Source organism: Hypomesus nipponensis, chromosome 11, assembly GCF_054491055.1.
Source record: "Hypomesus nipponensis isolate SF chromosome 11, ASM5449105v1, whole genome shotgun sequence".
Lineage (NCBI taxonomy): Eukaryota > Metazoa > Chordata > Actinopteri > Osmeriformes > Osmeridae > Hypomesus > Hypomesus nipponensis.
Genome location: NC_140371.1, coordinates 15,980,460 through 16,041,407, shown reverse-complemented (window position 1 = coordinate 16,041,407; position 60,948 = coordinate 15,980,460). Strand labels below are relative to the sequence as shown.

At 43.4% G+C, this 60,948-nt stretch overlaps 2 protein-coding genes across 7 annotated transcripts in view; one reads left to right on the top strand and one right to left on the bottom strand.

The window, feature by feature from the left end:
• Nucleotides 1-9,041: 9,041 nt before the first annotated feature.
• On the bottom strand, nucleotides 9,042-30,110 carry LOC146268353 (gamma-aminobutyric acid receptor subunit pi). The gene is made up of 10 exons (XM_084709519.1): nucleotides 29,975-30,110; nucleotides 24,840-24,929; nucleotides 15,906-16,018; nucleotides 14,758-14,825; nucleotides 14,368-14,585; nucleotides 13,153-13,235; nucleotides 10,543-10,680; nucleotides 10,150-10,302; nucleotides 9,722-9,912; nucleotides 9,042-9,404 (listed from the first exon to the last, which is right to left on the bottom strand). The coding sequence occupies exons 2-10, from the start codon at nucleotides 24,890-24,892 to the stop codon at nucleotides 9,042-9,044; spliced, it is 1,380 nt and encodes a 459-aa protein (XP_084565645.1). The 5' UTR covers nucleotides 24,893-24,929; nucleotides 29,975-30,110.
• Nucleotides 30,111-43,697: 13,587 nt separating this feature from the next.
• Nucleotides 43,698-60,948, top strand: part of cfap46 (cilia and flagella associated protein 46) — a 35,762-nt gene continuing 18,511 nt past the window's right edge. Inside the window, exons 1-31 of one of the 6 annotated variants that reach the window (XR_014768878.1) lie at nucleotides 43,698-44,323; nucleotides 44,436-44,560; nucleotides 45,575-45,706; nucleotides 45,966-46,030; nucleotides 46,946-47,110; nucleotides 47,244-47,367; nucleotides 47,469-47,563; nucleotides 48,160-48,318; nucleotides 48,493-48,592; nucleotides 49,094-49,192; nucleotides 49,452-49,642; nucleotides 49,751-49,979; nucleotides 50,670-50,790; nucleotides 52,038-52,158; nucleotides 52,765-52,889; nucleotides 53,234-53,367; nucleotides 54,287-54,399; nucleotides 54,616-54,828; nucleotides 55,100-55,343; nucleotides 56,633-56,782; nucleotides 57,251-57,361; nucleotides 57,583-57,764; nucleotides 58,119-58,250; nucleotides 58,451-58,616; nucleotides 58,741-58,786; nucleotides 59,100-59,247; nucleotides 59,541-59,724; nucleotides 60,011-60,164; nucleotides 60,264-60,329; nucleotides 60,436-60,656; nucleotides 60,797-60,934. Coding sequence is in view for 5 of the 6 variants with exons in the window: in XM_084709861.1 (XP_084565987.1) it covers nucleotides 44,275-44,323; nucleotides 44,436-44,560; nucleotides 45,575-45,706; nucleotides 45,966-46,030; nucleotides 46,946-47,110; nucleotides 47,244-47,367; nucleotides 47,469-47,563; nucleotides 48,160-48,318; nucleotides 48,493-48,592; nucleotides 49,094-49,192; nucleotides 49,452-49,642; nucleotides 49,751-49,979; nucleotides 50,670-50,790; nucleotides 52,038-52,158; nucleotides 52,765-52,889; nucleotides 53,234-53,367; nucleotides 54,287-54,399; nucleotides 54,616-54,828; nucleotides 55,100-55,343; nucleotides 56,633-56,782; nucleotides 57,251-57,361; nucleotides 57,583-57,764; nucleotides 58,119-58,250; nucleotides 58,451-58,616; nucleotides 58,741-58,786; nucleotides 59,100-59,247; nucleotides 59,541-59,724; nucleotides 60,011-60,164; nucleotides 60,264-60,329; nucleotides 60,436-60,656; nucleotides 60,797-60,934 (4,302 nt within the window). In the remaining variant the exon portion in view is untranslated. Of the gene's footprint in view, nucleotides 44,324-44,435; nucleotides 44,561-45,574; nucleotides 45,707-45,965; nucleotides 46,031-46,205; nucleotides 46,297-46,945; nucleotides 47,111-47,243; nucleotides 47,368-47,468; nucleotides 47,564-48,159; nucleotides 48,319-48,492; nucleotides 48,593-49,093; nucleotides 49,193-49,451; nucleotides 49,643-49,750; nucleotides 49,980-50,669; nucleotides 50,791-52,037; nucleotides 52,159-52,764; nucleotides 52,890-53,233; nucleotides 53,368-54,286; nucleotides 54,400-54,615; nucleotides 54,829-55,099; nucleotides 55,344-56,632; nucleotides 56,783-57,250; nucleotides 57,362-57,582; nucleotides 57,765-58,118; nucleotides 58,251-58,450; nucleotides 58,617-58,740; nucleotides 58,787-59,099; nucleotides 59,248-59,540; nucleotides 59,725-60,010; nucleotides 60,165-60,263; nucleotides 60,330-60,435; nucleotides 60,657-60,796; nucleotides 60,935-60,948 lie in introns of those variants that run through there. The other 5 variants (XM_084709862.1, XM_084709861.1, XM_084709864.1 and 2 more) reach the window with 5 other exon arrangements.

The following is a 60,948-nucleotide window of genomic DNA, read 5'->3' as shown; positions in this document are numbered from 1 at the left end:
AGTAATGAGAGAGAGTCTTGAGGAGTATGGATCCAAGTCCACGTCAGGACAATGACAAATACAGAATCTACAAGGCACTACAACTGTAACTAATTGAGCCACCATTTTGTAACCCTGTCTAACGCCATGAAAAAGGAAATCCCATTTTACCTTGTGCTGTGTTGGAGGTTTTATGGTTGTTAGGCTGCAAGTGAGTTATTGTTAAGAATGGGAATGCTTTTGGAGAGGTTGTTTTCCAGGATTTATATTGATCAATAAATCCACTTTTGGGAAGGAAGTGTCCCTAGGGAGAGGCCTGTCTCATCTGAATGTGTTCCCAATCGTGTTGACAGACTGGAAACCTGAAGCTCAGTCTGTCACATGTTCCTCTCTCTCTCTCTGCTCACACAATCATGTGTGTGTCGATGTAGATGTGCGTGAGAAGGAGAGAGAGCACCATAGAGAAAGAGATGAAGGACAAATCTGACAGCATAGATGTGTGAAGGTGTTTGAAATGTGACTGTTTGCGTGTCGCTGCCTTTTTTTCAAATTGCGACTGTGTCAGCTGTGTGACATTACGTGTGGCTGTCTGTGTGTGTGTGTTCATATCAGGTAGCTCTCAATTAGAACGAAGGGCTGCTTTTCCAGTGGGCGGCTCTGGACAGCATGCACGTCATACATCATGATTGAGTGAGGGGAGCCCAGTCCAGTGAGTCTCACAGAGTAGTCACAGCACACAAGGCCCACTGCAACCAGGGAATGAAGGGAAGTCACTTAACAGAACGGTTCCATACTGAGCTGTTCTGTCCTGGGGACAGTAGTGACGAGCTCTCTGCCGTAATGCAGTCAATCTCATTTCACCTCCCGTCCTTTTCGAATAATGTGATTCCTGGAGCTAAGAGCACAGTCAGAATCACGCGCTCCACCATTATCTTCCATGCTTAGTACACATTATCACTTAAATGATGCATTACTTAATGGGTTGCATGACGTGATATACAGTATGCATATCATACACATACGTCATGGGAGGCTCTACATTAGATAACGGACATGGAATCAAGAGGCCAGAGTTGTGAACATGCATAGTTCACAGCTGTACCGCCATTAGATGAGGCTTCAGGTCAAACAAAGCCCAATCGTAATCTGATCATCCATGCCAGTAAATCCAGCAAGCATTGTGTCAGATAAACAAAAAGCTCTGGCAGGAAAACCACATGGAGGAAAGGAAAGGGCTGATCATCAGTGCCACCTAACGATGTGTTGTTTTGGATAAGTATGGAGGATGAAAGTCGGTGATTTGGGCCGAGCAGACCCCGAGGGCTGCCCTTCACCAGCTGTCTGGTGCCCACTGGCACGTGACGCCTTATTAGCATCTCTCCATGGTGCCCTCCACTCCCCCTCACTGAGTCAGGTAGGCGCTGACCCCAATCCCAAACTACTGCTGTCCACTCTGTTTTGTGAGGGACTTGTGGCTCTACCTAGGAGTCGGGCAGAAAAAAACAAAAACAACGGTCTGTGCCTCCAACACAGACCGTGAATGCAATCCGATATGAAAAGCAGGTGGCCTTGTCCCTGGAAACACACTTGAAAAAAAGCTGATATGACATTTATGCATTCAATCTCATGACTGTTGGAAAAGAAGGAAAAAGGAAAATGGGAGTGGGGAGAATTCTCTGGCTGATCAAACTGAACTTAACATTTCTCGTTTTTGCCAACCAGAAAGTCTTCCAAGAATAAAACAATTACATTTGCCAATACTAAGCTGCGAGCAGAAATGTCATATATGGTAGATGACAAACATATAACTGTGATTATATAGGGCTGTCCAAAAATACCAGCACATGCTGATCAAAGAATGTGCAGTGTGTGTGCGTGTGCATGTGTGTGTTTTCTAATGAGGAGGTTAGTCTTGTTTTTGGGATCTTATTTAAACGTAATCAAACTAGGGGCCACATGATGCTAGAGGATCAGACAGAAACATTCTGTAGAGTAAACATGTCACTTTACCACAGAGCATCTTTGCATGTGAACCTTTTCACCCTGTCTCTTTAGATTCATGGAAACACATCAATCTTTCTCCTCAAGAGGGCAGAAATAGAATTCAGTGCGTCTATGGTCCATGGGAGCCTCTTAGTGTGTGTTTATGTGTGTGTCTGTGGGTGTGTGGGTGTGTGTGTGTCTGTGTCTGTGGGTGTGTGTGTCTGTGGGTGTGTGTGTCTATGGGTGTGGGCATGTCTGTGGGTGTGTGTGTCTGTGGGTGTGTGTGTGTGTGTGTCAGTCAGTCTGAGTTGCATGGACAGACACTCACAGGGGCCTCAGTAAAATACCTTTTTTGCGAGTGCATGTATTTCAGAACAAAAAGATAATCATTTGATATTTGACCTCTGTACTGTGTGCTTCTGTCGGAAGGTATTTCCTTCCCCTCTCCATATTTAACTCAAAGAGACAGAATGGGACTGAACCCTGACTTGACCCAATACCTTGATCCTCCACCACAATCCCTTTCCTATTCACTCTCTGCACAGAGCAATCTAAGTTAAATTGGCAACTCACCTCTCCTCTCTCTCCTTCTCATTCAGGTCAGATAGTTGCTATCACATCCACCAACCAGACTCATTGATCATAGGAGAGGTGGAAACAACGTCTGGGATGAAAAAGAACCTTTCAGACTCGGAACTCCCTGGCAGAACGTTTGTCAGGGTCAATGTCACCGTGCGTCGTCCAAAGAGGAGGGGGATAGAAAAGGTGTTCAAGAGGGAATTTGCTGAGGGAAGGGCTGAAATACATATCACAGCCAGCTGCGCTTTTGAGATCCGAGGCAAGGGTTTCCAGAGGTGGAGAGCTGGGAGAATGGAAAATACCTCTTTAGTCGTCGAGATGAAACCAAATACAACGAGATGAATAGAGCACAACAGTTCTCAATTTAATTACATTTTGAGAAGGGTGATGTGTTCTCCACTAGAAGACAAAGACAAAAGGATATAGGTGCTGTATAGAACAGAATGTTGACAATTATTAGAGTTAATCAGTGTGCACTTCCTTCATGGGCTGAACGTGTATGAACAGTTGAGAGAGTCTAGACCCCACCACTGGGCCTCCTTGTCGGTGCTAAACTGTGCTGCTCTGCTGGCATCACCAGAGCTCAAGAGGAAGGATCCCAGAGGAGAAGGTAGAGAGTGAGATCAAGAGATCTAGGTGAGAGAAATAGAATCTGTGAGCTTTTGTCAATAGTGTACAGTCTGTGACAACATGTGACAATGATATGTAATGGTTACTTATATATTATTTGTACTAATGTGTACCCAACATGCAGCAATTGTTAATAGTTAAATACATTGTAAACACAGACAGCATTTCCCACTGCCAGGCAGTCTTGAGCATGCCTCCTCCACCCGCTCCCCTCACACACGCATAATACACATACTCACTTCTAGCTGCCTCCTGAGGAATCCCTTCTTTCACACCTTTGCTAATCACCTAGCAGTGTGTGTGTGTGTGTGTGTGTGTGTGTGTGTGTGTGTGTGTGTGTGTGTGTGTGTGTGTGTGTGTGTGTGTGTGTGGGGGGGGGGGACGATATACTCTCGCTGCCGGGGTGAGGTAGCTGTTCTGTATTCCCTGCCCCCCACTGTGATGCAGAGGCTTCAGTCTGAGCTATGACTCATCATGGGCATTCAGTAAGCTCTCTGAGGTCAGACTGAGAAGAATCCAGCCAGACAGAGACCTGGGCAAAACAAAGCCAGACACAAGCTTGCACACGGTGAACCATCACCAAGTGCACAGCCGCCACACGTTTAGCTTCATTCATGTTCATTCAATTTTACCCGTTCCATTCAATACATTGTCAGGTATACTGTATCACAAAGCATTCAGTCCGTTCGGACGGTACACAAGAGGCCTCCTTTTCGAAGTGAGTCAGCAGAAAGACGGCAGCATAGTAGCTTCATCACGGCGTCACCAACAATCAGTTACGTAAACAAACTTGGCTCCTGCTTCCCATTTGAGTCCAATTACATGGCTGTTAGAGGGCAGGGAGTGACACAGATTGGAGTGGGAGATTAGGGATCCCTCCAGCGACCCCACCACTAGGCCTCTCAGCCGGCGCTAAACTCTGCTGTTCCATTGGCATTACAGGAGCACAAAGATGAAGAATCAACAAGGTCATGGTACAGAGAGACAGATTTAGGTGACAGACAAATATACACCATGAGGTTTTGTCAGTACTGTAACCCTACTAAAAGTCATAATAATCAGTTATGGGGTATTGACAATGTTGAATTGCTGGCTCCAATTTTGCTTCACGTCTGTGTTGTTCAAGATAGTAAATAGCTATTCAATGAATATATTTATTGCGATGACAATGCACAGATAAGAAGAGGACCTACTTAATTTTTTACCTACTTAACCTTATTTAATTTCAGTTTTCAGCAGGTTGTCCTACATGTCTTCCGTTGGCAGTGCCTGTGCAGTGACCCCTCCCAACATCCTCACAGAGAGGGCATGGGATTAAGGCTCAACAAGAATTACGCATACACAAGTTTTAGACACATAAGCTGCTTAAAACATTAAAAGGGATTGTCAATCAATTCTGATACTGGGTTATATTTTTTTCAATGAATAAATGTGTCAACTAAACTCATTATTCTTTACTGCAAAGAAACGCAAGACTGCAGTAGGCAAGTCTGTTAAAATCTGATATCACAGCGCCACCCTGTGGCCCAGTCATGCATATCTTTATTGCTAGTGGATGCTTGACTGGGTCTGGAGGACATGTTATCGTATTACAAGGTTAATTGGTTTACTGATGTGATTTCTCAGTGTGACTGCTTACAGAATTAGCTTTCTATGGATATGTCACACCTCTTAATCTCCAATACTCAAAGCAACAGTGTGACTGTCATGTACACCTGTTTCACATGCAATAGCGTTGTAGTTACAATTGCTGTATTTCATTCAATGTTGTATAGTTGCACATTCAATATACTTTTTTACCATATGGGAGTCACTTTGTGTAGTCATCTTAATGAACATAAATGTAAGCATACATCTGTACCGCAAGATCAATTCATGATTGCTTTTGAATGGTTTGGTTCCACTAGTGTGTCAATACCCACAGCGGCTTCAGTGACATTTAGTGGCTCGGTTAGATTATAATTACTCCTGGCCTATCCTGGGCTGCACACAGTTCCTCATGGGTGTTTGAGTCCATTTGATAAGACCAGTATTGATACTCCATGGACTGTGAGAAAGATAATTGCACATATGATCTCAGATCCCTGGCTGTGGGCTAATGTGAAAGCGCTGCATGCTCTCCAGTGAGCCTGTGCCCTTGAATCGGACTCTCTCAGCCATTATCTAGACAGAGGGGAAAACAAGCCCTTCCAAACAAGCTGCAACTCATGTTCTATGTTTAGCTGTATGCTGATATTATGAACAATATCATGTCTGACGGCCTGGATATATTTTTTGTAAACTTCATGGAAAAGACAAATACTCTAGAGACATGTAACTTGATGTTACAATACAATACATGTGCCTTGTTCAGCATAGTAGAACATATAGAGCAGCAGTGAATCTTTGTATATCTCAGTTGAATACACATAATATCAGACTATGGGGGGGGGGGGGTAGGTTGGAATAAAGATACTAGAATCTTGAGGTAGATGTAGGCTCATAATTAAGGATGAACAGAGAAATGCTATCTGGGGTGATCAAACACCCTACAGATGATATTGAAATTTGAGCCTCTCTGATGGGATTGCAAGACATTGATTCAGATTAGGATTAGGATTGATCAGGATTAGGTGTGATCCACATGCAGCAGTAACAAGATTCAATAACATTCCTGTAACATTGTGTCGTTTATTTTTTTTCAACAATTTCTGGCAATTTATTTTCTGCAGATAATATTTATGATATCCATAAAATCCACACTCTAACAGAGTATAGACTAATGTTAACCTGTATATGTTGTTTTTATTACCATGGTCAATATTGAAACATCACATAAACATGCATAGTGTCAACTATCTATTTACAACAATGTCGGAAAACAATATGCCAATTAAAATGTTACAGTATAAACACATTATACAGGAAGATTGCTCTGAGAATACTCCACACCACCTTGAACATCCCAGAAGTGTAAAGAAGATACCTTGGTCACATGACAGCTATTCTCTGAGTCTGCTCAGGGCTGTAGTTTGATACAGGAAGGGTGGGAAAGGCCTTTCCACACCCACTGGCCAGGTGGTTTCTGATTGGCAACCCTGTATATGTCGTGTTCTTGCGAAGCTTTAACAAAGCTGTTTAATCTCCAAAATTGTGTCCACCCAATGAAGGTGAACGGATTATGTGTTGGACTTTAGTCCAGTGAGGGGGTGTGGGGTTGGTGGTGGTTGGAGGGGGGGGATAGGAGGGGGCCGGGAGGGGGGGGGCAGGAGGGGGCCAGGAGGGGGGGGGGCAGGAGGGGGCCAGGAGGGGGGGCAGGAGGGGGCCAGGAGGGGGGGGGCAGGAGGGGGCCAGGAGGGGGGGGGCAGGAGGGGGCCAGGAGGGGGACAGGAGGGGGCCAGGAGGGGGGGGGCAGGAGGGGGCCAGGAGGGGGGGGGCAGGAGGGGGCCAGGAGGGGGGGGCAGGAGGGGGCCAGGAGGGGGCCAGGAGGGGGGGGGGCAGGAGGGGGCCAGGAGGGGGGCAGGAGGGGGACAGGAGGGGGCCAGGAGGGGGGGCAGGAGGGGGACAGGAGGGGGACAGGAGGGGGCTACGTTATCACTACGTGACAAAAAGGTTTCAGGGGGCTGAATGGATGAGGCATTTGGGGAGGATGAAGGGTATCATTTCACCTTGACAAGTTTATTTCCACAGCCGTTTGCTTTTCTTTGGCTCCATTTTGGCACTGACAAACTTCTGGTTTAGGGGATGTGAAAAATACCAAACAACACACACACACTCTGCAACAGTGTGCTTTTTAAATTTTTGCCATCATTTTTCCGAAGTAAGATCTGTTTTTCAAAGAGGCTTTTTAAAAATGTTTATAGAACCATCCAAGGGATGCAGCCACCTAGGTTCCACTTTGTCCTTGTGGATTCTCACTAATGCATGGACATGATTCAACGTGATGGAAAACCATCTGAAAGACTCTGCTGAGTTTGATGCAAGTTTGTCACAAAAGTCAATATAGAATCCAAAATAAGTATTAATATATATTTTGTGAGCCTCAGTTTGGATTGCATGACTATTACTCAACCTAAGCACTTCAACTGATTCATTCAGTTGAATGTAAACCAAAATCAATCAAGTAAAAACAAAACTATCCTTGATAATCATGCATTAAAAACCAAAGCTATGAAGTATTTTTATCTTCGGTTTTTCAGAGTAGCTTGCTCTCAAACATATTTAGCAAGCTGAGAAATAAGTGTTATTATAATGCACTTCAAGAACACTTTTGGGCAGTGTTTGATAGCTCTCTTTAAAAAACTATATGGCCGGAATGAACACAGATGGCAATGGACCAATAACAGTTTTTGCAAACATGGATTCCCATTATATACATTGTTAATAAATGCATTACTAGGGACAGCATATCATATCTGACATTGTTCTGTAGCTAATGGAAGCTCTGTTTATATTTTGCAGTCATTGATGAAATATGTAACTTCATAATCAGGATATTCAAGAAAAGAATAAGAAACATGCATTTCACTGTAAGAGACCCTCTTTTCAAATTACATGGTACATTTGTAATGTGGATTGTTAAATAAATCCTTTTTGCATGCTAAAACCATGCTGCTATGATTTCACAGATGATAATGGCCATTTACGGTCTAGCAGTTTGTGTAAATGTATTTATAGTTAAACTTAACTAAACTTTTAGAAGAAACTATGAACACAAAACCAAGAAGGATAACAAATCAATTTGAAATCTTTGGTCCTTTGGTTATTACTACGTACTGTTGAAACATATCTGTACAATGTCACATTCCCTCCAAGCTCCAAGCATGTCATGTTAGCTCAAGCCCTATAAGCACTGAGGATGACATCCTGTTGAAATCTTGTCAGATTCTCATCCATATTCAAAACATCAGTCTCCTAAAACATCAATACTACGTTAAGGTACAAGTATTTACTATCAACACAGCATGTTGTACAAAAGCACAGTGGAAAATACTACCAGCGCCCTTGAGGAATACTGCATATATCACCATATAGGCTGCCTGTCTGTCTGTTTAGCGCTGTATATTCACACCAATTGCATTATGTCTGTCCGGTTAAGGTGCTGCTGGCACTGGAAGTCTTCTCCCTTGTAAAACATAGTGGCGCGTACTGTGAGTTGACAAATGATATTAAAGTGTTTATGGTGGCCTTCATTGGGAGTCGATTTCCATAATGTGTTGGAGGGAGCCAAGGCCACTGGATTTATACTGGCAATAAAAACCATAGAGAATGTTACGGGACAGAGAGGGATAAAGAGGAAGAGAGAGGATAAGAGCATGAGAGAGAGAGAAAGAGGGGAAGAGAGAGGATAAGATCATGAAAGAGAGAGAGAGAGAGAACGAGAGAGAGGAGAGGCCACAGATAGAGGGAAGTGAGAGAGATGGTGATTTGGAGCGAGAGTGGAGACAAACGATAGCCCTAGGGTAACCTGGCGTCACTGATACCCTGGGTTCTCTCTCCCTCACCACACATACTGTTGCCCAGGAAGACAACATTACACAGCACATCTAGACCCACTGCTGCTTATCACCAGGCTTGGCCAATCAATCTTCTGTTCAACAAGTTCACGCCCCGAGCTATGGAAAGAAACTACTGTATATGATCTTCCTCTGAAACTGTAGTGACCCACTACAACGGTCTATGCTACATAGAGTGTGCATCTCTCACAAACAGGAATGTACAAAATGCTCACACTCAATTGATAAAATTGACACGTGTATGAACCAACCATACACACATAGTACATACATACTGTACACACCTCACCTCTCTCAGACACATTCACACGAGCACACAAAACACCCATACACACACACACACACGACCACAAACACACGGCCACGTGTTCCATGTTAGAAGTACAGGTAGTACGTCCAGTAGAGCAGGTTGACCATGACAAAGGAGAGGGGGAAGGTGACTCGGGAGTAGTTGTCTATGTAGTGGGGGTTCTCCACGTGGCAGCAGTTTATGGAGCGCAGGACCTTGCGGATGAGGGCCAGGGCACTCAGACAGCGGTTGGGGGGCTCCTCGGTGGGGGGCTCGGGCTTGGGCTCGCTGCCGGTGGGGCTGGAGGGAGCCCCCGCCGCCTCGGAGGGCACGGCCATGGTGGGCGCCACGGGGGTCTCCTTGCGCCTCTTGGCCCGGTTGGCGTTGTTGGCGATGGTGGTGACGATGCCGTTCATCTCCTCGTCAAAGTCACGCATCGGATGGCCGTACTAGAGGACAAGGAGAAGGAGGCCGGTTGACATAGTGTATGCTCTATAAGCAACAGAGAGCTTGCACTTGGCTTTGGAGAAAGCGTACAGTGCATGAACCTACCGTGCATCACGGTTGCCTGTTGATGCTGATGAACATGATGATGATGAAAACGACCATGACGACAACGGCTATGATGAAGACGGAGACGAACATGTAACCAAAAACTCACTGTGACAAACGGCAAAACACACCGACGAGGATGCCTGAGAAGGAAGAGAGGGCAGGAAGACGGGGCAAACGTCAACCCCCGTAAGCCGGTTTTAGTGGCACTCACCATGATGAGGTGGGAGTCTGGGTGGTGCATGGTACAGAAATGTGCCACGGCGTACTCGATCAATGCCCCGAAGATGAAGCTGAAGCAAATGCCCAGGTAGACGTCGATGGCTTTGATGAAGCAGTTGGCGTTGGGCAAGGACGTTCTGGCGCCCATCATCAGCGTGGTCATAGTCAGGACTGTGGTCACCCCTGGGACAGAACAGAACAACAACCGTTCAAAAGAGCCTGAGGACGTGCCCAGTCATGTTGATGTGCCACTCAATGGTCAGAAGACAAGAAAACGTCTAATTTTGGTCATAAACGTCATGTGGGTAGGGTTGCCGGTTGGAGACAGGGTGGGGGTACGCTTGCTGGAACAGCTTCTGACCCACGAGGCTGGAGGGTGTGGGTAGAGATGGATGGCGAGCCGTGTTGGTGGCTTCCTACCTATACAGATCCGGGCAGGAACAGACGACTGGCTGATCCAGAAGGAGACCCAGGAGAGGACCACCAGCAGGCTGGAAGGGACGTAGGTCTCCAGGATAAAGTACAGGATGCTCCTCTTCAGCTCAAAGTGGAAGATCAGTTTGGGGTAGTTTCCTGGAGAGAGAAAGGTCACATTCAGACGGGTCTTACTGGAGAACCTTGGAGAACCTTGGGAGTAAAAGCTCCCAAAAATGAAATTCCAAACCTGTTATACATCTTTTACGGCGAGGGGTTAAATTCATGCTACAATCAAAAAAAATGCAACATGGAAAGAATAAAGAAGCTGCTGTACTATGGGTGCTTGAAGGCAACTGTGTATGAGTGTATCTGCAGTACTGTGTATGGTTTATCTACCAGTTTCATAGACAGCCTCTGAAGCAGAGGTGTAGTGGTCTTCGACGGTGTACTGGGCCAGGCGCAGAGTGTCCAGACCACTCACAGACTCGTTCCCTCTGGTCCAGTGGAACATCACATCATTGACGTTATAGCCCCCTACAGACGGAGAGAAGGAGGGAGGAGAGCCAGGGAGCGGTACAAGATGGCAGGGAGAGCGGGCGAGGAAGAGAGGAGATGAGAAGGATGGAGTTAAAAAGAGCAAGGGACAGAGAAAGGGCGGGAAGAAAGGAGAGAGGGAGAAACATACAGACAGGACAGAATAATAAAAAGTCTTTCCATGTACAAATACCCAAATATGTGTGGCTGTTCAATTTGTTCTAGTATCCAGTCCAATCTGCCACTCAGAAGATAAGACACGTGTCACACAGCGATCAGAGGACAGAGGACACACTGGCTGCTGAAGCTGTAAGTGTGACAAGCACAAGCAGCTTTTTTTGAGTTAGCAGATGTTTTATTCAGGATATAAGGCTCGCTCGCAGTAGCAATCCCGTCTAATGTTCATTCGGAAGCACTATGACAATGTGGAGGGAATGAATATGAATTTCTGATGTCAACGCAACCTTAATGTTCATTCAATACTTCAACACAGGGTGAAAGGGACAGAGAGACAGTAAAGACGTCACAGCTTCATTATCTCTGGGCTCACAGTTTCATATCTCCGGGCTTACACAATAACAGGATTATCATGCATCTTTCAGTCAGCTTGACAAACCTTACATGAACCCTGTGAAACTGACAGAATGAAGTATGTGATGGTAGAACTGTAGATGCAACATAATAGTATAAGGTGCTGCTATATATTACGCTGACGTACAAATAGAAAAGAAAAAGGTATGTAACATTTAGGTTTTATTGCATGGCCTTTAATTATATCCATTTCTATAGTTGACCTGCAGGGGGTGCTGGAGAATAAGAAGCAGAGAGAGGAGGCAGAGTGAAAACTCCCATTAAAAACACCAAACCTTCCCCACATCCTGTCTCTGCAACGTGACTCTAATTAACTCATGCTTCTGCTCTCCTCTTAACCGACTCATCTGGGACTAAACACACAGTATGATATGTAAGGACTCATACATTATTATGGACCAATGTGTCCCAGAGGAGGACGCTGAACTACGCAGGCAACTTTGATGTCGTCTGAAGACCCTTGTTGCATTTCAGTCTTTTAGGTTTTTTTTGCTCATTATTTTCTTGACCGACAGAGTCAGGAGGAGATTTGCTCATGTTTGAACCCTGGGGTTAAAAATGAGTGGTGCCATCAAGTGCGCTGGCTTGGAAGACGCATTAACATCAGGGAGCATTAGGGGCTGTCTAGAGGTGCTTTCAACCCTGCAAAGTGTACAGCTAATCTCTTCAAATACCATGCTGCCTTGAAGAAGAGACACTATTTAAAATGGCTCCCTTTTAAACACCTAACCACTCCCTTCCACATCGCTCCACTGTGCTCCCGTCTTGAAAGCAACAATCAAACACCCCAGCGAACGCCTTTTGACTCTCGGCCCCTTTGTCCTGTCAGTTTCCACTAAATATTTTACCATTATCGCTCTATTAATGCCTGGCAAGGCTTGCTTCCTCTTGCTCCAAACTTTTCGCTCCCGTCAGAAATGTAGAGTGTGCGGGGAGCGACAATCCATTTTTGGCACAGCATGAAACAGAATCATATCCTTCTTTTTTATAAGCCTGCGTCTCATCCTGAGAGCGCAGGGTAAAGAGGACGGGAGAGGAATGCAGTGTCAGACACTAAGCCCTGGCAAGAAAGCAAAGGGAACCCATCCTCCATGCGTTTACCTGGCATTAACCTCTCCGTGTTGCAGTGGGCTCAGAGGGGCCGGAGACCTCTTTAGCTCTGTTGGTTTGGCAGGGAGCTGTTTTGGCGGGGTTCAGATCAGCTGCTAGCTTAGCCTGCCTCGCTGCCGTTAAAGAGGGTGATGCAGAGCGATGGAGTGAGGGAGAGAGAGACACTTCTGCTATTTGTTGTTCCTCCTCACTCCCCTCGCTGTTCCTCGGACTCCCTGCAGCTTTAGCCTTGCGTAACTGGGGGGAAGGGTGTGTGTGTGGGGGGGGTGGGGTTGGGGGTAGGCAGGGGCAGATCAGGGACAAGGCAAGCCTGATCCTAAAATGTAAGGGTTTGTAATAAAGAGAGTTCTGGGGCCAACCAAGGATTAAGGGGCAGACAGGGTTGCCTTGGAATTTCACATCTGACGCAGTCTTATCCTGGGTTTACGATTAAATAAGTCGAGATAAGCACACCTACACATGTATTCCCTCCCTCTCAACACAACCCCCCCCCTCTCTCCTCCCCCACCCCCCCGAACCCTGACGCGCTTCCTCATGCATAAACATTCATACTCTCATCCGCATCAAAGCCACTGATGTATTTGACACATTTCCCAAGCTTTGGCAGATCTGAAACAGTAATCTAAATGTGTGTGTTTATGTGTATGTGTGTGCCCTTGTGTGCATGTTTGTGTGCACAGAAGCCACAGCCATCGAATGGACATGGACTCTTCGCAGTAGAGCTAGCAATAACAAAGGTGTCAAAAAGGTGTCACAAAGGTGTGTCCTTACAGCTTTCCAACTGCAGTGTGCAAGTCTGCTTGTCCATGGGGTATTTGGTCAGGTCCATATTGCAGGCCACTGTGGTGGTAATCCTGGAAAGAGACAAGAAAAGCAGATCGGAAGTTGTTGTTCACCTCTCGGGCAGAATCACTACTGTGTTTCTCCCCCCAGGCCCACCACTGGAAGCACCACAGCAGCTGCTAGCCCTCCTCCCATGGTGCCTCTTCCACACACAGTCTTCCCCTCCAGGCCTGCCTCGGCTGCCCTTTACCCCATCCCACCCCGCCACCCCCGTGCCCCCCCAGCCTCTTCCTGCCCTCCTCCTGGCACACGTCCTCCTCCGCTGACAGACTGACAAGCCCTCGGTGGAATGGGTGTGTCTCCATGTGTGGAGGAGAGCCTCCATGCGGTTGCAGAAACACACACACACACACACATACACACACACTGGCATAGGCCTGTGAAGAAACACTCGGACGCACCACATGAACACATGCTGGAGACGCTATAGATAGATCCCGTCGTGAGCGTCTGCAGAGGATGGGTGCGTTCACGCTTTGTTGCTGTCATGCCCATGCAGTCTGAAATGTGCACGCTGGACACGAGGCCCCACAAACATACACCAACGACATCGTGCTCACAATAAGAACTGATTAACCACATGCATGGACACAGTTATGATGCACAGCAATGCAGTGTGAAATCTTGGCTTTGTTATGATGGTAAATAACAGTAGCAATGGTGGTAAAACAAACAGCAACGCAGCTGTCCATTCAAAACCTCATGAGTATTCAGAACCATGGACAGCAATCATGGACACCAGTCCTTCAGCTACCAAAGACAATTACAAGTCTAGTAGTGTATAAAACTGTAGATCACAGGGGAATTCCCTCTCTTCTTCTTCCCTCTGAAGACCTGGTACAGAGCTGTCTATAATCCATTTGCTTGGTCCAATCACTGGCCAACATGCCCCTTTATCATGTTCCTGCTACACTTGAGCTCATCTAGATTATCTATATGATGTAGCATTCCTGAAGACGGGTCTACTGATTTAATTTAATTTGTCTGCAAGGTCAATGGCTTCGATGGATCGCTCCTTCGGCACACAGTCAAGCGCACCGAGTACGAAGGTCTGCCCATGAAATACTGTCGGCCTAAACCAGAAGAGATATTGAACCAATTACAACTGGACACCGTTTAACTGTACACTGTGTCGTCCCTCACCTCAAGGCGTACAGGACAGTTCCGTTGGGGAAGATGCGGATCAGTCTGTTCTCTACCGTGATGTCGTGGAGGAAGGACTTCTTGGAGTCCACGATGAAGGTGTCGGGCACCCACAACAGCTCCACCAGACGGCCGTCCAGACTCAGGCTCTTGTTGCCCTCGAACACCAGGCGCTCATCCGTCCAGCGCTGGCGCAGGAAGATGGTGGCTGTGTAGTCCTAGACAGACAGTCAAAAGTCACCGAACACAACAAACAGTCTTGTTTAAAGTTGAATCCTGGCTGGACTCGAAAAAAACACATGCTATTAGGATGATTCTTGGATCACATTGCTATGAACCAGTCAGGGAAAAGTTGAACTGTGAAGTAAAACTAAAATCTGCAAGTCTCACCATGTTGATCTCGGATATGGTGTCAATGCTGGCAATGTCCAAACTCATCCCCACTGTTACAGGGCCATCTACAAAGCAGAGAAAGTACAGTTAGATAGTTAGAAAATGGAGAGAGAGAGAACACATCATGTGGATTTTAACAGCAGTACTGTAGAATGAAAAAAAGAGTTATGCAAAATGCCTTAGGCCAGCAAGTTTGGGAAACTTGAATGCTGAAACTGGAAACTCAACATAAGAAGATACAACAGCCACAGTATGTTGCGTGTGGCTCAGACAGATGGGAATTACCCAGTGCTTTTCAGCAAGCCATAGCTTGCAGCTCTCTTGTTTTCTATCTCTCCGCCACACTGTGCCTAAACCACAAGAACTAACCATAAGAATTGAGCTCCAAAGTGCCCATTACTGAGTGAGTACGCATGTGTGTGTGTGCATGTGTGTGTGTAAGATTGGCTCTATCCATAGTGCCTTCCAGGAACCTCTCCTCCAGTGAGTGGGGTTCATGTCCTGAGAAGCCCCCGAAAATCTTTCTGATGTTTTCAAATTCGCTTTGGTCTCTGCGATCACTGATCAAAGTGGGCAAACAAAGCCTTATCACACTGTCATCATCTCAGAGCCAGATATCAGATATAATAAATGAATAGTCGAAGCTACAACAATGAGCTGGTGATCAAAGGCTACACATAGAAACACTGTATATTGTAATGTTTACCCTAGGCAAGGCAGTTGTTTCAGGCGGATACAAGCAGCTTAATTCTTAAGTAATGAAACCTGTGTTTTTAGGAGGCACACATGAACTATATGAACCATATATATATATACACCATACAGTATATGAAGTACTCAATTGAATACCATCTTGTGTAGTTATGTATTCATCTGTAGTATTCTTCTTTTAGACATAGTTCTACAGGTTGTGTGTAATTCTCATGGAACAAGGCTACTTAAAATTTTTCTACTATTATGGTTCTTGATTTATTTGTTGCCTTGCAAAATAATATCCTCAAACACATGCAGTAATAGGAAAAATAAATGCTGCAGCAACCTCTTCCTGTACACACACACACATGCACACAAACACACACACACGCACACACACAGGTGCTTTGAGCAGCATCTCATTTTCCATGGCCATGTATAGTTTTCCTTACTGTCAAAGAAGGGCCTGAGGTACTTATTGTATCCTTTCATCAGCTTCTGAATGGTAGGAGGCAGAATCTCTCCCTCTTTAACCTCAGCGCTGAGCAGAGAGTTTTCTAACATCCTGGGGAAAAAAAGTCACAGAAACAGGGAGAAGAAATGAAATTATTTAGCTCCACACTCCATATGTATTCCTCCCCAGTGGACACCTTGTAGATTCCCTATTAGTTTGAATCTAGAGACGGAGATCCACAACAACGCCTGAAGATGTGAAAAGACTCGGAAATGAAAGCCTCTAAACAACTTGGGGTGACGGGAAAGAAAGAAAAAAAACGTCTCTCTTCATAATTGGATTACTTTGAAGCTGTGAGGGTCCAAACACTAAAAAGGTGTCAATCAGCATTATTTAACTTTGTGCTCTTACAGCTCGTCTTTCTTTCCTCCTCTCACTAAGCACTCCCATTGATTGTCCTCTTCAAAGCCATGCAGCAGAGCAGGAGGATCAGATTTGACCGGGGATCAGGAAGAGATTTCAATCATAGCACCATATCCTGTCTCTTTGCTTTCTTATTGTACAGCACTGTATTGTATGTACTCTGGATACTACAAAGCACTGCAGTGCTCCACAGATGTTGCAGAAAAACTCCCTATGCCAGATGTCCCCAAAGTGGAAAGCCAAACTCATCTTCAGCTCTCACTGAGAAACGAGAAACTGGAATTTGCTGACATGAGGTCAGTGTTGTCCTTGTGCCTTCGTATTGCAGTGTTATATCCCTTTCCTAAATCTACAGGTATACACTGCTCTGGAAACTGCTCTGCTCTGGAACCCGGAATTGTTTTATGCTCAAACTAAATAAACAAACTCAGTTGTTTTCCACATATGCAGTGGAATGGCTTTCATTGCAACAAGCGCGGAACCTGACGCTAACTGCAAGACAGTGTTAGCGTCATCTCTAATGAGTCAATTTGCAGAAGCCTTCAACTGGATTTTGAGTCACCAACATACTGTCAGGCAAACACTTCGCCCCCACACAACCGCTCCTCCCCAGACATGTGCAGATCCAGATGCATTCAGCTGCATTAGGAGCAACCACAGAAATAGACTGATTTAGGAGGTCGGCAAAGCACACATAACACCAAGATATTCAAAATATCCTTGACTTTCACCTGACTGTGTCCAGAACACTTAGAGACCCCGAGGTGGCATTCTGCCGGCGTACTGTTGCTATGCTCCATGTATTCTCAGTCATTGGAGTGGCAAATCCAGCCTGTTGTTAGCCCATGTAACATTTTACAGACACAGCGACATCTCCTGAGATGGAAAAGATGTGTTTGTGACAGTGTGCTGCCACTGGAACACAGAATGTTAAAAATGGGTCACCTCGAATGACCTGCGTATCTCCATGCATGTCTTCAGCCGTAACAGTGCATACGTGTGTATATGTATGTGACTGGCGCCAAAGCCCAGCTACACCTTTGGGAGACATGGAAGATATGCCACAAATATCTGAACTGAACTGTGGGTCTTAATTACTAGACAAAAGGCAAGTCAAATTCATGGCAAAATAGAGGACACATTTGTAAAACCACAGCCCAAAAGTGATCGATAGCTGAAAAAAACTACCTGTGAGATCTATTCTGTTCATCAGTGCCAATAAATTCTTAAACATTAAAAACATATTTCAATTTCCACCCCAGTGTTTTCCTCCAGTACAGCACTGTGATAGAGGCTGTGGACGAACTGCACCCCAGACCATCCAGCCTTGTTTGTAAACTACTCCAGACCTCCTCACTTGGGGCGCAGCCAGAGCCTGTGCATCCCCACCACCTGCCAAACATCTTGGGCCCATTCACTGAGCCCTGACACAATATGAAGACAGAAACATCATTTGAAGGTCCCTGGAGACAGCCACGAAACAAAGGCTAATAGCAATCATTAACCAGCATTTATCAACCATTCACATGCTAGCAGCCATTTGTCCAACACTCCTATATTGTACAGAGGAGAGGGACTTTTGAAACACGGTATTAGCATATGTCAATCACAGCAGGATGTTTCAAGGCTCTATTCCCTCGATGAAAGCATGCTCAGTAGAGTGCTGAATCCCAGAGTGCTAGCCGACAGGAGCTGCCACACCTGCCACGTGGGCCGACCATCAGGAATAACAAGCTGACACTTGGCTCAGACAACAGAAGAACTGAACAGGACCTCGTGTGCACAGTTGGCACACCCCAGACTACCACAAAAGCCCTGAAAACAAATCCAAAATAAGAAGGAGGAACCTCCAATTTGACATATCAACACTGACTGATGACACAATGGATGATGAAGTCTGCCTTATGACATAACTAGAAGATCATCAACTTCCCTGATGACTTTGCTGTGAAGTGACTGCCTTTAAACACTATTTAAAAGACTTGATCTATGGTGGCACATTTTGTGTTGACTATATTATTAGCATGGACATGTGACACTGTGGATCTAAGTGTGCTAATTGGCCTCCTCATTGGCCTTGCGTGAGTAGTCACAACACATCTTCTTCACCTCAGTGTTTAAAAGGGCAGCTGTTGGATAAACCTCTCCCATTCCTTATCTTCCTTTCAGTGTTATTGAGAGAATTAACTGTGAATTATAGTCTACCTCTACATGCTATTGCTAATATGCTTCAATAACCTGATCACCTTTGATCAGGAAGTAGATGAGTGAACACACAGAAGCATGCTTGTTCACAGTTAAACTCCAAAACTCCAATAGGCCGGTGTACAGTAGGCTGTGTGTGTGATTTGACTAATGGAAGTTTGATGTTGGACTGTGGGGGTGGACGAAGAGAAAGGAGCAGAGATGGTACCACGGTGTGGTGGGGGAGATAGGGGGATGTGTGGGGGCGGGGTGGGTCAACCCTGTGGGAGCATCCGCCGTTTCAGATCCTGTCTCAGTGAAACAGGCCCCCTGGAGGCTCCTCCCCCTCCTACCCGGGCGCAGACACAGCTGAGTCTAGCATCGGTCCGGACCATGCTCTTGAATTTCACAACACATTAACTCAGCCCAACATGGCCCCTGCAGAGAAATGAGGAAGCTTAACGTTCTCCACACTCCTACTCTGTATTTCACACACACACACGCAGACACACACACACAAACAAACACACATCAGACAGCACATTTCTCCCCGAGCTTTCACCCATCCGACTTCCAACCCCATACCCCTGGAGAGATCCCTACGGCAACGAGCAGTCCCCTGCGCGCGTGCAGTTAGAGTGATATGATAGATACCATAAGTATTGAAAGAAAATGATTTGATTGAATGGGTATCCCCATTCAAGAACATGTTCAGGGCACAACAGGATTTGATGACACGAGGGCTTGGTTTCACCATAGGGGTGATGTTTTCCTTTATCACATGTCCAAAGACCGGATGTGCAAGGCATCAAACGCATTTGTTCAACGTGCCGACAAGATACATTTTTCTATTTCTTTGGAACTTTTAATTCCCCGTATCCATCTCCACATCCATCAGTCTAATAAATAAAACATCATGTCTTTCAATACAGTGTTCTCTTTAAACTTGTTATTTTTTAGTCCATCATGGTCAATCTATGTGAATCTAGATTCATGCAAGTTCGGTTTTCAATCCTGCAGCAAGTTCAAAATGTATGTGGGCAAGATTCCTTAAAACCCAAACAATGGTTTGAATTTATGCATATGGAATTCTACTCTAACCATCATTCTCTGTATAGCCCTCCATGTACAGCAAGGTCAAATAATCAGTCACGCTCATTCATATAAAAACACCAGTTAATGACAATTCTACCGATCAGTGCTAAATCATATGAAAGCCCTTGACAATGGTTAATGTTCTGTCTGCATATAGGTCAAAATTAGATTAACTGTTTCACTCCGCATGGACCTTGAGCAGTAGACCTCGCTACAGAGCAGCCTTCTGACCTGCTCCCTGAGCCCGGGGCTCAGTCATGAAAAGGCACCGATCAGAGACAGGCGGGAGGGAGGGGGGGGAGGGGGGTGAGACAGGTGAGAACATATGGCACAAGCCTCGTCCTCAACTTGCATCAGAAATGTTCGCCACACACCGGAATCTTCGCCTGTCAGGCCGAATTAAACCATCTTCCTTTCTCCTTTGCTTAGAATAATAATTTTGCAGCTGTGAAATGGGATTTAAGGGAAGTCAGGGCTGCTCGCTTAGGTGGAGATTATTCTCCGCAGCACAGCTGGGACTAAGACATCCTCAGACCCTCACCTCATTCTCTCAGTCGACAGCAGGGTAGGCAAGTCACAAAAAAGTGGCACAGGACTATGTAACGTTGTGTGGATTAAGACAGATGTTTCTTTCTCTTCATGCTAGGCAGCTCCCTAAGCTCCTCCACAATCATGGGGGAATGACAAGAGCCCTCTTTTCTTCCAAAGGCATCACATTTTCCCTCAGTCACACCTGCTATGGGAAAAACTGGCACCCTTCTGTGAAGCACATTCCAAACAAATCCTCCATTGGATTTCCTTCAATCTCAACCCAGATCAACCAGAAACTACACATTTATTTCATGTTAATCAATCTATTAATTACACCAATACTCACATTTAGGAATTGGCTGAATGGATTTGTTGAATGTACCTGTAACTGTGCACCTCCACTGTTTTGCTACGTACATTTTTCATGAGTTTACCGGGTAATATGTGCACTGAGTGTGAAACATGTTTTTTTACTGTTGAGATTGACTTGCTTGTGGCTGATGCAACAGGGTGAGCAGACTACATTCAGCTAGGTATTCAATACAAACCAACCAAAAACTAAAAAATCGACCTTATAGAGACAGAATGTGTATCGTCATTTGCTGCATAGGGTGCATACCATTTTTACATTACTGAGTAATGATAAACAGATTAAGAGTATTGCTTTCAATTGCATTTCAACAGTCTTTGTGTTCATAACACATTAACTGAAACTGTGCACTGTTCACATTACAGTAAGTAAAATGATGAAATGCATACTTTGGAAAAGGGCTTGTAGACAGAGGGAAGACATAGGAAACATGCCAGAAGACATGTGGGCAACATAAAAAATATATTGTTCTCTGTCTGATTTGGTCTGTTTGGCCACCTACAGTGAGACATACCTAGCCTCTGGGGAGCACTGAGTAGCTGCTTGGTGTCTATTGTGTATGGATCCATCATCAAGTCTCTGAGTGCCCATGCGGCCCATGCTTGTTAGAATCAGGCATGAGTAATTGATTGGATGTGTGCTCAGCCTCCTTAATGGGCTCCAAAGGAATGTCTGCTGTGGTTGAGCAGATCCTCACGCTCCTCTCCTCCACATTGGGCAAAATAACGGCCTGTGCAATAATGTAATTCCCAGAGTGCGGTGATGCAAATGTGAAAGTCTGGTCCTGTGAGGACAAGCTCCAGATATTCCCATCTCCCAACAGCCATAAAAAAGAGCAAACCAAATAAAAATGGCCCTACGCAGATACTTTTTTCTTCTGTGTTTTCTCTGCATGGATTCACAATTTATTGTTAAAATATGACTCTAATTTACTGTGAATTTTATGGACTTAAAAATAGATTATTATAGAAGGCCAAGCTCAGCTAAATAAACCCAAAGCCAGGCTAAGACATGATGCAAGTCTAGAAAAAGCCTGTTTACTGTGGCATTTGGTTTAGACAAGTGACTGCCAAGTGTTCTGTTATAAATTTAGATGCATGCAGCTCAGTCCGGCAAATTTAAAATGCCTGCTTGTACAGCTCATAAATGCAAGTTTTGTGTTAACCCCTGTCTACACAAAAACGAAGCAGGGGATGTATTTAAGGCAAACATAAGGTAACTGACCATGGAAGTGTTTTGTTCTGGAGAAGAGGGTATAGGTCAAAAAAAGTCTAGCTGTACAGTCTCTCCTTACATTTAGTCATTTAGCATACGCACTTTATCCAGAGCAACTTACAGTAAGTACAGGGACATTCCCCCTGAGGCAAGTAGGGTGAAGTGCCTTGCCCAAGGACACAAAGTCATTTTTGACGGCCGGTAATTGAACCAGCAACCTTCTGATTAATAGCCCAATTCCCTAACCACTCAGCCATCTGACCTCCCCTCTCCTTGATTTCCAGATTACCTTGGAATGAGAAAGAGGCTCCTCCTATATCAAGATCATCAAACTAAAGAAACAAACTTGAAATCCCCTCAAATGCTAAACTGAGTAATCTTACAAAGATGTTTTTGTGGAACACTGTAAGAGAATAATTATCTGAAGAGACGTTCCTTCTCATTATTGTGTTAACTTAAATTGTTACTTAATGACGTGAAGCGGTTAACCATCCATAACAATCCACTAAACAGAATAATTACTATGGTTTCTTCCACAACACTGGACAAAACACAACAAGAAGAAAGCTAAAGCTAGTCTGGACCAAAATATACTACAGCTCAGCAACAAATGAAAAACCACTGTAGTTCAAATGTAGCTTGAAATATTGAAGTCAGTCAAGCTTGTAAATAAATCCCAAACATTTCAGATTTTTTTTAAGGACATCTCAACACTTGACCAGTGTGCAATTTTCTTTTTTGGATTTGTCCTTCAACAGGAATATTTGAAACTTAAATCACATAATTGTAATAGGTGGTTTGGGCATATTTTTCACACTGTACGATCCTTTGCAAATATTTTTTGAGTTGTATATTCATGGATTATACTGAAATGTAGTGACCACTCCCAAAGGAGGCAGGGAGCTCCAAAGGAGTTCTAATAACTTCCATGTAGTGGAAACTGAAGTTGTAGAGATTCATTAAGTAAATGGTTCTTGAGAGTTTTAATAGGAGAAAGTGTCTTGAAAGGAATTCATACTTTTATAATAGAAATTCATTTTACAATACAACTGTATTGTGTATATGCAGGGAAGATCTGAGGGCTTCATGTAGATGCTGGCTAGATCAGATAAGACAGGAATAGTTCAAACTTATCATCCCCTTAACAAGTGACTTGGACAAGCCTGGGACATAAATTCACAAAGAGCACGACACAAAAATGTGCTGTGTGATCTGGGATTATGTATGATCTATGTTAGGGGAAGAAGATATCTGCAGAAACCGCTTGCTGAAGGCTGAAGAACATGTGCTATTTCAGTGGATCCTCTGAAACAGTAGTCTCTGAGATACTGCTGACTTTGAGAGCACTAAAGGAGGGTACAATCCCTAAACACAATGAAAAGCTCTGCTATTTCTTAATATGACAAACCCATCCATTAGCATATTAATAAGAGCTTAATCCATGACTCTAGCGCTTCTGCATGGGGATTTGGAGGGCACTTGGAAGAACTCTGGTACTTCACTTCATAGAGGGACTTTATCGCACATTGATTTATTTGAGGAGTTCACCAACCAACAGTGGTTCGTCGTAAAACAGATTTTCACCAAAAACGCCAGCCAAAAGCAGTGGAACTGGAGCTTGCTGTGACTGACAGTTGGACTATGTGATTTAACGGCAGCATAAGAGATCAGGGTGTTGTCTGTGAGCTCTCCGTTGCTACAGTGGAGAGCTCACAGACACAGTGAGACTGTAGCACCCTGTCTCTGTCTTCTGGTTCCAGTCTTTTATCTCAGTCATGTGTGTTTGAACCATGTGTTCAGTCTTAAATTTGACCCAGGATTAGCAAGTGTTTTGTAAACATTTTTATTTCCCTGTTGAAACCGTAGCTAGTCGTGTCTTGTGGGAACACATTTTAAAGCTTCTCAAAGCAATGTCTTTAAAAGCCACCCAGCTGGGATCTCCAGCCTCTCCCTTGATTCTATCTCTCTCTGTTCTTTTGACTGGGAGGAGAGAAACAAGGCTGTGATGTTGCAAGGGTTTTCAGCAAGAGAGCCAGGGACATGTGAGCAAAGTCCCCGAAGTTTTCTAAGGCCAGACTCACACTTATCATCCGATAATGGCGACACATTTTCAAAGCCAAAATGCACTGCATGCCTGACTTAAGACGTGTGCTCTCAAAACCTTAATCTCTCCTTGTGACATAGTGGCTTTGAGGAGTGAATGCTTTTTCAATAATCAATAATAAGTTATTGTAAATGGTATGTATAGTTGAACTTTAACCTGCATAGTTACATTTTGCCATTGTCTTTCTTACATGACCTCAAGGTATTGTGTTGATTTATTCTCAGTTCAATATTGATCAAGACATAGGTCATGTATAGATGGGAGCAGCTCAATGGTTGTTAGGACGTCATCTATACCAAGTACAGATGGCACACACTACTGAGACACCATGAGTGCCAGGCAATGTGTTTCGTTAATCTCACCAGGGATGGTTCCCTTGGCTGCTCTGTCATGGGCCAACATATCATGTCATAATGCCAGGAAGTGGTGTTTCCCACTGGGGTTCTGGTTATCTAAGTTTAGCGAAGAGTGTGCGTATTTTTTTGCTCTGGAAAAATAGGGCAGCTTAAAGAGGAGAAAGTTCTTGTCACGGTACAGGCAAAGCATGCACCAAGACATCCCATCATCTTCTCTGCATGGTCTCTGTAGCCATTAGTGCAGCTGATTGGATGCAGTGCATGGTTTATGTAGTGCAGGGGACCACCTCACTGGTGCTACACAGTGGTTCTGTTGTACTAGCATGGAATTTCAATACCTCTGGTCTGACACATAGTGAGTCTTTATACTACTGATGTCAAACAAGCTATCCAATGAAGTGTTTCACAATATAATCCACTGTCTGTTTCTCCCTGTGTCCGTACCTCTGGCTTACATTTTCTATCACTCTTCCCCTCTCTCTTTCAGTCTCTCTCTTTTCATCCCTCTCTCAAGTTCACAGACGACTGCAAATGGTTTTATAAAAGCCGCAAACTAAACTCAGTAACGCTCGTTCATTCCCTTCCCCTTCATTAAGGACTGTGTGTGCCCACGGGAGCCAGATCTAGTGACTCTCCCCCTGAAACCCATCTTACCTGCTAATGAGGAGTAGAACAAACACTGTTCCTCCGGAGGGAAACAGAGCCATTGTTGAGGGGGTTGTGGAGGCGTCAGATGGAGTCTATCTGAAATATAAAGGCACAAGGCAGACAGAAGGAATTGCCATTATTTCGGCTGCTTGACTTGGGCTTTGTGGATACACCATCAATATGTTAATCAAGGACTTCCGTTGTATCAATGAAATGACAGTTGTATCAAATGCATCTCAGAAGCAGTGACGAAAACTCCCAAACTCTGGTATTTTCAGGTGTTGTTACCAAACCAAAATCAGCTGAGGGGCATCACAGATGGCCTGCTCAATTTATATCTCTAAAGAAACTGTACAACATATATGTCATCACATGGACAGATAGAATATCATCAAATGTATCTAACTGATATTGTTTACTTAATTAATTATTGTCCAGATATTAGTATTTTTTTGTCAGCACAATTTTGTACGTGTTGATGTCAAACCCCCAATTCAATGAGTCATTGTCTTGACCTGAGGGTAACTGCTCAACTGCATATTCATTTAACAAAATTTACTTCTCTGAAACTTCACCTCCAGAACTAAGCTTCAGACTTTGGTAAAAGCAATAAAATATATTGCATTTCAGTCATCCTTACCAAAAAAAAAAATCTCCCCACACTGCAAATCTCTCTTTATAGTAGAAGTCTCCCTAAGATGAAAGCAAACATAAATTCTCCCCAAATAGCTTTAGAGTAAAACCCAGGTGCTGTGGACTGTTGGCTGAACTGAGACAATGTTCTACATACAATAATATAAGTACTGGTATATAGTAACAACTGCCATCTGTGCTGAAAATTAGATTATTATGGTTTAAGATTACATCTGGAGACTGAAAAATAAGCTTCATGGCAATAGCGTACCTCCCATATCCAACTCTCTTCCAACAAAGTTCTGTTCCGGGAGTACAACGGTACTTGGGAATCATTGGCTGAAACTGATTTTTCCTCAAGGATCACAATGACTCTTATTGAGAGACTTGTTGCTCTTGTTGGTTAATTGTAACTGCCTTAAAACTATTATACTCGCTGTGAAATCTATTGTGTTGCTTGCTTTTTTTCTCCCACAGGCACACCCTTGCACTTTAAGGTTCATGTTGTTTAATTGTAACTTGTTTAACTACATGCTCTTGTGGTTCTTCCCTTTGGAACTTATTTAGTTTTCACAATGTATGTTTCATGTTTTGGCTACCCGCAATGTTTGGGGCTATCTCGTTGTTATGATCAGTGACCTATGCACTTTTGTAAAGCTCTCTTTTCAAAGTCGCTTTGGATAAAAGCGTCTCCTAAATGCATAAATGTAAATGTAAATATAGTGTGTTGTGTTTGTATTAGATCTTGTTAAACCATTGTTATGTTGCTCCTCACTTTTGTATAAAAACAGAATGGACAAATGGATTCAACAAGATCATTAGTACTGAATTATTTCCAGAAGTCAAAAACGACAATAAATCGAATTGGTTGAGCCGAACACTGATTGCACAGAACACCCAGCAGAGCAAATGATGGAAAAACAACAGGAAACTAACACATTGTTCTGAAATGAGAAGCTTGTGATCTTCATTCCTCGTCTCGTCTCGTTTTACTTTATTGGATTTTTCCTTAATTTGATGTTCTAAGAAGGCAAGGATTGCAGATCATATCTTGGTTAAACCGTCGAATATATCAATCAAATTATGACATGATCTCGTGGTGATAACAGTGCTCTGACAGCTGTCAATCATCCTGTCCTCTCATGCCCTCAGCACACATAACTGGTGAATACACCTGCAAACACTGAGGAAGAAATTGTTGTCTGTCTCCACTCAAACAGTGTGATTATCAGTTCAGGTTTTGTGTTTATAAGTGTTAGGTAACCAGCCGATTAGAGGGAAAGTTGACGCACACCTTGACAAGAATGATGACAAGATCACACATAGTGGTACTATGGAAGTGTCCCTTACATGAAGTCAGAAGATGGAATTTAAAAAATAGAGAAAACAAAAACAACATAGAGCCAACAGGTGTTCCTTATTCAATCAGGCAGTCACTTCATCATAGACACATGACTTACCAGTCCACAATTTTGATAACAGTAGGAACAACATATATGAACAGATGATTCACACACACACTCACATCACAGACACAAAAAAAATGTTGAGCACAGTTTAAAAAAAGAAGTATAAAATGTAGTAGAATGAAATGTAATCTTAAGCTTGCTGGTTTAATCATTCCTAAACCACAAAACACTGCTCACTTGCTATTTTAAGATACATGGACATATTTCCTTGGCTGTCTCAATCTCTTCCCAACAGCCTTGCCTTTGTCCTAAAGTCGTTTGTCTAATCTCCCCTGTCCAGCTGTTCTATCATCAGTCTACTAAAACCACCAATGTGTATGTTCTGGAAAGTTTTCCCCTGGAAAGCTCTCCTTTGCTATGAGGCATTTTTTTTCCATCTCATCTGTAGGATCCCCATCTACTCTCAATTATTTGATTTTAATCTGACATGAAAAGGGCATGTCAGATTAAAACATATGACACGTTTCAGGTCCTGAGTCGCTTGAGAAAAATTCTCATCTTTTTATACCTGATCTCTGGGGGATCTGCCTGTCAGGATAGATGAGTCAGTTCTGTGTCACACCCCCATTCCCTGTTCTTCAAAACCTGCTTTCTTTGAGACACGCACCCCTGACTTGCCCACACCTTGATCCTGACTTTGCCAGTAAAGTGTCTGCAATGTATATTTTGCTGCTTGACTTGTTAACAAGAGCACCCCTAATCCTACTATAGAGAATGAATCTCCCTTACACCGTGGTCCATCTTACGTAGCAGTTTAGAAGCTTTGATTTAGTCACTGATTGACTTTCTGAAGTCACCTTCCATCAGCATTAGGAGGCTAAATGGCGAGTCGTGCTGCAACCCAACAAGGTATCTGCAGAGGCTCACTGAGATTTTAATGGTTTAGGAAAGAACAAAGCATGGAGATGGTGGAGATGAGGATGATGATGATAATGATGGAAGATGACCATGATGATGACAAACATATATGGAAAAAAGTTGATAATGAAATCCATTGAATGAAATATGACGCTTGGGGTGTGGGAGAGCATCTGGAACACTCTCCAACCTTGAGAGCATGATGACTCATCATTCACATGTAATCCTTGAGATCCAAAGCCTGAGAGGAACCAGTCAATCTCAACAAGTATATCTGGACACTGTGACAGCCCGAGGGAATAAGCAACATGAGGAGTACTTTTGATCTTAGATCTTATCACCATTGACAGATGACAGTGCCACTATGACAAGGATGCCTGTCAGAGTCCTCGCAGAAAAATCCCAGGGGCAAAACATTCTAGTAGAACTGCCAAGCCAACCGGAACAGACCCTTGCTCCCTGGCATACCTGGGTTTGGGAGTCAATGAGGGTGATGGAGCTGATGGGATTCATCAGTCTATATCAGGGAGATGAGATGAGTCACTTAGTTCTCCTGTGCCACCTTCTAGACTGCAGCTGCGACCTTGGCACCCAGCCTCATTACAACATAGCACTGACCTGCACCCGACCACACTTTGCCTCTTCCCAGCCTTCTGACAGCAGATAATGGGCACAGGAGGTCAATAATGGCACACACATTGAGGGAGGTAATATAGGAAAAGAAAATAGAGAGATAGGGGATAGTGTGTACAGTTCTAACCAGAAGCCCATCCAATCAGTTCCAACCAGAAGCCAATACATTCCAAGTTTAGCAATTATAGCTATGCTTTTCTGAAACAGTCTGGATGCAGCATATTGTTGGTAGCCTTCCAGACAGTTTGTTGATTTTGGTTGACTTTCTCCAAATGCTTTTAAATCTGCTGTGTTGTCATGGTGAGTGGCAAGGGGAATTTATATTCCAAGTTCTGGAGTTTTGATGATAACACAAGCATTTTTTATTGTCTGCACACAAGCCTGTTTATGTTAATCTAATTCACTTCAGTGCCCGTTCCTTCTTTGAATGTTAAGCTTTTCTGAGAACTAAATCTGCTGATGAGGAAGTAACTTTTTTGACACACCAATAAAATATGTTTTAAAGTAAAGCTGCAGTGCATAGTATAAGCATACGGTGAATCCTTTGAAAAAACAGTAGAGCTACACTTTACTAAGCTCACACCTATCAAGTGTTTGTAGGCCAGGCAACGGTGAAAATACCAGACATGTATTTTTTCCATGTTCTTAACATCTTAATGGAAGTCCAAATAGATTGACATATTTAACATTGCAATGCCAAGGATATTCATAATCAGTAGCAACGTGCTGGACCTTTTTATCTGAAAGACAAACTTAGTTATATCTGCCCTACATACCTGCTAAATAATGTTATAACTATACTAAACTAAACTATAGTTTATTCTGTGACAATCCATCTAGTTGACTGCGCACACACTTTATGACTACGGGTTGTATTGAATAAATTTGTTACGTAAATCTGTCAATGTCATCAGCGCTGACATAGGCATACTTTTACAACTTAAATCAACGAGCGTTACGTGGACAATGGAGAACACCGCAATTTGTTTGGAGGTCTTGACCATAGTATATGTCTATGGTCTTGACCCTGGCTGGAATGTTGACCCCTTTTTAATGAGCTCAATTGACGAAAGAACTTGCTCTCCACTAAAAATGTAGCAGCCATCTTGACTTGAAGCATGGTTAATAATGGTTTACCTCCCCATGCCATTATATACTCCAGTAGAATCACGTACGTATAGCCTACTTCTCACTCTTTTGTGCATACACTCAGAGAGTGTCACACAGTTGAGATATTAAATATGCTTACGAAAAAAAAAAAAATCTTGATGCATGAGATATTGTCACGAATGATCACAAACGTCTTACTTTTGGGTGAGCTACGGTGCGTGCTTTTTTACTTATACGAACCACGTACGTCATACAAAGTAAACGTCCATCCTAGAAATGCTAGGGCGCACTTGGGGAGCAAAATACGTATGCCCTTAATAACAGTTTTTTTTGTACACAAAAATAGGAGCGCACCATGTTCAGAAATATTTTGATATTTTAATTTCTTAAGTGATGATATTTGTTAAATGTAGTTAGATATATGCTTAAGTTTCTTACCTGTAGCAGTTGATTACCGAGCGCATTTCACAAATCTTAAAAAACGTAAACAAGAAAAAGCAGTCCGTATCATAAAAATGTTTTTAAGCATTCAATTCAATATACTTATAACCGACACTTCAGTGCAGTTTAGTGGCAAGCGGCACCTGCTGTTGCGCGAACATCTGCCCGCGAAAACAACTGGTAGTGCTGCTCTGTCAGCGAATTCCCAGCAACTATAAGCTACGGTGATCCTAGCTGCCGCCGCATGCGTAATGACGCATTATATGGACCTGCAGCACAGTAGCTGTAGAATCTCAAAATTTTACTTAGATCTGTGACTTCGACCAAGACAAAAATATGTTTATTGTGCAAAGGTCAAACACTTTTTTTTACCGAAATTTGTTATGATTTTTAGACGTCTGTGTTAAGACGAATAACAAATCGAAGAAAAATGAAAGTGTGAGGGACTGTTTTGGAGATGGAAATGTGGTTGATTTGGAGAAACAATTTAAAGAGTACTTTCGCTATGTGTGTTGTAATTAAGAGATACGATCTACCTGCAAGTAGAGTAGCCTATCCCTAGTGATATATTGTTTTAGAATTAACATAATATCTTTGTTGATACGCATCTTTATCCACTATAACAAATTACTTATCTGAACAAAGAAATTACTTGTAGACAAATGAGTTCCAAGTAGCTATGGGACTGATCAGACAGGGATTCAACCTTGAAGGTCACTAACCTCTTCACTGTGTGTCCGTCTTTGATGGATGTCCCCTCAAACCCCGCTCAGTTTTATTTGAATCCAATCTGAACATTTCCATCCCTCACCTGCATGAGTCCCCATCTATCTGCTGAGTGGCCACTGCCAAACCACTTTACGACTCAGGGACATGAACCATGTTTTATTTATGCTGTTTACACCACCACTATTCTTTCAGTTCTGTCACTTCACACATGGGTCACCGGGGGAACCCAGATTAGAGAACCACCCAGCAATCAACCGTTAATCCTGTTTCGCAGAGTGATCTCTTTTCCATAGCTTGGAAGAAGTCAGCCGTACTTTATATCACATAACATGTATTTTTTATATGTGAAGAGTAAAGGTTAATCCATCCCTTTTATGTATGAAAGGCATGGCAATGCTAAAAGGGGTGAGTCACTGGGATCGTGTTAGATCAGTGGAGCGACATAGATTGTCTTTCCATCCGTCAGTCAACCATGCAAAACTGTAAAAAGCAACAAAAAGATTTCCCAGGAAAATAACAGTCATTCAATTATTCATGTTTTCTGTCAATTTTCTGTTCAATCTGTGCTTCATACTGAGATGGCTCCTCTTTGAATTCAATATGGAATAAGAGTGCCTATAACATTTTCTACATCCTGTTTTCTCTGGAGCATGCCTTTATTCATCAGCGAAATTCACATGACCAAAGGTTTTCCAGTAGAAATCATTACTAGGTATTGTAATGGACATGGAGGATTTTAAAGGTTTTCTTGCTACCTTAATAGTTTTTTTACCATGGTTGACCAGTTGATGACGTGTCAGTGTCACACATTAGCTCTGAAGCTTTGCCTCAGACCTAATTTCAAGCCCACAAACAGGTCAAGACAGACCCATTCAGCACCATGGACAAGGCTTGTGCTCAGCAGGCAGAAGCACAATGGAGACTTTGGCTATTCCTCTCCCTCTCGATATTTCAACCTGGGGCAGTAACTGTGCAGTATTGATTAGGTTCCTTTACAGAGCAAGACCACAATTTCCCTCATTTAGCTGTCAGTCCGGACTGCCAAATCTATTGTCAGGTAGATTAACCTAACTGGCAGTTGGTCAACAACACCACATCAAACTTTAACAACACTGAATCCATTTACTTGAGGGTGGGTCTAAATGTTGAGGCAATATGTGTCTTCTTTCAAGCTTGTGATGAAGTGTGCATTGTTTGAGCAGTTTGTTTTTATAGTTATTTTCTAGCAGTTCTATGATATCCCCTGGTGTATCACTAGAACTATTGACAGAGAAGAAAACCACGCAAAACCTTTAGACACTTCATTAGGATGTTTCTAATCTAAGGCATTACTGCATAGCTCATGATATTACCCTGTCATTGTGTACCATGTATGAGTTGAGAGCATCTATAAACCCCAATTAGACAGATGCTGCTGCCAAAGGGGACTATAATATCTATGGTAAAACATTTGGGGAATTGTTTCTTTTGTTCACAACAGCAGATGTGGGTTTAAACACGTTGGGTTTACTTTCCCTTTCTGGTTGGTCTTACTGTAATAATGAGTCTGTGAGTCTGTTGTAAGGGTTCGAAAGGAGTGGGCAGTAATGACAATGTGACCATGAGCATGGAACTGGGTCTTGTGGATCCAAGAGATTCCTCCTATGTTTCTACTGCAAATAGTAAAATGGAGCTGCTCCAGTTTTCTGCAGCCCACACGCAGCCTGGCACTGTCAAAGCTCTTTAAACAAGGGGTGGCAGGGTGACATGGGATGTGTATAGGGTTCTGTCATAGTCATCTGCCATAACACATTATTTAATACAGAAGAAAAGATGTCCAATGACATACCTCAGTCCAGAGAAACATGCTGCATTTAAACAGCCAGTTTACATACATTTTAAATTAAACGAAACAAGAAATTATAAATTACAAAATGCAACAAACTGAGGGTTAGCAAAAACAAATAGAGATAAAGAGTCTCTTTCATTTGGTCCCGCAATTTACAGTGAAACACAATTCTGTACAGAACATGAATTTATGGTGTAGCAAACGGTTTAATTATGCAGGCAAACCGAGACCTTGTCTCGACAAGAATGCATTCTAACACCAGATGCTTGACTGAATGAGGATTTGCTCACCACCGCCCAGCTCTCTACAGAACAGAAACAATTATGATGAGGAACATCTTGGTTTTCCAAACATTGCATTCAAACAAGGACAAAGCAATAATGACATTCAGTCTCATTAAGGAACTTATGAGACTTATCTATCAGATAAGGACTCAACCTTGAACACCCTTATGTGCTTACTGTATGCGCTATAGATGTAGAGAGTTTGACTTTGGAAACAATACTATATGTTCAAATGTGTGTCACTCACTTGATTCAATGGGTTCATTGGGTCTAAAGGAGGAAATATTTGTGGAGCTGCAGTGTACCATCATTACCAACATCACCCTCTGTGTCACAGAGACAGAGGCTGGGAGTGATGGGCTGTGATAGAAGGATGGAATGATGGATGGATTGCATAGATGGCCTGCATTTATAGGAACAGCGCTGCTCCTCCTCTCCTCTTTTTGCCTGCTGGGTATTGGAATGTTTCTGCATTCTTTGGGGGTTTAATTAGGGCATCACTCTGCATTAGTGCCACAGTAAGGGAGAAGATATCACAATGCCTCTGCCACTTCCACCACTACCACCACAGACTGCTATACTGTATAAGGGGGGCAATGCACACACACATGCACAACACACATACACACACACACATGCAAATAGTCAGTGACTGTTACATCATTGTCAATGCCAGGCATATAAAAATACATTTCGTTTTTGTGAGTCATACGTGTCCTCTGGACGGTGAATCCTGCAGAACATCCTGCAGGTCTTAGCTGTAACTTTAATCTTGGACCATTTCTTTTGATGATTAGCTTGTTGGTAAGATGATCTAGGTTAGTTTCAACAGCAGTTGGAGCAAAAAAGTAACTTTGTGTAGCTTTCCAGGATTAGGGTTGCTAAGCCCTGCAGTATGAGGGCTACTATTTAATGTGTTTACCGCAGAATGTACAGTCGTGGCCATAAGTTTTGGCTATGACAAATGTGTTTTGCAAAGTTTGCTGGTTCAGTATTTGAGGAAAATCTTTTCACATGTTTCTATAGAATACTGGAATACAATAAGGCACTTTTTTTTAAAGCTTTTGTTTTCAATATATGAAAAAACAGTACCCTCTTTTACAGCAGTCAATCTGCTCTTAAAATCCAATCAGAATGATAGTGATTTCACCTGGCTAAAACTAGTTCACACTTTCCCCTGTGCTGATAATATAACTGACTGAAAATTGTGTTAACAGTTACTGTATGCCAAGGCCCAGGCTTTGCAAACACAAAATGTATGTCGCTCCTTGGCTACGGCTGTGGCACTAGGACATGTTTTTGAACTTTTCTCCAGTGGTAAAAACATAAGATGTTTCTCTAAAATCAACATGTTACCTTTAACTCTACCTTCAAGTACAATGAAACATCTGCAGTGTGTTCATGTCATTTCAAGGGAGTAGACAGGCTTATCTGTAATAAGATTAGACCACTACTCCACACACCCATACAAACCACTTACAGACAAATAATTCTGATTTATTTCCTTGTTTGAGATAAGAAGATAGGTCCGAGGTTTGTAGTAAAAGGCCTGCTTTTATCTACAGAACCACAAAGTGAACCATAATGTATTGTATACAGTATGGTTTATTGGTAGCCTGTTGTGATAAATTGACATTCTCCATACCACAGAGATATTACTGCTGTGGTTGATGATAAATGACAATGTGACAACTTTATCTTCTTGTAGAGGATGAAGCCCCCCCCCCCCCCCCCCCCCCCAAGAAAGAACATTGATACACTCACAAGGCTCAGGCCCAAATGGTCTTCACCTTCGTGTGACTTTTCAGATCTCTCTTCTCTCACATGTCCCAGTACAGGTCACATCGTCACACAAAAGTAATCACATGAAACATTTGAACAATGACACGATGGATTGTGTGTGAACAGAATCCCTTCACCATCTCCATGTCACTCTACCAGTAATTTCACCCCCCACTCTCACTGGGCGGCTCTATTTTGGCTATCAGGCTCCTCCACCGGGGATCACCTGGCAGGGGTGTACACCAAGTCAGATTAGCAGGTCTGCTAGATCTACGTGAAGGGCACAAAACAAAACTCTGTCAAGCGTGAGAACCGCGCTGTGTAATCTCTCAGAACAAACTATGCCGCAGGTCACAGCAGCTGTTTTTCTGCTTCACTGTGGCGAGAGAGAGAGAGATGGGGGGGTTGAGAGAGACACAGAGAGAGAGATGGGAGAGAGAGAGGGAGAGAGAGAGAGGGGGAGAGACGGAGAAAGAGGAAGAGGAGGAGGAAGAGGAAGAAGTGTAAGAGGAAGAGGAAGGAAAAGGGTGAGAGAAGAGAGAGAAACTTGCCCGTCTATCCTTCTAAAAGACAGCAAGGGCTAGTAAATGTCTCTTCCGCCTTCTACTTTTGTCTGAATGATGGCGAACATCTGATGCTGGCTGTTTGTAAATGATATCTGCCTCGTAAAGAGAGGGAGATCCTGACGGAGCTGGGTGCCTAGACAAGGGAGGATTGATGGATGTTTCTCATCTTCTCTTGGCTGGCGCAGGTGCTACCATACAAATGGATCAGAGGAGGATATTTCGACTTTGCAATGCAGTGTCATCTTTTCATTGCTGGTACCAATTTGCTAAAGCTAATGGCTTGTTCCTGTTGAAATATATCCAGTCATTAAAAGAAACATTTCATGAGGTTTTTCTTGTCAACTTTAGCAGGAGCATGAATCTTGTTGGGAGTTTATTGGGGAGGGTTTAGGTATTTTTGATGTGTCCGCATATGCTGTTACTAGAGTTAAACATCCTCACACAGCTTCAGAAACCTAATCAAAGGTCTCCTCTTGCCTGAATTAGTTATTTATGCAACGTTCACGATGAGAGAGACTTTGTTAGGCTCCAAAACATCACAAATTGACTCTTCAAAGCTGTAAAGGGTGTCCCATGTTTCTACCCAATTAGGATCTGCTGCTTGACACTTGTCTTTCTGAAGTAGGTCATGAATACAGAAAATGAGAGATGGATTCAATGAAATCTGGGCGTATACTACCCTAGCGTTGTTCTTCAACACTCATAATGAATGGATGAACTCCGTCAACAGGGGAAATTAGCAATACATCACTCAGACAGACAGCTGTCTGCAAAACAGCAAGACGTGACAGATAAAAAATAGATGACTCTCTAAAGGGATAGCATACCATGACAGAACAGGAAATCAGCTTGAGGAACTTGCAAGTTTTTTATATGTAATTTTTGGAGGGAAGCTTTAGACAAGCTCCAGCAAGAAACCTCCTGTGAGTAGATCACATGGTCAGGAACAAGAATGTTTTATTTTGTGTCTTTAAGAGAACAATAGGAAACAGAAAATGTACACATGGACTTGTCCACATACAAACACAAAGAGACATGTGCAAGTGCAAATGGGAAATTAAACGGGCCAAATTCAAGATCTGACTTATCAGGAGCAGATTTATCAGGAGGGAAGAAGGCGATGGAGATAGAGAGCTCAAGCCAAGGCAAGCCTTTAAAATGCAATTATCATTCAGGTCCTGGCAGGCACAATAAACACAGAGGTGTGGGAGGACTCCAAACACTAAGGAGAGGCACATAGGGCACATATTGCTGCTACAGACTCCACAGCCCTGTGAATTCACCTTTACCTCTCAGAGGTCGTTTTCAGCACCTCTGTCCATCTTACCAAGGTCAGACTGTCCACTTCTATCATCTGCCCATGCTCTCCAGCACCACCACTCTCCACATCTCAGGATTCTGTTGTTATGTATAACTCCTGTCTAACTCAGGAACAGCTCTAACAACGAGATGTCTTGGGAATAGATGGCCGGTGTGTTGGTTAACGACAACAATGCAACGCAGCCTGAGCTCAATCAGGCCTGTCCGGCCTCCAGAGCCGCTGTGGTTGTCACTGCGGGATGGATGAAGAATGAAGGAGAAGAGGAGGAGGAGTTGGAGCAACATATGCTGAGAGGCAATCAGAAACAATCACTCTGTTCCCCTCACCCACAGAACACATTGCCACCTACTCCCCCAGTCACAAACACAACAGAGTGGTCACACCGTGTACAGTAACAGGTTACAAAGACACCAATGCCAAGGAGCCACAGATTTGCATCCAGCAGTTGAGAATGGCCTCTGGCTTGTAGCCTTTGAGAGTTACTCTAAAAGCTGCACATTTAAAGTTGAATGTTGAGAGGAGATGAGACAGGTGGCTTTATCTTTCGTGACATCATTCAGTAGTTACAGTAAACTTTAAGGAGTGTTATGAGTCCAACAGCAAAAAACCACCAAGCTCTCTTACAGTATTATGCAAACAAACAACCACAGCTCTGCAGCTGCTTGGAGGGATGCAGAACAAGCGTGCGCTGAGAGGACGAGGGAGGAAGTGTATGTATGTGAACAATGTGCACATGAGAGAGAGAGAGAGAGAGAGAGAGAGAGAGAGAGAGAGAGAGAGAGAGAGAGAGAGAGAGAGAGAGAGAGAGAGAGAGAGAGAGAGAGAGAGAGAAAGAGAGAAAAAGAGAGAAAAAGAGTGAGAGAAATAAAGCGAGAGAAGTAGCAGAGAGACAACATGATCACAAATGTACATATCATTTAGAAATGCCTCGTAGGAGGACACATAGGGTGGGAGGAAAGGATAAGGAACAGAAGCTATACAGAATGGGAGAGAGGGGGAGACTTTCATTTACTGGCTGCAAGTGCAACTCAAATACATCGTTCTCTGCTAAAGAACAGCATGTGTACAAGATGTCACATTGTCCTTTCTTCATTTGATTTATTTTCCCACACACACATGACTACCACTCCTGCAGGCACAACGTGTTTCCTCCGTTTCTGCATGTGTAAAGGCTTGATTAAAAATGATTACTGAGTCCCAATAAAAAGGGACACAAAGTTTATTTCTTTGTTCTTATACTCTTTATTCTTTGGTTGTGTTTTAACATGCTAGCTAAGGTGCTGCAAGTCACTAGATATTTGTGTCACACACTGAATGCTACCATCAGCATTTAAAAATAGACTTAATGAATAATGTTTTTTTTTGGCAAATGAATAAATATTGAATGGCTTCTCTGTGGAGACACCAACAGATATGCCAATGGAATGGAGGTTTTCATTAGTATGCATGAATTCCAAATCATCACCTTTCCAAAAACCAAACCCAATACCTTGACTCTAGGTATTTGGTCCCTGTGGGAGGGAAAACTCAGAGTTTGCATACAAATCCCCAAGTATTAGTGAGACAAAAGAAAAAGAAAAAAGCTGCAAGGTAAACTCCTATCTACACAAACCCAGAGCCAAATCCATGATTATTCTGTACTATCCATAGAAGAAATGTCTACACCAAGTATTCCACAGTGAGCCAGGAAAGACTTTGGCCCCAGTATTGGTCCCTATTTTAACCAACCGAGTCTCTGAACAGTACTAAGGGTATTTCAAGACAGGGACAGCGTTGTTACACTTAGGGGGATGCCTCCACATTTGGTTACTTACTGGTCAGCAACATTAGTCAAGTGTATGACTACGACCACATGAGATGAATGCCCTCATTCTAACATAGTACACCTAATGACGTTCTGTGACTGTGATGACATGTATGTCCTCAAGTATATCCCTGTGTTACGACAAAAAGCTATGCTGTCCTTGATGAGAGGCCTGGCCCCAAATGAACCAGTGCCAGAGTGACATGTCCTTGTTAGCTGGACAGAGCCTGATTGGCAGAGACAGTGGAGTCAATATGTAATGGAGCTATACTAGGACTATCTCTTCAGTGAGAGACCATGGTCCAGGGACCAGGCAGATGAACTCACTCATAGAGGACAGTGGGTCGAAGGGGGGCAGGGTGGCATGGCAAGGACTGCTCTTTCTAGATATGTGGTACAGTGCACAGAGATCCCGTACTGCCAGGTCCAGAGGGAATGTAAAAACACAGAGAGAGCTGCAGGGCTTTGTGTGTTAGAGACAACAGGGAATGCTATAGAGAGATAAGGGATGGGGAGAAGGGAACAACAGACTGTAAGGCAGATATATATATATATATATATATATATATATATATATATATATATATATATATATATAGTCAGAGAGAGAGATAAAGAGAGAGATACCCTTATAGCTGTGAGGGTGCACAGCTAGATGCATAGCCACAGAAGGGATGGATTTTCAGGAGCATAACAGCCCATCTGTGGCCTTACATAAAGTGTTTCCCTCAAGTAAGGATTAGGAGAGGGGGAAGATATGCAGGAATATGTGACATTCAGTCTGGTGAAAGCAAAGCCATGTGAACCATAAAACTGCTAGGGCAGTCCTGAAGGTTGAGAGATGACACAGAGAGGTATCAAATCCCCCTGTCTCTCCACCCTTCCTCCTCACTTGCTTAACTGTCCTTTCTACTGCTCTCTTGCAGATATGTGATGTGCATTCTGTGTTCTGTGTATTATGTATATATATTTGCATAGTTAAATGTTTTGTTATAATCTAATATTTCAGACTCTTCACATAAGATAATGTTGGGGATCAGCCAGTGATCCAAAGAGCATTTGCTGCTGTCGAGTAAGTTTATTTTATTTGAAGGCTATATCCTTGGCCATAGTTTTATTATGTTTAAAATCCCCTTTTTACACCTCAGAGAGCATTTTAAAAACTCCAGTCCAGCACATTCAAGAATGATAATGTGTTGACATAACAGTCTTAATAATAATTTCCCCCGAGCATGATCCTTTCCATCATCAAAGGGAAATGAGGAAAAAAGTGCTCACTCTCAATTGCTTTGATAATGTGACCGAAATGTGAACTTTCAGTCAATGCCTGTTGGATGTTGACATGATGTCTTTCTCTCCTCCAATTAGGAACAAATGCTCAAACTGAGACAGTCTGATGACAAGTTGCTCGTTTTAATTGCCCTTTTGTTTTTTTTCTAAATCTAAGTCATTTTACAGGGCAGACACCAAAGGAAGCCATGAGAGAGAAAGATGTGGGAGAAGCAAAAAAGGAGAGTTACCGACCCTGTTTCCATGGTGGTTCAGCTCACTGGTGTTGCAGAGGCTTAAAGATTGCTCTGGATCTTTATGCTTTTGATCCAGCTTCTTGAGACGCAGCCGGCTCCTCCTCCACAACCTGGCAGAGACCAAAACACCAGACAGCAGCAGACAGGAAGGTTAGAAACATACCTGAGAAATGTACACACTCTTCTGCAGAACTTTTTATAATTCATCCAGACCTTGCAGTGACAGACAAGCTGCTTCCTCCTTCACACCACAAAGTTAAAGTCACCGTAAGAGCATGCTGTACAGGGCAAGAGGGCATACACTGTTTCCAAAACACATGCATATTTGGCATATTGTTAGCATATTTGCAAACATCATACCACACTGTTGCATGCATTAAACCTGTCATGTTCCTTTACTGCCCAGACAACTGATGTTTGAGAGCGTGTGGGGTGTTCTTTGAGTGGACCCAGTCAACAGGCCAAGTACTGTCAATCCAATAAGTGTGAGGTTAGGACTGGTTGTATGAGGTGGTAAACGCGTTGGCGTGCAGCTCTTGGTGGTTTCTGAGGCCTGCCACTTCATGCGGGAAGGCACATTGGACTACAGTGGGGATAATCACTGCTGACAATGTGTGACCATGACGAGACAGCGAAGGGAAGAGGAGGAGAGGTTTGGTGAATCGCTTAACGACCAGATCAATCAAACACAGCTTATCCTCCGAGGGATTTCCACCAAATGAAACTGAAATCTGCAAAAGACAGGGTTCATTCATCTTGCCAGCACTTCACCGCACAACTGATTAACAGGACCTCAATCAACTTCCTATCAGATGCATTTCAGGGTTCTTTAATCACAGTATATCATATTAGCATATTATTAAGAAATATTATAGTAGGTAATTTACTGTATAAATTAAACAGACACTCAAACTCTCAAAGAGGGTGGTAACAGTTTAATGGACATTTCTGACTGGGCAACCAGCAACTAAGCATCAGGTAAGTTGTCCATGACTGATAAGCAATATTCACTTGCCCGATGAACTACAGAGACTGTATATTTTTGAAAGACAATCCGTTACAAATACTAGAAAGGATGATCGAAAGGAAATTGAGTAACATTTCCAAAGATTCATTTGAACTGTCTGTTGTTCCCGTCATAGTTAGCATGTTGTGCAGCCACTCAATGCATCAATAGCACTGATGCATTCATCTTAGCTTGTCATGCTGAAGTACGCAGTCTACCAGAGCTGGAGGATCATGGGAAGGTTTACTGTAATGCTTGTCTGGCTTTCAGATGTTCCAAAATGATTAATCTGTATATGGAATGTAACCAAATCTGCAGATGCAAACTGAGAAGGATTGGGCAAGGTTTCACAATGTGAGTGCTGAGTACACAGGGTGCCATCAAAATCCTAATCCCTCTCAAATTGATGTTTGAATAAACAAATTACATCTGTCGTTCTGCAGTAACATCAGAACCAGTAGTTTTAATTTATCCTCACCAGCAGGCTAGGCATATGTAAGAGCTGAGTAGCTTGGTAAGAACGTCAACATGACATTTATGTTGTGTAACAACCCACCTGTACAGTACTGTCCACTTACTGTATTAATTGTTAGTCAGTATTGCACTCATTAAAGTCATAAAGCATCTGGGTAGTTTGCTTTTGCCTTGCATTACTGCAGGGCTCAGCATGACATACATTTATTGGGAATAAGACAGTCACTGTATGCAAATGGTCAATGCTCCCAGTGAGCCTGGATTGGGAATGGCAGGGTCTTTCAGAAAGCGTAGGATGATTAAGAGTATATCTCTCACTGAGGCTGCTAGATGAGGTGTAACACAGGCTGACAGTGTGCCAATATGATGACTCACACCACAAATTGCCCCTCCCCTGGTAGAAGTAGAATAGCTTATGAGAGATTGTAATTTAAACAAGAGCAGATGTATGAAAAAAATATATAATCATGTGAACATGTTACTTGAACACTTTGTTTGGTTTGTCCTTGATTATGTGTTGCAATTAGCAAATGGAAATGATTAATTGTGAGAAAAAGAGGGAAGCGGGGCATTTAGGGAATTTTATCCATGGCTAATTTGTCAATCATTAGTGATGGGAGGAGTGGCATGTCTTGCTTCCATACATTGTTTTCATGCAAGATGCCCTGGCTGTGCAGTCACACCAATGCTGCCCATCTCTACAATAGTATCCACTGTGTGGATTTGCCAATTAAAGATTTAAGAGGGAGAAAGCATGCAGTGTGAGTAAGCAAACCATGTACCTGTCAATATAATTGTTTGTTTTTTTACAATGGAATTCAATATCCTACTGTAAATCATGGCCTGTTGTACAAAGAAAAATATCCCCAGCAGGAAACTATGTATTCAGATTGCCGGATTGTGTGTTTATGTACAGGCTCAAGCATATGCATATAATTGTGATCATTGATGCAACTATTTATGTGTGCGCGCACCAAACATGCAACTAAAAGTTTAACTGCAAAGTTTTGAATAATTGAAGGCAATCAATAATGGATTTGATCTTGCCAATGTAACATCTCTGGGATATGATGAGTGCACATTTCCCAGTGATATTGTAAGTATTCATTATTAATAAGAAGTGAACTGTTTGTGTGTTGAGGGCACATAGAAGTTATATGCCTATCAACTGTGTAGACCTACTGTTGATTACAAGCTATTCCTTCTCACCTAACTATATGGACAACTGTTGAATGATCAAGAGCTTGGCTACTGAACACATCCTGTGAAGGGTTGATTTTATTTAATGCAAACATTTCATTTTGTTTTGAAACAATGGATAATAGTTTACTGAATATGAGTAGTTCCTTGAGGGATAGATTAAGAACATAATTTGAGCACATCAAATAATTTGAGCACATCATAATAGCTTGACTTTTTGTGAACCCTTCAACCTTTGTAAGCTCTACTCAATAATTAGGCTATAGTAAAATGCCTCAAATAAACATTATTGACCATTTAACCTTTCAACATAGATCATTTTGTAATATATTTGTTAGTTTTGTTCGGTTTTCTGCCTCTCGTTCTTTTTTTAAAAGGTTGGCCCAAGGGATCTTTCCATCCAGGGCAGTGTGATATGCCAAAGAGCCCTGAGAGGCTGGCTAACAGGATTAGCTTCGCTAGCAGGCTCCACCTAATTACCAGATTTCGGAACGAACAGTTTCAACAGTCCTGGAGCCTGATCATTTTTGGGGGGAAAATAGCTTTATGAAGTTTGCCTCAATCTTTCATCTGAATACATTCCCAAAATAATACCCAAAACAATATATTGATGCTCTTTACCTTGTTTAATACTGAGAAGATTAGCTAGGCTAAGTGATTATGCAATTTAACTGTGAAGCATTGTTTATCTTTCTTTTCCACCTTGGTGGACATGATGTTGCCATTTGGATTATTATGGGCTAGATGTTCCCAGTGTTACATAGATAACACATAGATACATAGATGTCACTGCTGCATTAATGATTATCCTTTTTTCTCAGTGAACAACTTGGGTTAATTGCCTTCGTTGCAAGTTGTGCACCACAAAACTCCATATTCAGGTGAAGTTTATGCTACAATCTTAAAGAAATACATTCAAAATCAGAGGGTAATGCTGCAGAGGGACACTTAAGAAATAATTATGCCTGTGTAAGGAAAAAATGCCCCAGAAACGAAGAGATGGAGACTCTTGTACATCAAGTTAACACTTTAGTGAGAATGAATGGACGAGGTATGCGGATTTGAAAGAGTTAAGGCTAGCCTACTCCACAAAGGTGGATGACTCTGGATGACTGAGGCTGAGTCGAAGAATAGGACAGGTGATTAACATGGAATCAGGCAAACATTTCAAAACATGGATAGTTAACCACGCTGGTTGACGAAATGTACTTTGAATTACTACTAGCTACCAGTATCTAATTACTTTTAGCCTAATATCCAAGCTATGGCAGAGAATGTCCTAAAACAGGCTCTGGCTATGGTTTCCTCCTTTGGACCTCTGCGCTTTCCGTTCAGATGCTCGTTGCTAGGATACGTTAACCAAACTAACGATGCTGTTCGAAACTTTTGAACTAGCTAGCTAGCTAACTACATATAGGAGACGTAATTCATATTTCTTGATATGGATAGCTGTAGCCTATAACTTGTAGTCTGGGTTTGTGGGATTTAGCTACTGTAGCTACTGTTTTACTTACTCAACTGCTTTTGAAACGGAATATGGTTGGCTTTGCAAGCAAAATCCTAGTACCTGTCATCTGGGTGACAAGTATAGCTCTCGGTAGACTACTGTAGTCTAAGTTAGACTCTAACTTCACTGGTGCAGTATAGTAGCCAGCTACTTAGTACTGTATCGGAAGAAGTACAGCTACAGTAGCTAGCATAGCTCTCTTTCAAAACTAGCACCAATTAATTTACTTACTAGTCTAGTGAGCTTGTTTGATCTGATACTTGTCTTACTATGGACCTTCCCATTCGTCAATATTTAACTCAGGCGCAGCAACATAAAGGTGAGAAGTACTGTAGAAATACACAACGAAGAAATAACTAGCAATAACATTAAAACCGACAATTTGCCGTGTAAACTAGATCAGCCTTTTCACTGTGATGTTTTTGGAATAGATGTAGGTGCACTTCGTTCAGCTTACGACTTGATTGTCAAGGGAACGTCTGAGGAGCCTGCCTCAGACTCGCGATGCTTTGGTCCTCCAGAGTTGTACGTTCTATGTGCCGAGCAAGCTCTTCAGGTAAGCACTGGCTATTACAGGCCTACGTCATATTAATGTGAAGGTCTTTATTTTTTTCTTCAAAACATTATAGAATAGAGAACGTCTCAAGTATTAAGAAAAAAACGAATTAATATAAATGCAAGAGGTGCATGTGATGCAAACATCATAAAATAAGCCTGTGGTCTTTCATTTACTTTTCTCTTGGATGTGTTTAAGGTAAGCTTATCTCTTCATGTGACTTCATGAAATGGTAGAAATTAATTTAAAAGTAGGTGTCATCACTGTGTGAAGTATGACATGACTATGACACAAGTGGATTGGATCTAGATGCAAACATGTTATGTGTCATCAGCAGTCTATGTAAGGGGATAAAAGCGTCTGCTAAATGAATGAATGAAAGAAAGAAAGAAAGAAGTAGATGTGTAGAAGCTCGTTTTCTGGCTTTGTTGTCTTATCTTCTCAACTCCCATATAAGTAGGCCTATATGACAGAGAGGAAGTGTTGTAGACTAATATGCCATTCTTGCCTAGAGTGATTTGATCTCAAATGGGGAGAATCTTACACACATTTAAGCTTCACTTAAAGATTTAATTCCCATTTTCATCTGAAACTAACTTAACGTCAAAGTTAATTAATCAAGCTATATCTATGCAAAGTCTTTCCAAAAATATTGCCTATGGAGACTGTTATCTGCCCTTCTTTCAGTCAGTCAACATTGATTCGTCATGAAACACAACTGATTAGTACTCTAAAATACTGCAGATATTGCTAACAACATAATTTATGCCAAAAGGTTTGATTTGTATCTACCCCTGCCTCGCATACATTTGATCATGTTAATACTGCATTGCTTGGCTTGTATTGCTATTATAAATCAGTACATAATACACATTAAGGTCTTACATAAGTGTAGCATAGCTGTTCAAATTACAATTTGTTAAAAGAAGAATTGTACTGTGTTTTAACTATTATAATAGAGGTTAGAACAAACATATTTATTTGTTCATGACAGATGCATGTTTTTTGTTTCAGCTGGGTTGCAACAAGATCAGCAGAGACTGTCTAAGGATGTATTTTGAGGGTAAACCCCCTGCTAATCAATTCCTGTGTCGAGCGTACCTCTGCCAAGGCCAGCTGAACTCTCCCCAGACCGCTGGGAGTGTGGTGAGACAGAATTACAGTACAGTTTGCTCATTTGTTCTGTGCAAGTCTCGTCAAGCTTGATCGAACCATTTCTGAAAGCATGTGTCATTGGCTTGTTGTTTGGTACGTAAATACACTGATGTAACTTCTTTGAATCTTGGTTTTTCCATAAAAATATCATCTGTTGATTAATGTCATAAATCATCAAGCTGTATTGCTCATCTGCCTGTACGACCTACCTTTCTCTTTTTCCATTTTAACTCATTATATTTAATTTCAGGAAGAGATTGAAAAGGCTGCGGTTTATTTTCTCAAGGCGATTGAGATTTCAAAGGACAAACCAAGGTTAGCAATCTGATGAGAACATGTTTCTAATTTCCCTGCCTCCTTTTTGAACAAAGTTAGTCTCGCTGGCACTCTATGTGACAGAATAATTTAATAATTTATTTGGAATGTGCCTCATCTTTCATATTGTCTGCTGCAAAGCAGTATATCTTATCATGTCTGCCTCTGTTCAAAGCAATCATAGAAGGGAAATATTCATAGGAGGAGATGACATGAAGGGCTTGTGGGGGGCAGGATCATTCTAGTGCACATTCAAGGATTCAAAGGTGTGCTCCACTATAAACTGCTATGTGTTCCAAAACTACTCAGTTCATTTTAACCACTTAACACAATATCCCATTGAATTGTGAATTGAAGACCACAAAGATCATATATATGATAGGCAACAAACAAACCTAAGGAGGAAAAAAAAAGAATATATACTTAAAGTATGTTTTAAGAAATTTTATATTATGTAATTCACTTTGAGACACTGCCTGTGTGCAGTACAAATCAAGCTAGAGATTCTTGTTAAAAAGGGTTGGATGATGAACTCATAATCTGCCAATAAGGACTGCTGGAATGATCCCAATTAGCACTAAAAGGAATGAATACCAATACAACCCAGACTAATGTTCAGTCAGTGCCCTCTCTGGTGGATAAATTAGCAACCTTTTGACATAACACTTTTTGTTGAACAATTAATTTGAGTGTCTATATCCCATAAGATTATTCCTTTATCTCAAATAGAGACACATAGTACCATAAATATGGTCCCTGTAGATGTATTGAACTATAAGGATCTTCATCCGAGGTTGACACTTGGCCTTAATTGAGATGTACTAAAACATCAGACAGCATACTGTATTCTATCGCAAGATAGAGCCTAAAAAATTGATCTTAAAACTGTTATCTTATCTGCTCTGTTATCCTTAGATACCACTTTCTGGTGTTCAATGCCTCAGTGTTGTACTTCCAGAAGGTGCGCCCTCTCATGAGACCTCGGCTTCGCCAGCACCTGGTGCCCTCCCTCTCCCGGGTGGTGAAGGCCCTGGAGGAGGTGGGGGAGCCCGATCACAGCTGGAGGGCACATCTCATGCAGTAGGTGGTACAGACTCAACGTGGATCTATGGCCATGCCAATAACCCACTGTTGAGACCCAGAAGAATTAGACTTGTTTCATGGGATTTGTGTCAAGGGGTTATCGTCAGTTATGTTCAGTCTCTTTCAACAGACTCCTTGTTGAATGCCTTGTGGACGCAGGCAAATGGAAGGAAGCTTGCAGCTTTGCCAAGGCCACGTCTGACTTCATAGAGTCTAATGCCCCTGACCTGTATCCCCAAATCTTCTCCCTGCTGGTAAGACCTGGTATTTTTCAGAAAGTACTGTGAGAAATGATCTTTTGGCGCTATGTGCCATTGTCTTATTAAATCAACTAATGGAGTTATCTTCCCTATAGGTACGACACAAGTTGTTTGACTTCTCTAAATCCCCCCAAAAAACAGAAGCATGTCCTTTGTTATCTGTTATTTACAAAATGCAGAACCTGAAACAGTAAGTTATATTCTATACAATCTAGCCATTGCCCTCTGTTTCCTTAGAATTTTTCCTTAGTTTTTATCATCAAGATTTGCTATACATAGTTTGTTATTTATATTTCTTTATTTATCAAATTATGTTTAGAGTTGTGTTCTGCAGCATGTCTTCCCTTGTAGATTGCACTATAGGATTTTGAATCTTCTTAAAGAAAAAAAAAGACATCCTGAAGTTTCCATATGTTGACTTGGACCTTCTGTAACCACTAGACCTAGGTCACTTGGCAAATAATATGCAGGTCTCAGCATGGCCTTGGGCCTGTGGACCAGTTTCCCTGGGTTCAGATCTACATGAGCAGTTTAGCACGGCTCTTGGTGCTACTTGGAGGTGAACCAGGCTCCTGTCCCCAGGCTTGTACTCTGCATGTCAGTCCTCATCGTTCACAAGTAGAGCCAGAGGCATGGGGAGGATGAATCACCCAGCCCCTTACCATCATCAGAATGACGTATATATAGTATATAGGTTATTACAGTATGCCTGAGGTTAACGCTTATTTGTCTTTGTGTGTGTGTGTGTGTGTGGCGCACATGCCTGTATTATTCTGTGGTCCACAGTGAGGTTGAGCTCGGCGAGGCGAAGAATGACTACACTGCTAAGTTGAGTGAGATATTCCATCTGCTGGTCCAGTCCGAGCCCCCCCCGCAGCCCGCTGTGGTCCCAGACACCAGGCCGGCTCCAGAGGAGAGCCTCTCGCCCATCTCTCCTACCGACAGGTGTGTGACCCCGCCCCTCCTCGGGCTCTTCTGACTCCGACATTGCACGTTACCAACCCACTGGTTGAGTTCAGATTCTCCATATGGTGGGCGGATCACTTTACATGGCTATGGTTCTATTCATGACTCATCATACAGTTTAAATACGTCCCATCGTTTGTACTCTGTCCCCAGGACGTCTTTCCTCCTGGAGCTAGCTCTGCTGGCGTCGCAGCTGAAACATCAGCAGATGGCTGCTGACTGTTTGAAAGAGCTCAAGACAGTGGGAGTCCAAGTGAGTGAAGTATAATCTCAGATAGTCTCATGTTTTAGCGTGTATCTATATTTCAGACATTTTTATATCATGCGATTATGCAAATATATGCACGGAAATTGCCCCCGACTCAAGTTGGCCACTCGTCAGTAGAACTGATTAGCCAGCTGAGTTTAACCCCAAATGGATTTATTTTCTCCGCTTCTCTCTCAGTTATGTTAAATCACAGCCGTGGGTGGAAATCTTATGGGTAAAGAGACTTACAGCTTCATCTTTCCAATGCTTGACATACTGTACTATACAGTACCGCGGAGTGATTTAAATGAAAAGCGGCAACGCGTAACACAAAACCACTTTTGCAGTTGACATAAAATGTAACTCATTGTTTGGAAATGGGCCATCTGGTCTTCCAGTCAGTTAGCAGCAATGGACTGTGAGCTATTGTCTTGGCATCACGGGCTCTGTTGCTCAGATTCTCTCTTACATTATCATAACATGTCATTTTTCCATGTTCATTTCCAGAGTGTTGGGCAGGGCATAATGATCGAATGTGTCGAGTGTGAATTGGACCTACAGAAACAAGGGGGCAAGATGAAGGATTACTCTAAATCCAGCGTGGAGGTATTCTTATTGAATTGCTGCGCGATCATCCAGAACATCATTATTTCAGTTAGTTGACAGTGTTAACTAAATGTACTGGAGCTTTACTTCATGCAAATGTGCCACATATTTTCCTAATGTTCTTTCTTAGTCGTGCAAGGAAAACTGTAATGACCACGTGTGCCGTAGCATTGCGGTTCATCTGCAGTCTTACCACTAGCCAAGTGTGACTGCAGTGTGGTCCACAGGGATCTTACTGTAGGTGTTTGTTGTTCTACAGGCCCAGCTGAAGGTGGTAGGCAGGCTGGACCAGTTGCTGCAGAGTGCAGTGAGAGATGGGGACGCCCGTGTCATGCAGGGTGTGTGTGCCACACAGTGGAACGCCTGTCTACCTCTCCTGCAGAACAACCTCAGGAGGAAAATAAAATCAGCGCTTCTCAGATTGGCTGAAGTCCTTGAAGACACCCACAGGTGACTCCCACTGTGTGTCTGTGCTGGATGTGCGTTCATGCGCCCATTCGTGAATGTATTCTGTTTCATCCCAGTATCGTGTGTGTTGTGTCTGTGTGGGCGTTTCAGCTTGCTGCTGGAGTCACGCTGTCAAGTCCACTCGGAGCTGGCGCTGATAGAGGAGGAGGAGGGGAGGTTGGACCCGGCCCTGGTTCATCTTCAGAAGGCTCTGCTGCTGGATGAGGGAGGGGTGCATCGCGAGCGCCTCTGCTCAGCCGTCCACCTCCTGCAGCTCAGTGGGACCCTCTATCAGAGCCCCGCCAGGACAGAGGACCAGGCTGCCATGCTCATCCAACAGGTCCACTGCGGTCCAGTACAAACAGTGGCAGGCCCTCCACATGTTATCTAGCACTGAGGCTGCTTTTTATTATTACAATGAAAAAAGAAACCTTTTGAAAAAGAGCACTGGCGGGGGTAATGTTGCTTTTTCAAATTGGTTCAGTTTTAAGGGTCAAATTGATGTCTTTCAAAGCCAGTTTTGTAGTTTCACTTAAAGTGGTGATCATTCACTTGGTGGTGTGCTTTGAGATCATATAGGTGAACAGCATAGCTCAAAAAATATATTTCTCTGTCCGGGACTCGCAAATAACTTTTGAACCCGACCCAGCCCAAAATGTAAATTCTTATGTTTTTGCAATTTGACATTCTGACATGGGTGTTGGTTATTTGCAACTTAAAGTACAGTCATGAGGCTCAAATACACACTTTTCTTGCTTGTTTCATGGTGGGGCTAACACAATTATTGGTGTGGCTGTAGTAAAAAAGTTTCTAAAGGTTTGAAAAAAGTTTGGGATTTTTTTTTCAAAAAGTATCAAAAATATTTTCTACTTATTTCTAATTTCTAACTAACGGACGCCGTTCATTTCAAGTCCTGTCCCCGTCTCCATCTCACTCACTTTCTGTCTCTCTTTTAGCTCTATTCCACTCACTCACTCACTCACTCTCTTCCATTTCTCGTTCTCGTTCCCTGTCTTTCTCTCCCTGGCAGGCGAAGAACGGGCAGCCACAGGAGGGGGTGAGGAGGAGACGGCCCATGCTGGTCACCGCAGGGCTCGCTCTGGCACCTGATGCTTTCCAGGTGGTACTGGACGCAGACAACACTGTACAAGGTACAAACTTGTGTTTTCACAGCACTTTCTTCTACCCAGTTTTATACATGAGCTGAAGACGGGTGCTATAGGTCAGCTCATCATGCCTCTCAATTCCTTGAGTTTAAAAGGGAAACATTGGAAGAAGTTTAACTACCAGAACTAAGCTATTGGGAGGAGGATTTCATGGAGTCGGGATGAGTTCTCTAGTCTTGTATTTCATACCAAACCCCCATAGCCTGTGTGTAGAGGAATATGAAGCCTGAGGGCTGTGGGCTAGGACTCTTTGATCCATTCCCCCTACGGGCTTCCTGGAGCCCAGGATCAAATGAACACTCAGCTGCCTAATGATCCAGGCAAGGGCCCCACTCTGAAAGTCGGCCGCGACCGTTTCTGCTCATACAGGCGCACAATACTCTATAAACATGCATCTGTAGATCACGACTGTGTTCCTCAGGGACACAATAGATTACACACTAGAGGCTAGGATACCTATCCCCTAGCCCCGACAACTCAAGCGAAAGAAAATAAAACACACAAGGGCAAGGAAGGTGTTTAAACATCAAAGCAAAACCCAGTGACACTGGAGAACGAGGGAGCGAGCTGAAGTGTTTGAATGAAGATGCATTAGTCATAGCCTGTAATGTTCTCAGGGTCTCCATTTGGCCCCCAGACTGTCACCAGAAATGTAGAGAGGTGTCTGTGAACTATGCCACTGAGAGCACCAGGGCCAACCTGCAGATATTTCCCGCTCTTTAAAAGGCAGCACGTAGCAACACCTATACATTATTCAATTGCTAACGTGCTAGCCGTTTCAGAGAAATACAGTTATGACTGCTTTTGTTCTAAGGCTAAGTTTATTCATGTATTCCTGATGAATCTGGGATTTCTGGCTTTCTGACTTCTCATCCATTTGTGTTGCCCTACAATTGACTGGTAGCAGCTTCCTCTAATTTATCACATGCCTTTTTATGTAAGACTAGGAATGTAGGAACGTGAAGCTTCACCACAAAAAGAAGATTATTCCTTTCAAACCATACAGTACTGCAGTTGGAGAAATTGCAAACTTGATGAACATAAAAAAAATGCTGTTGAAAATGTTGGGCAGTGTTGCCTGTGTAAATATTGAATAAGGAATTTGGTGTGCTGGTATGCACGGAAACAATGTATTCAAATGAAGGGTCATATCTACTGCAGTGACTTTCTGTATGTAAATGTTCTATGTAAATCCATACTGAAGTGTGCTCCTGATTCTTCTGTCCCCTGAGGCACAGAGGGCCCTGGGCTTGTAGCTCAGCTCTCTGCTCGGGCTCAGCACCACGCTGCTTGTGTAGGCAAGCTACACGGACACCTGGCCAGACAGACAGACAGCAGCAACCACAGAGAGAGGTACTCCATGTTTTACAATCTTGATGCATATGTTTGTGTCGGAGAGGGAGGGAGAGGGAGGGGGAGGGGTAGAGAGAAATATATAGGACGCTAGCTGCTAATATTCACAAATCTACATTAAAGCTGCATGTCAAGGTTTTGCTGTACATGTACAATTGAATCATGTTTTGGACACACTCTTGACATCATTAGGTTTCATGGTACATGGATGTATATCCATTAAATATACAATAAAATATAGAAAGATGAATGAGTCTCTTGGACACCAAGCTGAAGTGTGGACCAGTGTTCATTTGGAGTGCACACAGATCCCTTCTGTTGTTTACATCATTAGAGGGAAACTACTCTGGGTGGGATAGGTTGCAGCCAGTAAATGCATGATTCCATGCTTCCAACCATCTAAAAAGCCGGTCATTAGGATAGGGTAGAAACATACGTAATTGCAGAGTGGGTAGAAGTACAAAAAGAAACATTCATTTTTTTTATCTACCCAAACAAACACCACTATAATACTGCTGTGCACAGTACCCCATGTCGACTCCCCATGCTAAGTCCATGACTTTTGTAGTAAAGGATTCCTAGACAACATCTTTTAATTATTTTCAGGATGAAACTGTGGGGAGCTTTAGCAAAGGCAGCCAGGAAGCAGGAAGTGTGGGATGTGTGTCGTGCTGCCTGTCGATTCTGCTTGCTTTATGATGATGGAAGATGGAAAATACCCAAAACTGAGGGTGAGGAGGTTATCAACAATTACGCATGCAGTAATCAGTCACATCTTTGTGATTTCATGTGATACCCCTGATATAAAGTATAGTGATTCTTTGTCAACAATTGCATCAACCATCTAAAACCCTTCCAATGTTACAAGCTTAGCTTAAAGGCTTGATCGGTCAGTTTAGCTTAACTGCATGATTAAATCATCACTGGGGTAGAGATCCTTCTACTTTATGTGAAAAGCAATCTTTATTGATCATTGGCAGATTGAAGGTTTAAACCAAGCTTCAGTTTTAGCAATTGAGAATTATACGTGAGGAGCAGCAATCGAGACCTTAAAAGCTCATCTCATTCCCCACAGGTGAACGGAAAGAGGACGAGATCCTTGGAGACAGTTTCCATGGCGACCTGCGTCCGTTGGCAGTGGGACTGGTCCAAAGCACGGAGAGGGACTTGCTCCGCCTCTTGGCTGAAGTCTGCTTCATTAACGCAGAGGTGATGCTCACCTTTGACCCCTGGTCATTTAGAACATTTGGGAGGAGGGGGGGAGGATGAGACGATACCCAAACATCTGCTTTCACATATGTATTACTAACATGTCATACTGGACATGAGGGTGATTGTCCAGAAGAGAAGACTGAGCAACCTCCATGCAGTCTTTAAAGTACTTGCCCTTACTTACTACCCTTACTTCCCTTGTCAGAACTGTAATACCACGGTTGTCTGTGGTTGTTGATGGATTAGGCCTGACAGTTTGAATTCCCAAATATGGTGTAATTGAAAGAGAACAAGAACATTGTTAGTCGCATTGTGGAATTTCATTTAGCCCGAAGATGTAGATGTTGATTGATTCAACCAGTTAAGTCTTGATGATGTCTGAGCTATCGTTCTTGTTTTGTTTTTCCATACACCCACTCAGTTGACCCACGGCACCAGAACTTTATTAAGTCTTCAGAGATAGTGGCTTTAAAGCACTTTGAAGAAAAGTAAGAAGTAGCTTGCAATCTAGGAAAATAGATGATCCTGACAAAACCAGAAATGCAGTCTTGCTTCCCCCCCCCCCTTCATGTTATCCCTCTCTTTGTTCTTAGAGACTGCGACTGCCTTTGTTTTATGGGAGGGAGGTTTCTTCAAAAGGTGCCCTCTCTTAATTTGATGACGGAGACCTTTTTTAGTTCCAACTGTGGTTGTCAGCTGAATAAGCCAAAAGCATTGTTCTCAAAGTTCACAGATAATTGTAGATCCCTTTGATCGCCTAACAGAGCCTTGATGACTGTGGCCACCTCTCTTCCTCTCCGTTAGTTAGCGGAAAGTGCAACGCCTCTGTGTGGTGGAGTTATTTGGAGGGCAGGTCACCTTCAATATCACTCAATGGTCCTTACCTGGACTTAATTTCTCTGTTTGTCCCTGCTAGGCCACCATCCAAAAGCTGCGCACCGAGGGAGTGCAGCTCAACGGCCCTGCCGTGCCTCCGGATGAGAGAGGGCGTGGCCCCTCAGACGACGATCCACAGTGGACAGTCTACAAGTGGGTGAACAAAACAGAGCATGGCCTGGTGATGTAAACACACAGAACACACAGGGCTTGAGCCAATTATTTCCATGGGCAGTAATCAACAACAGGTGCTTATTAGCCATTTTCTGTGTGAGTGGCCAGGCGTGTAATTGTAACCACTGTTGTTATGGAGCCCCATTCTAATTAAGCAGATTGTTTCAGCTATATTTATTGTTTTCCCCCTCTCAGGGACTGGATCCAGAGTTTGTCGGCCTACGCCACCTCCAACTTCCTGCGTGCGGCGGACCTGGGGGCAGAGTTAAGAGAGGCCTGGGTGGTGGTCAACGCAGCAGTGTACTTGTGGAACTACAACAGCCATCTGCTGGCTCAAGGGGAGCACAGACGCCTCCTCGCCCCCTTTCAGAAGCTGGTAGAGCTGCTCAAACAGACGGGACACGCAGGGTTGGTCGGAGCCTCATAACTCTGCACTCATACTGTACTCAGTGGATACAATCAGAGGACATCCTCAGGACAACTTCCCTTTGTTATTTATAATGTATAACTATACATAATGTATAATTGGAGTGCATCAACAAGACCGGTGGTGGTCCTTGATCTTCTCTCATCAATTTGAAAATAAAAACGCCCCCTAGATTTCTCCGGGAGCTCCTCTCTCAGTTGCAATGGCTCAGGCTGATGTTACAATGGGAGCCTGGTCTTGTGTTGTTCCCAGGGAGCCGGTGTTGTTGGTGTTGCTGTGCGATGCAGTGGCCCAGGGGATGATCCAGCCCTGGAGCGGGGCTGGGGCTGGGGCTGGGGCTGGGGCCAGTCAGGAGACGCAGGATGGTGGAGGCAGGGGGGCTCCTCCAGGGGACAAGGCCAAGAAAGCAGCTGGGAAGGGAGCTGAGAGGAGCGGCAGCGTCCATGGGGTCTTCCTGGACCCGGCTGCCCTGCAGGATGTACGCAAGGCACTGGAGGTGTGTGCGTGTGTGTCTGTGTGTGTGTGTGTGTGGGTGTACTTGTGTTTGTTGATTTAACTGTGGCTTGGGGTCATGACTGTTTGTTTATTTAACTGTGGCCAGGGGTAATGACTGTAATCGAATGCAGTGTGCGCTTGGTTGGATTGGACATGAGAGATTTAAAGGTGGGCTGATATGGCTCGTCATGGAGGCAGGTTCATCCCTCCCTAAGCACGTTGGATGGGAAGCGAAAGTGTCGTGAGCTTTACCCTGAAGAGGCTTTGTTTGTTTTATTTACGTACAAACAAACACAGTGTGTGACTCTGAGCTAATTGAGACAGACAGGGGTAGACCCGGTCCGGGGCTACCTTACACCTGGACTGTGGCACACTCCTACAGGGTATGTTTAGGGATCACAGGGCTGTGTGTGTTCCTCCAGGGACCTTGCTCTTTGGAAATGCCAGGTCTGTCTTAATCACTGAACTGGCCTCGTTCCTGTAGGGCTGCTGTAACTCATTCTGTTGTCTGCTTCACAACTGAGCACTTTCTCCTTGGAGCGGTGTCTTCCTTGACATCACAGAAATCCAGAAGATGATGTGAAGTTGAGAAATGTTGTGGTTGGATGACTGTTGAGAGTGAACCTTTTAAACCCCAGGGTGAACACTTTTTCATTGTTTAAGAATAGAACATAGACAAGAATGTTGGCCGAAAAAAGTATTATATTTTTCATTGTTTAAGGAGATAAAATAGACTACATAAAAAAGACTAAAATTACTTAGCTTTTTATTGTTTAAGAAGATAACATAGACTAGATAATAATATGGTCACACATACTCCCACACACACACATGCACATGTAGTAGCATTAATCATTTTACTTGTTTAATCTACCCACCATCACATCACATTGAGAACGTTTTGTTTATCTGTTCTGCTTGCTGCATTTGTTCCCAATTAAATCCTGTTTCCATTTCTATCATAAAGAATGTACGGTACCATGTACATCAGTGCTAACTCTGGATGAAAGAAGCTTTATCAGTGAATTATTAACTAAGTGTCTTCATAATGGTTCTCACTCAAGATAGAAATGGCCCTCCATTTTTTAAACACGTATCTCGACAGACTTAAACACATTCCGATAAGGACTTTGAAAGTTCTTTGGAATGTGCAAGCCCGACAGCCCTGGGCTACAGAGCTGTAAGTTTACAGCTGCATGTTGATATGCAAAGAGAATCTTCTAGATACTTAAGGCTTAGACTGGGCTTTAGAACCTGCTTGCCTTAGTTAACTTCCTTTGTTGGTTGTAGCTTTGTGACTATGCACTTCACCTGTCCAATTGCAACATTCCTGGGGAGAGTGTCCCCATCGCCGCCAGGAAACAGGTGGTCTCCACGTGGGTGAGGTCCAAGAGGCTCCTCCAGCAGCAGATTGGCCAAAAGCTGGACATTGATGACGAGGTAACACTGTCCACTCTCAGTTAAGATACTTGATCAGTTGATGGGTGGCGAGGAACTCATGTTCCGGTATACTGTAAAAATGTACATCCAACTAATATGTGTGTGATGATCTTGTTTTTAGATTTTAAATCTAGTTGGACTTTAGTATGACTCAAGTAAGAGACACAATATCTAAAGAAATCTTATCAAGTTACATATTTTTTACTATACTGACCGTTATAAGCCAGCTCATAACGAATATTTTTGTATTTAAATTTGATAGAGCATTTTTGCAGTGTATATGGCTTTAGTGCACGAGTGACTTCAATGTTAGCGAGAACATTCAACAAGCACAGAATAAGAGAAAAATGGTCGATACACTTAAATCTCTGCGGCTTTAACCGAAACTCTCTGAATGTAACATTGTGATGAAATATAGGTCATAAAATATTGAGTCTCGTGTACGTGTGTTTTTGTGTGTCGCTCCAGTGTAAGAATGAGTCAGTGTCTGCCATGACACGTGCGTTGGTTGGAGTGGAGATGTTCCTCTGCAACACTCACCCCAGACAGATGGAGTTCTCTGTCCCGAGTCTTCCTGCTGTACGTAGCGTGTCTGTACTGGGACCAGCGGGGCCTGGTTTGTTATTCAGACAACAACTGCTGCCTTGAAGAAATCTTTCAAAGCCTGTATTTGTTTTGTATGTCAATGTCTAGTGCAAAAAGAAAACTCGAATATAATACCATGACATGTTCCAATTTTTTTTACATCCTCTCCTCTATTTAACAATGCCTCTTCGTTCTTCCTCCCCCGTCCTCTGTAGTTGGTTCGCATGGCATCTGATTGCAAGTGGAGTGACCCTGTGGTAGAGCTGCAGGTATGGACGCAGCTGGCCTCCTTTTCCTACCACGCCCACGACCACAGCCTTGTCAGAACCTGCACCCACAATGCACTGCAGCTGGAAGAAGCCGCTGCACAGAGGCTGAAGGTCATGCCCTATGCTCTGTAAGTGTCAGGCCCTTACTTAACCTCTCACACTGAGAGGCTGGAAATGTCAACGACACAGCGTGTCGTTTGGAGGCATTTCAGTGTCTTCTATGTGGGTCCAAATATGGCTGTAGGAGAAAGTCGTTTTTGTGTTGAGTTTAATATATGGTAAGAATGACACCTAGTGACCCTGGAATGGCATTGCAATTGACATAGAATGGAAGCAGTATCAAAATCTTATATTTACACTTAGCAAAATGTTGTTCAGTATGGACGTGTTCCCCTATCACATGCATGACTGTTGAATTGTGACCGATTAATGGTGTCTTTTTCAACAGCAAAAAAAAGTCAAGGTGTGCTTTTTAATCACAGATACAAGCCTTCAGCAGTGCAGGAGATCCTGAGCAACGCTGCCCTTTTGAGAGGACTTAGCATGGCTCACAAGTCCAGTGGCCATCCCCACAGCTACAAAGCAGCCCTGAGAATGCTGCAGTCCAGTGTCAGGTTGGTGTCTCCACCAGTCCCATTCTCACCAGCCCCCTCAGGTCCTTTAAACAAAGCTTCAAACACCCCTTTGTAATCTCTCCATTTCTCATCCTTCCTTTAGATTTTTTCCTCTTTTTCCCCTGACTTTATCATCTCCATGTCTTCTGTTGAATTCCTTCGAGGAGCCAGTTCGACTCGTGCTTTCTTCTCTGTTCCAGTTATGCAGAGCATGCTGGGAACCCTGCTCTGTGTGTGGCTGCAGCCAGACACTACTGGAACGCCTGCCTGCCCCTGACGGAGACCCCTGCCGAGAGGCAGCACCTCAGGCAGCCTCTGGAGAGCATCCTGCGCGCCCTGGCCCCCTGCAGCACCAAGGAGCCCAAGGTAAGGAGAAACCCCCCACGGCCTCGACGTTGCATCGAAGCAGTCGGTGAGGGCTGCCTCCGCGCCGTCAGTCGCGGGAGTCTTGGAAGTGCTAATGCCTTTTCTTCCTTCTTGATGAAAACAGGGGAAAGGTAAAAACCTGACTGCAGGGCCCTCTGGGAGCTCCTCGGGTGAGTCCGTGTTCAAACCTCACATGCTCATGCTACTCCAAGCTCAGGTGGGACTGACTGAGCGACTGGCTGACTAGCTGACTGACTTTGACAAGATGTCCTTCCTGTCTTAAGGACCCCTGTGGTCGTATCTTTTCTCAAATGCATTCCAACCAGACCCGTGCGAATACATGTTTTCCATCTATACTCCCATGGTTCGCCTGGCTCTTTTCACACAGTACATGATGTGAATGCATAAAACATGACGTGCTCCGGTGTGGGCTCACTGACCTCTGAGCTCTGCATGTGTATCCATCCACGTGTGTGTGCACAGGCTCGGGGACCACTGAGGGTGACCTGACCCTGAGAGCAGCCATGTACGGGCTGCTCTTCCACATCCATGCAGACAGGGCTGACTGGAAGCAGGCCATGCAGGTGCTGGATGAGGCCATTAGAGACATGCCCCGCACCAGAGCCAGGATGTGAGTGCCCAGCAAGGGTCCGAATGGACCGACGGAGGGGGAGAGAGGGATGGGAAAGTGACGCTCAAACGGTAGCAGCCGTACTTTTTCAAATCGATTGCTTCACTCTTTGTGGACAGATGGTAATGCACGTGCATGCTTTATTAGGGACTGAATTCATGTCAGAATGTAACAATATCCTATTTTATGAAGAGGTTTCGACATATTTGTGTTCATACTGATGTTTATATGCTTGTGTTCATTTGATTGTTCCAAACTGATTTGATTTTAGTTGTTCTCTCCCTGTCCTCCAGACTCCTGTTCAAGCACAGGGTGTTGGTGCGAGCGCGTCTGGGAGAGAGCGTGCTGATGGACATGCAGAAGTTCAGGGACGAGGGGGAGCTCTCCTGTTCCCACATGTGGCACCGGGTGGCGCTGTGTGCTCAGGACATGCTCCAGCAGCTGGCCAGCTACCAGAACTCCATCACATCCCTGGTGGTACGGCCTTTCACAACACTCTGGATTATACTCTGTGTCGTAATGCATGATAGGATTAGCATTAGAAAGAGTGGGAATGCATTTTCCAAGTATTTGTCCAAATCCCACCTAGTAGCTTTTGAGTTAATCACAGCTGTAGACAAGGATACGTTACTGTATATATGGACATCTTATTGAACAAATCCTAATCTCTTTTTCCAACTTTATACATAAAGCATCCCATTTAGCAGTCTGTTAACTACTAAAGAACAGACTTTGATAGCCTTCCTGTGTTTTCTATGTCCAGTCTTTGCAGAGTCAGTGGCAGAAGGTGGAGTACCTGTTGGAGTTTGGAGGATGGCTGTTCTGTCAGAACTTCCCCCTGGCTGATGCCCAGTACCAGATCCAGTGGGCCGTCGACATCCTGCTCCTCGTGGACCCTGATCAGGGAGGAATCACAGGTACTGGCCCCATCAGAGGCAACCAGTGTAGATTCTGTAAACATGATTTGGATGTTGTGTCTCTTATACCTTATACTGAATGTTTTATTGACTCTCCAGATAAACCTTTGTCAAAGGGGTGTGAACCGAAAGGATTGGAAAGGAAGGAGAAGTTGCAAAGTGGAGGTTTGAGTGTTCTCAGACTTTGTCCAGTCGTTGTCAACCTAAAGTTTCCCAAGCGGACTCTATATGTGTTTATACCAGTACATATACGAGTGTATCCTTCCAACAGAGAAAGCTGAGGGGGCAGGTGTGATCCCTGTCAAGTGTGAGTCTCACATCGGGGTGCAGGGGGTCCAGGCTGGCCCCTGTCTGTCTGACCTGAGGGATGTGAGGCGCCTGGACGGCCTGGTCCGAGCACACACACTGCTGGCCGTCATGGCCGACAGGACTGACCCCCAGCACCAACAGAACCTGCTCAGGGCCTACTGCTGTGTGCTGCAGATCTGGCAGGTCAGCAGCCTCTCTCCTACCAGACCCACCTGTATTCTCCCCCTCGCCTGAAGCTTGGACGGCTTTTGCTTTCAAATGCGGCATATTTCAATATTCGTAAACTCTAGAGATTGCTTTTACCGTCGAGCTTTCTTTCGCAGGTGTCCATGGCAACAGCTGTGGAGGTCATCAAGGAGATGCAGAAGAATCTCTCTGGGCAGCCGTCTCAGCTCCCCCCCTCTGCCACCTCCAAAAAAGACAAAGACAAGGAGAAGGACAAAAGCAAGAAGACCAAAGATGTACAAGTAACACC

What these genes read in the sequence shown, in the direction of transcription:
- LOC146268353 (XM_084709519.1), bottom strand. Translation starts at nt 24,892, where the DNA reads ATGGCTCTGTTTCCCTCCGGAGGAACAGTGTTTGTTCTACTCCTCATT. An exon ending in ACTGTCCTGTACGCCTTGAG is followed by an intron (nt 13,236 to 14,367) that starts GTGAGGGACGAC and finishes GTCTCTTTCCAG; the next exon opens with GATTACCACCACAGTGGCCT. An exon ending in AGAGGCTGTCTATGAAACTG is followed by an intron (nt 10,303 to 10,542) that starts GTAGATAAACCA and finishes TTCTCTCTCCAG; the next exon opens with GAAACTACCCCAAACTGATC.